Below are 70,795 nucleotides of genomic sequence, written 5' to 3'. Positions count from 1 at the left end.
TCATGGTGGTGGCACACCCCTGCTGCCTGGCCCTGATTTTCCCCCCACAATGAGCTGGCAGGGAGGGGGAAGCAGTAGGCAGGGAGGGAGGGAGGGAGATGGAGGTGGAGGTGGATGTGGAGCAGGGCCAGACCCAGAACAGCAGAGAGCAGGGTTGGGGGGTAGAGTAGGGCCAGACCGGCAGCGGCAGGGGGAGAGGAGGGTGGAGCAGGGCCAGACCCAAAGCAGCTGGGGGGGTGTAAAGGGGTGCAGGGCCAGACATGGGGCCTGGTCATTCTTGGGGGTAATTTGCCAGTAAGTTTTATAAGACTACAAGCACTCTTACACCACATCAGGGACACAGCTCTAAATGGCTCTAACTTTGCTGTTACAGTTAGAATGGTACAACTAGTATATGTGGGTGATGCCTTATTGAGGAACAGACACCTGCTTTCAAACAGAACAGCTTAGAAACACAAAATCAGCCACCTCAAATAAGAACATTCACCCATAAAGGGTGTTCCCTGTCTCCCACAATAACAGGCAATAACTTCGTATTGGGTGTCCCAACAGCTTCCAATTCAAGAAAAATGCATGCTCACAAACCCACAGTCTCCAACCACTGACATCCTTGCTAGCAGTCTCGGCAGATGTGAGGGATTCCAATGGCAGAGAGTATTAGAGGCAGTCCAGGGTTGAGACCACAGAGGGACAGTCTGCACTGCTCCTGTTTAAATATCTCTTTGGTTAGAGGGCTCCCACCTCCTGGGCGTCAGATGGGCCATTTTTTTTTTTTTTTTTTTTTAAGAGGCATTAAATACATTTGCTTTTCAGCATGTGGGGAAAAAAGGGGCTGTGGGGCTGGGGCTGCACCATCTGCAGATTTTAATCTGTCTGCATTACAAAGTCCAACACAACTGTATGCAAATACCACAAGTCAAGGAAAACAAATAGCAACAGGAGAACATGGAAAGAGTTTGCACACCTTGTTAAAGAAGCCATCAGCATTTATAAACAAATGCAAAATAAAGGTGTGTGTTAGTACCATAAAAGCTGGAAGCCTTACCCTATTTAAATGGCAGCATAAACCATTGTGCAGTATAGAATGGAAATTCTCCAAGCGGCTCCCGTGGAATGCATAGATAAGGTCCCTTTCTCCCTTGGTCTCGTCAAACTTGGCATTCATCTGATCACAATACACTACTTCAAACAGGAAGTCGGGCAAAGGAACAGCTACACTTGACGTACCTGTCAGTTCCTGGATTTTCTCGAACTGAAAGAAAGCAGAGTCCTTTTTTGTTTTTTAAGAGCTCTATGCTCACTGGAAATTTTCTTAGTGACTCGGTCTTTTCTAATTCCTTCATATGCTCTCTGTATACTGCATGCATGTACAATTCAGGTGCCAGTGCATGCTTTGTACTGGTCTCCTGTGCCACATGCAGCAAGTGCTGGCTTTGGGGCTCACTCTATGCAGCACAGGAGGTCAGTCCAGGCAGGCACATGCTGCCTACAGCATCCTGCTGGCCTGGCTCTGCGTACTGGCTCTGGCACACTTGGGCAGCCTGGGGCCCAAGCCAGGCAGGCGCGCAGCCAGGCCAGCACAAGTGCTGCATGCTGTGCGCCCCAAACCAACCTCCTGTGTTCTGTACAGCAGCAGGTACAGCCCACGTGCAGTAGGCAGAACAAGCTCTAGAGCTGGCACATGCTGCATGCAGCACGTGGGCTGGACCCAGCACCACAAGTACTGCATGCTTTGCAGGGGTTCAGTCCTGATCCAGTCTTCAGATAGGCCCAGCAACCCTCATCTAGCCTAGGGGGCCAGAGGAGTTTGATAACCTGATCTAGAATATACTATGGACCTAAGGGTTTATGCACATAATGGATGTTGGTTGCAACGTACGTTTTATAGGCAAAAAACTGGGACTGTCTGTGTTAAGTGCGTAGTCTGCTTAACTGCATATCTAGTATGCATATAGATAGGGATTGCAATGTAATCCCTATTACAGTAGGATCTCAGCACCTTGCAATCTTTATTCTTCCAATACCTAGTGCATGTTTTGGAGATGGGGAAACTGAGACATAATGTCACACAAGGAGTCTGCAATACAGTAGAGAAATGAACCCTGGTGTCCGGAGTCCCAGGCTGGATCCTGAATCATAAGACCAGCTGCTGTTCTCAGTGTGCTAGTATTTCTAGATAATAGACATGGTACAGTACTATTTTAAGGATTTCACAATCCAAAGGCAGGGCAGAGTAACAGCAGAACATGTAAACAGAGCGGCTGAGTCATGAAGCCACATATCAACAAGAGAAGGTTTGTGCTACCACAGAACTCAAAGGTTACAATCCAAAATTTGTCTTTAAAGATCTTATCACAGCTCATTTTGACCCACTCTTGCTTCTGTTCCTTAGCTATGGTGAGATGCTGTCTGGGGCAGAGTTAACTTTTTAATTTCATTGTTTTCCTCTTTGGATACTATGATAGTAATGCCAACCAACTGCAAGACCTGTAGTATCCCAGTCAGATGGTAATGGGGGAAAAAAACTTTTCTACATGCACAAAATGTGTTCACTTTAAGCATTTTTAAGGTCTTTATAACAATCAACCAATCCCAGGGGACAAAAGAATTTCTTAAACCCAAAGGTGCCTTAAAAAGGCAAATTTGCATCATACCACCTTGGTAAGAACTCACCTCTTGTTTCCTAGTACTTTGTATACTTAAGAATTTAGATGATAAAATCCAGCTAAACAGCTCCGATGTCTTTTTATCCGCGTCGGGAACAGACCTCAGAAGTTCTGTCAGGCTCGGCAAAGCGTTCGTATCTGCAAGCTAAGGCAAGAAAAGTGTTTTTAGGTTTGGCTTCTCTTCATCGTGGTTAAACAGAGACCTCTAGTGGAAATGAAATAATATTTCACTCTAATGAGGAACTTGATGTAGAAATGGAAATTGGTTTTCCACCTGAGATGCACCCCTGAAAAACCTGCACTGAGATTATGGATCAAAATTGGTCATTTATTCCAACTGTAAGGAAGCTGCACCGACTCTATATTCATCATCTCCAGGATATGCATAGGAACAATCAGCCATAAACCTTGGACATAGTCAACATATCGCAGGAGAGGCTATAATATCTGCACTTGGATAAAATTTGGCCAATTTAAAAACCCAAATCAAGGCCCAAGTAATTTTCCAGTCTGCACACAGTACAACAAATTGTACCTTGGAAACCTCCAAACCTAAGTCTGTCACTTTAGGGTTGACAATAGGTTTGGATCCTAAAGTCCTTGGTGATGTGTGAAGCACTTGGAAAATTGTACTTGCTCACTCACAAAATATCAGCCGCCTTCTCCACCCCCTTCATTAACTTGTTAACTGAACAACTGGCAGATATTTGTACATAAACCATTTAGTCAAGGCTGCTGACCTGTTTAGTCCTAGGTAAAACCACGTTCTCCACATTTCGCAAACCCACTCGATAGTTGCAAACAGTTTACCGATGAGTTGAGGAGCAGGGACCACGTTTTTAGGATGCCCTCTAAGGTGTTACCCAGGCATTTGACCCTCTAGAGCCTGTAGTGCAATAAATCTAGTAGTAGGACTGAGTCGGGGGGAGAAGGGAGCTCCTCCTCGTTACGCACACACTTGTGCGCTACACAACTACTCCGTGCCGAATTGGAAGCATCGCTAGTAACGTTTTTTTGAGCCTTTCTCCTTCACGCGGTGGGGATACGTGCTCCTGCGCACCGACGATCTCTTCGTCTGTCTGTTCTACGTCACGGCCGGTTTCCAACTTTGCAAAGTGACCCTCCGGGAGCGTTTCTGCCCCCGGCAGCGCCTTTTTTTTTTCTTTTATAAAAAAAGAAAGTTGCGTCTTGCTGAAACGGGCGGCTGCTCCTTACGGAGGAGGGCGGCCGTCCTCGAGGACGTTCCTGCTCCTCGGTCCTCGCCCGACGCCTTCGCGTCCTCTCGTTTTCTCTGCGAGAGAAAACGGCTCTTCGAGGGAAGTCGACGAGAAAAGCCGAGGACGACAAGACGCCGGGGTCCGTATCCCGCGGGCAACCCGACGCCGAGGGCCGCGCGGGGTGTGTAGCGACAACGCTGCGTGAGGAAGGGGAAGGTTAAAAGAAAGGAAAGCCAGCGTGGGGCCCGGCCTGCAGGAGGGACGGCGTTACCTCGCGGGCGCCCCACACACCCTTGGGTCTCGTTTGGACCCTGACACGCGCACTACACCCCCCCCGCCACACACACACACACACACACACACACACACTCACTACACCCCCCCCTCTCGCGCACACACACGCACACACCCCCGGGCCCTCACCAGCGCGTCGAAGTCCTTGTTGCGGGCGCGCCCGCGGGCGTAGCGGGCGGGGAAGGGCCGGAGCAGCGAGTCGCGCTTGTAGCTGCGCAGCGCCGCCGCGAACAGGCTGCAGCGCAGGTCGGCGGCCGCCACGTCCCCGCCCGCCGCCGCCGCCGCCGCCAGCCCGGGCCCCGCGGCCCGCATCCCTCCGCCACACGGCCCGGCCCGGCCCGGCCCGGCCTCTCCGGGGGCGGGCCCTCGCCGCCCGGCTCGGCGCGGCTCGGCTCGGCTCGGCCCGGCCCCCTCAGCACAGCGCCGGGCTTGCCGGAAACGCGCAACGCGGGGCCGGGCCGCGGGGCGCCGGGCGGGGCGCACCCGGGAGCGGCTTCAAGCGCTCGTTAGGCCGCGGGGCGCTCACTAGGCCGCTCAAAGTTGGGCTGCTTGGGGGCTGAGGCGCTCACTAGGCCGCTCAAAATTAGGCCTCTTGGGGGTGAAGGGGCTCACTAGGCCGCTCAAAGTTGGGCCACTTGGGGGTTGAAGCGCTCACTAGGCCTCTTGGGGGTGGAGGGGCTCACTAGGCCGCTCAAAGTTAGGCCGCTTGGGGGGGCAGAAGGGCTCATTAGACTACTCAAAGTTAAGCTGCTCGGGAGCTGAAGCGAAGGCCTCTCAAAGTTGGGCCTCTTGGGGATGGAAGCACATAGCGGCTCAAAGTTAGGCCTCTTGGGGGTGTAAGGGCTCACTAGGCCGCTCCACGCGCACCCCTCAGTGCCTGGTGCCCGGCGACGGCGTCACTGCTCCCGGCTCCGGATCAGCGGCCGGCACTTGTGCAGCTCAGCACGAGGTGCAACCGGGCCCTCGTCCCGGGCAGCTCGCGGCTACCACGCCCTAGTACACTATCAAATTGAGATGCCTCCAGTGCCCTAGTACGTGCGGCTGTGAAGCAAGTTGAGACGCGGATCTCCTTCGGAGGCAGGGAGAGCCCTTTGTGAAGCACCCGCGCCGCTCGGGAGCAGGAGAAGGAAGGATGCTTGCGGTAGCGTGAGCCGCCGGGCGTGCTTCAGGCGGTGGATTTATAAACTAGATGTATAGAGATGTCACTGTTGCGTATGAGGATGGAGGGCTGTGTTTTAAGCAGGTTTCAAAAGCCTAGACAGCAGTTACTTTAAGAACGAACCTGTTTCCACCCTTGCTTCTCGCTGCTCGTTCCCGCTTAACTTTGTCGGCAGTTGCGTGGTAGCGCGGGGGTTTCCATTCAGCAAGAGCGGGGTAGATGGCTCTCAGAACAAGGCAAGCTGCAAGTGCATGACTTCTGCAGGCAGCGAGAGCACCGGCGGGACTCGGTGATTACTTTTGTGGCCGCCCAGAGCGTGGAAGTTGTCGCCATAGATTCATACCTTGTAAGGGGCTAGAAGGGACCTCGCAAGATCATCAGGTCCAGCCCCCCTGCCCACCGTCTTGGTCAGTATAGCCACTTTGACATTTACATTGCAAGAAAGCTGAAGACTTTCATATCCTCGTGCTTCAGAAAGCATGATCTGTTATCTCTTAAACTAAAGGAAAATCTTTCTGACTGGTCCAAATAATACAGTCTATAGCCATGGACTGCAAATAGTTTGGACCAGCAGTCAACCCTCAAAACTTCTCATGGGCATCTTTCCCCCTCATCACCAGACCTTTACCCGAAAAGAGGTGAAATCCGTGGACTGATTGTGGACCACTAGCCACAGCTTTGTAGACCATGAATGTCCTATCAAACCGTTGGACTACGCAGATATACAGCTGAGCAGTTCAGACTCCATTTGGCAGCTGGCGGAGGAACAGACACAAACAATTTAATAGATTTCATAGACATTAGGGCTGGGAGGGACCTCGCGAGGTCATCGGGTCCAGCCCCCCGCCCAAAGGACAGGAAGCCAGCTGGGGTCAGATCACCCCAGCAGGATAAGCATCCATCATTTCATTACAGTATCAAATAGTAAGCAACTTCATGGTACTCAGAGTTAGGTCATGATTTATTTTACAATCGTTAGTCCTGTATAAATAATGGGAATAAGGAAGATATCCTTTGAATAAATATCCATGGCAGCCTTTACAGAGTTTCTTAACCATTCTCAAATTAGCTATATGAAGTAACTATATGTGTTTTAGATTATTGAATTTTAAAGGCAGGAACAATTGCATTGGAGTAAATAGAAAAGAGGGTCTTTAGCTCCTTTCTATGTATGATTTCACAGAAAATGCATCTTTCATTATATAAGCAGGACTGCAATAGAGCAGGGGTGGCAAGCTCATCTGGCCCTGCGGGCTGGATGAGTTGCGTGAGGCTGGCTTATGGGCTGGATGAATGGCGCATGGCTGGCTCTACACACTCCCCTTGCCCCAGATGCCAGATCCAGCAGGTGTTGTGTGCAGCACGGGTCCTGGGCTGGCTGGAGCAGGCCCTGTGTGTGGTGTGCGTCTGGGGCCTTGCATGCACACCATGGGCAGGGCCAGACACAGGCATGGGCAAACTGGGCGGCCACCCAGAGCCCAGACAGAAAGGGGGCCCAAAAATGGTAATTATTTTTCCGTTGTCCGATTATTATTATTATTATCCTCATCTCTGGCGAAGGGGGGCCCAATACTAAAAGTTCACCTGGGGCCGCGAGGAGTCTAGGTGCAGTGCTGAGTGTGGGTCAACTCTGGACTCGGGCAGCACCGCGGCTCTGCAGGCTGAATCCCTCCCTCAGGCCATATTTTTGACACTCCTGCAATAGAGCGTTATAATTTCTAACGACACGGCTTTTGGGGTCCGGAGTATTTGACAAGATCTTGAAGATCAAATGACTTTAAAGATACCTAAGGTTTAAGCTTAATCATCTAGGTATATTTTTCTTCTTCTCCAAAACAGTCCAGGCCATAAGGATCATGTTGCCTTTTTTTTCTTGTCCTTGACACAGTAGTAATTGATCATTACTGTGTGAAGTGTTTTGGATAAAACCTTGACACTGGGGTTTTATGTACTCTCCATAGATATGACAAATCCCATGGCCTGTCTTGTAACTGTAGGAGCTTGCCTGAGTGTCACTTGCCAAGAAATGTCCCATCAAATGTTTTGTTGCCTATTATGTTTCTGTCACCTTCAACTCAGGGAGTTAGCTGAATTTCATTCAATGCAATGCTTCCTGCTTGTTTTCTGTAAAGCGTTTCAGGGTGGAAGGGTAACATGAGCTGCTTCTAAGAGGAAGGTATAACTAAAGATTTCTCTCTAGGGCACTGATTCTCATTTCTCTCTAGGGCACTGATTCTCAACCAGGGTACAGCGGTACCCTGAGGGGCCCTGAAAATGCCACACAATGTTAGCAGTGTTAGGTGTGCAAACATGATTCCCAAGCTAAACCCAGACACTTCAAGTAGGAATCCATGATATTAAAAACATTTGGATCTGTTGTGGTCGGAGTTCTTTGCTACAGATAAATTGCTCTATTATTTTTCTGAAGTCAAAGAACAAGTGAAAACTAAGAACTGGCAATTTCTGAGCAGTGTCTTGTGTCTAAAGCCACTGCTCTACAGTTATGTAAATCATCCTGACCTGAGAATGAGGTTGCTGAGTTGCAGTTCCACATTTACAATGCCTTGAGAGGAAGCATTTTGCTTTATCTGATGCTGTGCCTTATTCCGCGTGTAAATATCTGATATCGCTGACAGGCTGTTAACTACATCATTCAGTGATTCAGTCTGGGACATGTTTATTATCTTGCATTATATTAAATTGTTCTGTGCGCTCCCTTTGAAAATCAGTCATTGACTGTTTAAATTGGCTGATTTCATTCACTAATATTTCATTAGATGTAATCGTTTTCTTTTCAGCACTTGCTGAACAATATAAGACCATAGAGCTGTCTCTTTCTATTTCTTCCTTTGGGTGGAATTTTACTTTGCTGTTTGGAGCTTGTGTATTATTATTACTTTTGGAGATATGTAAACCCCCCTTCTTGTTACATACGTGTGATAATAATCCTATTTTCAGCCGCTCTGTAGTCAGTAGATTTCCACTATGTACTATTTAAGAGAGAACTTCTTAGATTTAGAACAATCAGTCAGACTGTAAATGTTAACTGAGTGCTTGCTAATGGGCTACATCTGAGATCTGCAAAAACAATCAACTTGCAAAGCAATCTCCTATCACCTGCCAATTTCAGACATTGAAGAAGCTTTTTGTTCCTTTGGCTTCTAACTACATCATCTCTCTAAGGAAAAATCAGTTGCCCTTTAAAATTGCTGGATATAATGAAGGGATCGGAAATTGTATTAGTCCAATATTTGGGATCTGCTTTGTAAAATCCTGGATGTAAATGGCAAAATAGAACTGCTGAGCTGAAGGACAGGTGCCTGTTTTAAGGCCTAACATCTTATAAATCACCAGGGTTATGAGCCTGAGGATGAGCGCGTGGCAGCAGTGTTGGGCACTGATAATAGCTACTCACTGTCTGTCTACAGTAGTAATCTGGGTTGCTTTAAATAGGTGGTGGATGGAGAATTTAGGTGGGGGGAGACAGAGAAATGCCTATTTAGGAAACCACGGAGAGAGGGTCTATCCTGGTGAACTGCAAAGGTAGGGCAAGGGCAGTGGACCAAGTTTTTCTTGAAGGAGAGAATGATACGAATTCGCTTTAGTGAGGTCAGTCGTGTGTTAATCCAGGCCCATCAGCCCACCCATTGTTTCACATGATAGCAACAGGGCATCTCTTAAAGCAAAGTTTGTTGACTTTTCCTTGTCCCTAGTGATTAACCTGAGAATAGACATTAAAATATCTCTAGCAGTGTAACAGTTAATGGAATGTCTGAAAACATTGACCCCAAAGTGATGCATCATCTCTGGGATGTAAAATGGATGGTGGACCCATTACAGCAAGTTCAGCTGACTTAGACAGTGACAGATTTTGACGGGGTAATGTGTTTGCCATATAAGAACTGACTGAGAGATTTCTGGTCAAATTCATCTTAAGAATAAACTAAAACCCTATCTTACACAGCAAGAGTGCTATAGGTTTCTGATGCCACAATAAAGGGAAATGACTTTTACATGCTAATGTTTCTGTTGCCCTACATGGACTGTTAAAATCTGTGAACATGGCATCATCAGCCTTAGTAAAGGGCTGCCACTTTGCTGCAAGAGAATGGACTAGTGAACAATGTACTGTGGTAGCTACCTGTCTGCATCATTTTAGCCTGTGGTACATAGAAGCTAAACTCAGCTTAAGCTAAGTAGAAAAGAAGTTTACCTCTTTCTCGGGTGGCTACACTTCTGTGTTTTAGCTTCCGTTTTCCGCAGGGTAAGTGCACGCACATGCTTATGGAACAGCTGAGATGCAGAAAAGCCCTGTTTGACTTTATTAACCTGTACGTATGCCTGTGTCCCCTCAGTGTGAAAGTTGCAGTGTTGAACTTAGTCCCATTCTTTTGTCACTTATTTTTGGGAGCTGAATTTGTTGTGCAGGGTCTAGGAAGATGACACTTTCTTCTGCCTCTTGTTGCATCAATAAAAAACAATCGGCACCACGGCCTCTTCCACTGGGAGTACTCAGACCTGACTGTCCTGTTGCTTGGGACCTGATCTGTCTCTCTTGAAGTCTGCTGAAAGATTCCCATCAACCTGAATCAGAGCTGCAGGGCTCCCACTCCAGTGAAAATCAGGAGAAAATAACTCCCCTGAGGCCACGTAACTTATGGCCAATATTTATTTTATTTTATTTATGGTTGGTATTTATTTATTTTGCTGTTTTTATGCCTCCTTCCATCACTGGATCTGGACATCTTCCACATAAAGTCAATAGCACTAGCAAAATCCCTAATGAACTTCATGGTATTTATGCCACCTCTCACCTTCCAGAGGCAAAAACTCTGCTTGGAATAGAATTTTTGCTGTTGACTTTTGGTTAGACTGTGTACCTGTCCTCTGTATTTAAAAGCCTGCCTGTCTAGCAAAAACCTTTTAGGTGTGACCAAGGCTTTGAAGTCTGGAGGAATAGTAGAAATGCTCTTTTAGTGAATTACTTCCTGCTTTTTAATTAAGAGTTAGTCATTTTAGATGGAAAATGTCTAAGAGTTGCCCTGGGTTCCATGCTGCTGTCTCCCACCCCTCCTTCCCGCCCCGGAAAAAATTATTGCTGGGATCAATTAATTCAGCAAATAAATGCTTCTAGACATTTATTGCATGTGCAAATTTATCACTGCTACCTCTGGAAAAACACTCAGCACTTCCTGGATGTTGGCTGATGGGTTCAGGGTCAGATCCTTGGAACAGGAAGCAGCAGGCTGTGAAGCCCTGAGCAGCATGGTGGCCAAACGCTGACCCCCCACCACCCTGCTTTATCACTGCTTCCCTCATCTCCAAACATCATTTCACTTCCTATCCAGGTTGCTTCCATCTGCAGTTACTGACATCTGTGCAAAGACCCTTCTTCATCTCTCTGCCCAGTGACCCATCTCCTCCATCCCTTTCCTCTTCTGTAGGTCAATGAAGTTACAGTAAAGTTGAGTTTTGCACCTCACGTACCCAAAAGAGGCTTTGGGGTTATGTCTTCTTAAAGAAAGTTTCCCCTTCATGACTGTGTAGATCTAAATCCAGTCCTTGTTGGCTAGTTACAATTCTGTACAAAGACAGTTTTGTAGAAGGATCTTAAAAGATACCAACAAAGAAAGAGCTTGGAGAAAACATCTGCAAGACTTCTCAGGAAAATGAAGCCAGTAATTTAACGTACATGGTATCAATTGTGGAGAGTCAATGCCTTCTGGCATAGGAATGTGGCTTAAATATCTTCATTTACTTCCAGTAAATTTAAAATTGATCTCCTGTACCGGAAAGGAAATTTTTTGTCTCCTTAACTAGGGTCTGTAAAGGAAATTAATGTGAGGAAGGGAAAATAGAAATACAATACTACACTCACTAAAACAAATGCTTATGAGTAAAAGGTTTGTTCTTGGTGGCAACACCGGAAAGGCCAGCTGTATAAGGTATGTTTTATTATAGAATTAACCTTGACCTAAGGTTCAAAGTGAGAGGTGAGTTTGAAATAAATCAGGAGTATGGTGAGGTCACTTCAAAGGGTCTAAGGCTGAGCTTGAAGATTACATGCTGTTTATGCGTATCCAGTTGGAATAGAACATATGGTAAAGATAACAGGAATAAACTGTTTATCTCTTCTTCTTTAGGACTGAATGCCTTTCTGTCCTTATCCCTGTTTTCAGGGACCATTTTCCCTTGATTGATTTGCTGAAAGCAGAAAAGTGGATCCAAAATCCTCTAAAATCAAATGGATGACATGTTTGGGGTTGTTTGGTTTGATTTGGTTTTGGCTTCAGTGACTTGCTTAGATGAACCTTATAACTGTTTCGGAAATAAAGCAGCATGGAAATGATGGATCACATATTTTGTCATTCGCATCAGAGCCACCACAGATCAGTGGAGCTGCAACGACAGCAAAAACAGGCCTGGTGTAAATTAGTATAGTTGTTCTCTTCTCGGCTAAAAAGTGACCGGGGATTAATCTTTGCTAGTTAAATGGCTCATAGTGCTTAATGAATTCCTAGAATACCATGATGATGAGGTAGGCATTAATATCCCCAATTAAAAGATAGGGAGAATGAGGTATGTGGCCTTCATGATGTCACACAAGAGTCTGCAGCAGAGCTTGGAGGGGAACCAAGGATGGAAACGCAGGTTCTTTTTCCTGTTGAGTCCCCCTTTAACCACAAGACCATCCTTCATCTTCTGGGCAATAGTCTTCTTTTTTTGCCACGTTTTTGCTTGTTTTAGCTTCTTGTTCTTTGTCATCCTGCACCAACCCTTCCCACTTCCACGGTTCCTCCAAGAGGAAATCCTATCTCCTCTCACCATCTTGTGTCTCAATTTCCAAACAGTTCATTTAAGACCTGTTACTTGATTTAGGCTTCTTTGTGCAGTTGCCACATATGGAAAAGAGAGGAAGTTTCCATTTCACTCAGACACATCAGTGCCATCAGCTAAATCACTATTAGATGGCAATTATCCATGCATTTCTTACCATCATAAAGATAGCATATCCAGTAGCGGGGACATTATTTTCAACAGATTTATTCCTCTTTTCTTACTCAGGCATAATTCAGGAATTCCTCCGCTGAAGCTAATTGTGTCATATCAAGACACTGAAAAGAGTTTGAGAAGAGAATCCGTCCTAGAATAAGTAATGGGAAATACTTTTTGGCCTAGAACAGTCATGCTGGCAGATGCAGTTATGGACTTAAATTAATGACAATAAATAGCAGCAAAATAACAAAAGCTGGGGAAGCTCCAGTATTTGAAGTGAAAGAAAAACACAGAGAGCCTCTTTTTGCACTGTTCTAGCATGTGGCACCTCTGTAATGTCCACGGCTCTGCAGCCATTTCAGAGCGTTTGTGGGCAGAACTGAGCTCGGGAAACAAGGTTGGGTTTCCTTATTTTGCTAAAACTAAACACAGCTGCTGATCGTAGACTTGGTCATTGTGCAACACCTTTGCTCAGCAAACTTTTTTGCCCCATGGTATCTCATGCAGCGTGTAGATAATAGCGTGTTTTGATATGTGCCTGATTTTTGTTAATCAAGACACTGGATAATTAGCCATTTTAAAACAATTGGTGAATAATGGGAAAGGGGATAGTTGTCCTCAGCAAAAAAAAAAGTGAATAAGGTCTATCTGGAGTGTTGGCCTTTTCATCGATTTGTTCCTGCTAGCTGTCTTTGATCTGACACGTTAGAAAATAAACTCAGTGGGAGACTGGATATGGAATATAGAGTATTTCACCTCTAGGTCAGGGGTTCAAACCCAGCTCCACAGTCAGGAGTGACCCTTTAGGTCAGGTTTGATAAAGCCGAGGGAAGCCTATGCAGCTGCTGCCTGCGTTACACCTGTTCTATAAGTGAAGAGAGGATTTGTGTCTGCGGTGCTGTCAGTCTGTCATCTTTCAGCATCCGTCAATCCTCTCTGAGAAGGGAAGAACATTGTTTTCCCATCTTGATCCTTTCTTTAACAAGCAGAAGGTTGCGAGCTGTTCTAGAGAGAGAAATGATGCTACCCTTTCTGCAGGCTCCTTGTTTCCCCTCTCCTTGTCCTTTATCTAATCAGAGAGAATAGGCAGGAACTGTGCTAGGCTTGTGATGTCCCAAGGGAGAACAATTTCCACGTGGAAATTGAGCAGCTACCATTATCCCCACTGATCACATCAGTTCTGTAATAACAGTATGCAAGTCCTGACCGGGCCTCAGAGCACAATCTCTCAAACCTTCAAGGCTGATCTAGCATGAACCAGACCTGGCAAGCCCCATGAAACAAGAAATCAGTCAAGTACTTATGTGAAGTAAGTACCGATCAATAAATACCTCTGTATTCTGCAGCAGTGACCCAAGGTCTCAGCTGGTAAAAGCCAGTATTTGAATGGTAATCCTAAAATATTGCATTTCCCTCCCTATGAAGCTCATTGCCATATTATAGGATCTCTGTCAGGGTTAGGGTTGGATTTTGGGGTTATGACCCAAGGTTCTCTGGTCTGATAAAGTTGCTTTAGGGCCCAAGACAGCCTCAAAGCAAGCTTAATTGATCCATGAGGTTTGTCCTAAGTAGTGTAGAGTAGCCCTTGAAGTTGATCTACTGCCCAAACTCTGGGACGGTTGCACAGGTTAAGCCTCCCGGGAAAGGGGCATGGCTGGGACATCACCGTGTCTGACTGCCCTGGATCTTGGAACAGCCTCTTAGTGTTGCAGAGAGCCGTGTCTAACATGCAGTATTGAGGCATTTTACTTTGTAGTAGGGACTGGCCTGGAACCAGATGAGCCCCTGAATGGGTGGGTTAGGAAGATGGCTTGAAGGCTAAGTACAAAAGCAGCTTCAAGCAGTTTCCAGACTGGAGAATCTGACCTGCTCCATTTTTCCGAAGTCCACTACAGCATCTCTTTTCATTAGGTACCATGACACTATAAAATGAGAGCATTCCTGGCTCCCACCCACATCTCCAGAAATAGCATCTTACCTGTGGTTTCACAGATGCTGGCATACGTGCCCTGCTCTCAGTAACAACCCTCTGTAGAGGATCTCAGCACCAATTATGTGCAGTTCTGGTCTTCCATGATTCTAAAGTAAGACCCACTACATCAAGCTCAGTGACTGGAATTAATTCAGCAAAAATCAGCCTCAAGCCCTTTTGCTCCCGCCTTTGACTTTTTTCTTGCTCTGAAATAGTTGCTACAAAATCATGACACCACCGTCAGAGAAATAAGAACAGCATTCTCTGTTTCCACAAAAAGGTAGAAAGCATCTGATGACTGAAGTCACAAAAGTACCTTCCAATAGATAAAAAAAAATATCTTGAGAGCAAGACCTGCATGGACAAACAGAGCCTCTGATTTCAAACAAGAAACTCATTCCAGTACTCTCTGTTTTGTATATACAACCTCCGGATATGTGTTGAAGTACAGCTTTTGTCAATGACTGACACTAGCAAATTAATGTGATTAATTCATAGGTATTCAAGACTCCATGTCTCTCCTCATTAAGAGAACAAATTTCAAAGAAGGAAGTTTTGCAAGTTTTTGTTTTTTGGGTTTTTTTAGAAATTGCTGCATGCAAAAGCACAGCATTGTGGTCAGTCAGACTTTTAATTGCAGTTTGCACTAAATTCATATAAGCTCTCTCAGGAAGATAGTGACAGAAACTTTAATCCAGGCAGGGAGATTTGAGAACTAAATAAGAGAATGAAAACATTAAGGGATTCTTGCCATAAGGACTGCCACTTGTGTGGCTAGTGATTCCCAATAGAGTAGTACCCAGGCATTCAGAATCTGTGTTGAGCTCAGGATGGGTCAGTTGTGGGGTATCCAGTTATCCCCCAGACTGTTTTGAGGAAAAAGGGGAGAGAGGGATGGCATGCAAAAGTTTTGGAGACTTGGTTTGGGTAAGCTTTGGAGTGTTTGAAGGATTAGCCAAACTATGTGTAGTTTCCCTTCTTGTTCCATCCAAACCCTCCTCCTAGAGCTGAGGGAGATGATGAAGACACTTTACATGATCAAGTTTGACATTTGTTTTCTCTCATCCCTTTTAGGCCCCTGTGTTGTGTTGGAAGTGCTCATTTAATCAGGAGGGAGAAGGGGAGTGAGTCCTATTAGGGCCAAGGAAGGAGGACTTGGGAGATGGAGGGAGAAGCACGCATGCTTGAAAGGGCCAACATTTGGTTTGAGAAACGGAGCAAGGGTCCAGCTGAAGTGTTTTCTTAGTTTTCCCTTCCCTCCTAAACACACAACCACCTCCGTCTGCATATTTGTACACATTGCCTTCCAGAACAGAAGCCACTGCCAGGAAGGAGCATCCCTTTGGGGAAACCACTTAGAAGATCTTGCAAATTTGGAGGGAGAGAGAGTGTAGACCATATCTCCTCTTGCACAGCACAACACACCCACATGCAGGGACAGATCTAGATCCCTGCTTCACCCAAACTTTTCAACCAATTGCCTGGGAGGGGCAGTGGCCTTTCTATTCAGGCAGCAGTGAGGGCAGTGACTCCATGGCTTATTGTCAGCTCCCAGATTCCTGCTAGTCTCTCTACTCCACAGGTGTTAATGACCATCCCTCCTTTTTAAGGGTCTTGATGCTCCATCGTTCCTTTCTTCTGCAATTGTGCTGTCTGTTAACCATTCCTGGTAACATCTCTCTTCTCTTTCACAGCCCTGCAGACTGTTTAGCTCTAGCTAAAAACCTTAACTCAGAGATGATTAATTCAGACGTAGACATGAGTGACAGAGAAGTATTAGAGGCACTGCCAAGACACATGATCTAAAAGCAATGTACATTGTAATTGTAATGACTACAGGAGTAATGACCCAATATCCTTTGACTATTTTTGCCTAGCTTGTTGTGTTTTTTAATTGAATAGACAATCCAGCAAAGTAGCACACACTCCAGTAGTTATACTTGTTTTTGCTTTTATTTTAAACTGAATAATATCGCACTAGCCCCACAGCATATTAGTAAAGTTTCTAGTTTCTCTTTAACTGGAGAAAGTGTGTTGTATGTGAAGATGCACCACATCATCTGCACCCCCTTTCCAAAATCCTAGATCTCCCTATGCCCACACGGTTCTAGCACTGACATGTCAAATCCTAATGGCACTTATGGGCTTGGATCCTCCCTGGCTAGTTATACTGGTCTCGGTTGCAAAAGAGGGGAAGGAGTGGTGGCATTAGACAGTGCAGGACCTAGGAAATCTCTATGGGAAGACCTATGCTTTATGACATGGAAACAGACTGAGCATTTCCCAGGGCTGGGTCTTGGGTATATGTAGATGTGAATGCATTGCTTTAGTGACTAGCCTTTGGTGTCCTACTGAACTCAAAAGGCCTGATTCACATTGCATTTTAAATATATGTATAGTGTGTCCAGCTTTCTACTACATCAAAATAGCTCATTTGTTATACTTCTTCTACTGTAGTTATTCTGCACCATGAATATAGCAGAACAATGGCACCGTATGCAGATTAGGCTGCAGGGTGCTTTCAGCATATCCTCTCACTACACTTCTGTAATGGGTAATTCCTCCCATTCATGTTTGCCTTTTACCAGCTGATGGCAGCAGTGTATCTGTACACCAGAACCAGCCTTCTCCCTCATTACAGTTAATACAATTAAACATGACAATTGTGCCACTGCAGGGTAGAACTTATGCCTCACTCAGCTCAGCAGGCAGGTTTTTCTAACTAGCTGACTTGTCATTTCCTCTTGGTGTTCCGACTGGATTCCTTCAAATATTGTAATACATGATTATCGTGCAGCCTGATGCTGCTGGCATGAGCACTAACAAAATTTCAGCTGCTTTGTTTCTGCAGGTCAGATAGCTTGCCAAAAGAAGAGAAACTCTCAAAGAAAGACACTCTAGTGAGCTTTGTGCATGTGGACGGACAGAAGAGACCACCTTTTCACATCTGTCTTTTGTATACTCTCCTTTACTTGGTGCCTTGGAAAAAAAAGAGAGTCGGGGCAGAAACTACTGCAGTCTAAACCAAGCCATCCATCAGCTCTGCCCAGTCTCCCACCACACATAAGGGAAGAATAAAGTCCTCCTTGAAACAAGGAGACAACTTAACTCTCCCTCCAGATGGTCTAACTGGGTAACAAAATCTCTACATGAGTTTCTGTAACACATTAGGAGAGATCCAGTATATGGAGTGAGGATACTCTGCTTCTGCCCTCTCAAAGCACAAATATTCATGTTAAGGGATGGAGCAAAGATAATAAATCAGAATATTTTTTCCTTCTTCTCACTGAAATATTTAAGCTTCTCTATGAATAATGCATCTTCAGGCCTTGTTCTTTTTGCACTGATTGGCCTTATGAAACAACAGGATTCTTCTCAACATACATAGCAGTGGGAAGTGTCCTACACAGTGTAGGAAGCTTTGCCTTCGTAGCCATGAAGGTTGTTATAGTTTCTTTACATGTCTCCCAAGTGGGGCAACTGGCATGAAATGCAGCTTGCTAGCAATCTCTGCTAGGATTTTTACAGGTACTGCAGTTTAACTGACAGGTTCCTTCGGCAAGAGCACTGTATGTGCTACCTATGGCTGGGTTTATTTCACCATAAAACTAGGATGGCTTACAGCAAGCTACTACGCACTAGCTAAAAAACACAAAGAAAGTGGATCAATGAAGAAAAGCACTAGGAAAGCTCCCTCAGTCACCTTCATCTTCTCTATGTATTGCAAGTGAGGTCTCTCTAGGCTCTTTCTTTTTTCTCTCCAATCAAGTACTGGATATGCATCTAGTTGTAGTGTGTGGGGAGAGGAAGGGGAGGGCATAGAGTCTCTTCTGCTACTGTTTACATCAGAGCTTTCCAAACTTTTCATGTTGGTGACACACTTTAGACATGCATCATTTTGCGACACAGTAATTTCAGTTCCAGAGGGGCCAAGGGAAGCAGACGCAAGTAAGGGAGCTCCGCGGTGCCCTTCCGCAACATTTTCTGCATTTCGCGCGACACACCTACACACTGCCGCCGACACACTAATGTGTCGTGGCACACAGTTTGGAAAGCTCCGATTTACATTGCCATCATCCATGTCTGCAGGGGAGTTTGTTCCAAGTCACAATCAGCCTATGGATGGAGGCTCACTACTCCTTAGTTCACAAAAGGATAGTGGCTAGTAAGTAGTTATTGAAGCATTACAGTTATGGCACTGAAAGATTCTGATTCTTAGAAGTGGGAAACCTCTCTTTTCACCTAGTTCTTTCAGATTGAGAGTATTATAGTATTAAGGTAAGAGTACTAGAAACAGCACATAGCAGTTGATCATTTGTTGGATTAAAGAGTAAAAGCATGACATTTTTTCACTGAAGAAAGCTCAATGCAAGCAGCTTAGAAAGCTGCAAGGATACTAGCAATACTATGACTTCCATTCAGCTGGAGTTCTCCATGCTATGGAAGTTTAACATTGCTTTGGAAACCAGACAGACGTCCACATCTGCACAACAGACAGATTTTTTTCCTTCTCAATATGGGAGGTGGAGAACAACTTGAACATATAGGGTTGTAAAGCCAACTGGGGCAGGAGTGATGCAGAGAGAGGCTGTACTTCACACTAGTGAGCACATCCTGCTATTGCTATAGGTGTGTAGTGTCCCTTTTTACCATTAGTAGCCAGAAATCAGAGTACCTAGGATAACAACAGATGGGATAATGCTATGTAGTGCAGGGTCATGAAGTGGCTTTAAATCAGATGTCATGTTATTAGTAAGAAGGCAGAATTTCTTTGGGTAAAATTAATAGATTAGTAGGCAAAACTTGTTCTTTTCCTTCCCCACACCACCTTTACATCAAAATAAAAAAAAAAAAAAATAAAAATAATTATACACATACCCAATTACCAAGTCTTTGTTCTGCTGGATTCAATAGGGCTGCCTGACTCCCCAAACATCATGCTGTTGTCAGTAGGACCAGTCTAGGGTGCTACCTGTGGTTAAGGCCAGATGCTTTTTAGAGCTAGGAGAAAAAGTGAAACGATAAATCAAGAAGCACCAAGCTGCCAGTCTGGAGGAGGTCTCATGGCACACTTCATCCATTCAGTTTTGTGACTGCATCCAATCTTCATCAGTAAGCCTACTCCAAGTAAACAGGTAAAGTGCTTTGCACAGGGAAGTTACTACCAGATGCAAGAAGTTTCTAGGACCATTACATAGTTGTGCATGCAGCCAAGTTACAAGAGAGTCAAGCAGAAAGGCAGTCAAGAAGGCCAAGTTTTAGTCAGGAGCTGCTGAGGCATCTCTCCTGCTCCCAGAGAGAGTACTGTCCAGAGAATAGTCAGCATTGCACCAATATACGTTTTTTTTTAGTCCCAGACCCAACCTAGACTTCAATGAATAGGGCCACTATCCTTGTAACATATATTACAAAGATAGTGGCCCTGGCCCTATTCATTGAAGTCTAGGTTGGGTCTGGGATTAGGAGCTTCCTAGACTACAGTCCTACACATGAAAGCCAGCCCCATTCAGAGAGGTTGTTGTGATGCAGTTCCCCACCCCATCATGCTATTTGGCTCCTAGGGAGACCACTGCAAACTACATGCTCAAGCTTTAGTAGCCAGCAGAATTTTTATTCTAGAAAGTGGTTCCAACACAGGTTTGACAGAACCCCCATATTTGAAAGGGATCACTATGGATCCATCAGTTTTCCCCTGAAAAAGATAGGTCACATGGTTCATAGCAGGCAGGTTAACTTTGTAGTCCAAGGGGGACTGAAGGCTTTTAGACCAGCTACATGGGAAGTGTAAAGAAAGAAGAAGTTAAACAATGTTTAGTGGCTAAACAGCAAGAATTTCATTCCAACCAGCAGGCATTTACAGGATGATTACATGATTAATACACAAGTAGAAATGGGCTTCTCATCTGCAGATATTCTTAACTGTCCTCAAATGAGAACCTGACAAAAATTGAGATTAATGGTGGTCTTTTGTTCAGATGCATGCAGTGACCTCACCAGCTGATCCCAATCAGTAGGAGAGGAGAGGGGGGCTAAAAACAGGAAGGTACTGAGGCAGCTCTGCTACTTGGATTTACAGTAGTAGGCATTTGGGGGGGGGGGGGGGGGTTTAGGACCAAGAAGAGGGTAGCTAGAAGTTGGCTACAGCACTCCTCCCCATGGAGAAGAAGTTAAACAGGGAAATAAGGAGCTCAGCTATGCAAGAGCCATTTCCATGCTGCCCGAATCATTGCAGCATAATATACAATGCCAAAGGGTATGACATGGGACTCAGGCCACAGCCAAAGTCACCCTGAGCCTCCATAGGTTTTCCCTCCCCATCCCACTCAGCATCCTGGATGCTTACCTCTTCAGTTCCATGGAACTTCACCGAGACAAGCCAGTGCTGCTCTGTGCAAGTTGTAAACCCTCCCCAGACACCTGAAACCCAGCTCAAGACTTGGGAGCCTTTCATAGTTTGAAGAAGAACTAGTTGGAATATCTACCCCTGCCCCCCAGCTGCTATTTGATACCCAAAAAGCCACCAGACTGTAGCCCCTTCCCCTTACTTGGGGTACATAAGTTGTGATGTCTACTACCTGGGACAAGCAGGACCCTGAGCTGGGTTCTATAAAGCCAGCATCCAGATAGCTCCACTACCAGTCTCAGCAGCTGAGGACAAAGGATTGTCTTTAGAGGACTCGTGTTGTAGTCATATTCCTAGGCAGCTCATTTAGAAGCATTTACGGTGGACAATAGCAGGGCCAGCTTCATCATACTCCTCCTTGCTGATCCACATCTGCTGGAAGGTGGACAGAGAGGCCAGGATTGATCCTCCAATCCAGACTGAATATTTACGCTCTGGTGGAGCAACTATCTTGATTTTCATGGTGGCAGGTGCCAAGGTGCAGATCTCCTTCCTCATACGGTCAGCAATGCCCGGGTACATGGTGGTGCCCCCAGACAGCACTGTGTTGGCATACAGGTCTTTTCGGATGTCCACGTCACACTTCATGATGGAGTTGAAAGTGGTCTCGTGGATGCCACAGGACTCCATGCCCAGGAAGGAGGGCTGGAACATGGCCTCTGGACACCTGAACCGCTCATTCCCAATAGTGATGACTTGGCCATCAGGCAGCTCATAGCTCCTCTCCAGGGAGCAAGAGGATGCAGCTGTGGTCATCTCCACATCAAAGTCCATAGCCACATAGCACAGTTTTTCCTTGATGTCCCTCACAATCTCCCTCTCGGCTGTGGTGGTGAAGCTATAGCCTCTCTCCGTCAGGATCTTCATGAGGTAGTCAGTCAGGTCACGGCCTGCCAAGTCCAGACGCAGGATAGCATGTGGCAAGGCATAGCCCTCGTAGATGGGCACGGTGTGGGTGACGCCATCCCCAGAGTCCATGACAATGCCAGTGGTACGGCCAGAGGCATACAGGGACAACACAGCCTGGATAGCCACATACATAGCTGGGGCATTGAAGGTTTCAAACATAATCTGAGTCATCTTCTCCCTATTAGCCTTTGGGTTCAGGGGAGCCTCTGTGAGCAGGATTGGGTGCTCCTCAGGGGCCACTCGAAGCTCATTGTAGAAGGTATGATGCCAGATCTTCTCCATGTCATCCCAGTTGGTGACAATCCCATGCTCAATAGGGTACTTCAGGGTCAGAATGCCTCGCTTGCTCTGGGCTTCATCTCCCACATAGCTGTCCTTGTGGCCCATCCCCACCATGACCCCCTGGTGCCTGGGGCGCCCCACGATGGAAGGGAACACAGCCCGGGGAGCATCATCCCCTGCAAAGCCAGCTTTACACATACCAGAGCCATTGTCAACCACCAGCGCTGCAATCTCTTCTTCAGCCATAGTGGGTTACCTGGGAGAGTGAAGACAAAAAAGATGCCCTACCAGCTGGATAGCATGCCCTAGCATGCCCCACAGCCTATTTAAGGGGGTTCTAGCTCCACCCGTATCCTGTCTCTGCACCTGATTGGAGTAGCCACGGGAATCTTCTGGGATCCTATTGGTTCACTGATGTCTCACCCAGGGCAGCAGCTACTCTGTTGGCTGCAGCTGGCTTGCATTAGGGAGATGCACAGAGGCAATGCAATCTGCAACTCTGGCTTCCACCAGGGCATTTCCCCCTCTGCAGGGATCCTGTCAGAGGTATGGTGCAAATGAGTGCAACGCTGTGGCACTACCTGGCGCTGTAAGGAAAGAGCTGCAGTGGCAGTGGGCATTTCCCCTCTTCTAGGTTGCACACATTAAGCCCTTAAATGAAGGTAGATTAGACTTTCCCAACCCCATTGTTTCCTTTCATTGAAAATGGCTGTGGAGAATCTCCAGAGATCTTTCTGCTGTGACTTTCCAGAGGTCAAAACCTGCTGATTATGATGGGCTTTTTGTTCCTGGAGGGTGGGTGCTATTATCTGCTTGCTTCCCTGAAGCAAGCTGTATGAGGGAGATGGAGGTCATCTCAAGCTACTGTTATAAAAGATGAGCAAGAGCTGGAAATATGGAGCAAGGTTTTCTATGGTCCATGTTAATACCTAGTGTTTACAGAGCACTTTCCACTAAAAGAACTTTACAGGTGAGTCTTAGAGGGAGGCACTGTGCAAAAACCCTTCCTCATTAGAGCATCAGACACTGATAATTCATCCAGCACCAGGGCTCTTCTTTGCAAATGAGCAACAGTTGGAAAGACTGGGTGTATCCCTGCTGCATCTCCCAGCTGGAGTGAAAGCAAGCAGGGCATAGGACAAGCTGCTATGACTGACAGCAATAAAGATGGAAAAACTTTGGGGAGGGTTGGCAGTCTTATTTTCTACGCAGTTTGTTTTTAGTTACGTTTTTATCCTAGAAATGGCAGATCAATCCAATCACTAGACCTTGTACCTTTACTGAAACAGGTAAGTCCTCATCAAGTATTTTTCCCATCAGTTCCTATTAGTTTCCCTGTATGGCTGACTGCATAGTCAAGTGGCTGTACTAATAAGCATCCATGAGTTGCTCCACAGGACTTTATTTTTATTATGAGAGAGAATTCATATCACTCCACCCCAAATTAAATGCTTTGAGCAGGACTGTTTTGATTAATTATTTGGAAGATGGTGTTTGAGAGCCTGAAAGGTTGCAGCCATCTGGTAGCTGGCTGGGCAGAGCTGGGGGAAAAGCAGATCACCTGTTTACAATCCTCGAAGGCAAGATTTGAGGTGATGCAGAGAGCAGTGGCCAGCTGAAGGCAGCTTGTGGTAGTTTCCTTGACCTGAAGGGGAATAGCTCTTGGGTGAAGGGGGAAATGTATCCAGGCCTGTAGGAGAAGTGCCTGTGGGGTGCCTGTTGCTTGGGGGAGAACCATACACTAACCTACTCCTAACAGTGCTTGTACTAGATCACCCTTACCTTTACCACTGGGGGTAGCTCCCAAGGGATCCCTGGCAGGAGTAGAATTAGGGATGTGTTTATGGACAGCAGTGGACTGAATTGTGTTTCTGCACAAAGGCACGTATAAAAAGCTTCCCCGTTCGGCAGCTCACAATGCTGATTCTGCCTGACGTGCTCCTAGCAGTGGGGAGAGGAAGGCTTGATTCACCTCCTCCAGCTAGCAGGCAGGACTAGCCAGCTGACAAGGCAGCAGCAATGCTTAATGGTTAGTGGATTAGCCTGGAGACCTGGCTCTGCTGCGGGTCCTCTGGGTGAAACCGGGAAGTCACTTCTTCTCCATTTGCTTTCTCTAAAATGGACACTGATATTCTATTCTTCTCTACAAAGCCCTTTGAGACGCACAGGGGCAAACTGTAGGAGAACAAAATCAGTCCTGCGTTTTAGCAAAGTCTTGCCAAATCCAGGATGAGGAGCATTGCAAAGGGCTGCAGCAAGAGCTGCTGCTACTGTCCCACAATCTCTGGGGGATCTCAAAAAGGTGGAATTGCAGGAGCGGTTCTCTCATCAAAGCATAATGGACATATGGAAAATCGGGCATGAAGGTAAACCATTTTACAGTGTTGTTTGATACAATCTGCTAATGTTTCCCTCTGGAAACCTTCTGTTATTCCTAATTTGTGAACGTCCCATACCCAGCAGATGAGTGAGATCTGGGATTGCAGTTAAGTTCTCTCAGAAAGGATGCCCTGTAGTGCAAGAAAATAAAGATTTTTTTTTATTCCAATCCTGCAACTGAATCATAGAAAGTTAGAGTTGGGAGGGCCCTCAGGAGGTCGCATCTAGTCCAGCCCCCTGCTCAAAGCAGGGCCAGCCCCAACTATGTCATCCCAGCCAAAGCTTTGTCTACCTGGGTCTTGAAAACCTCCAAGGATGGAGGGTGCATCACCTCTCTGGGTAACCTGTTCCAGTGTTTTACTGCCCTCCTAGTGAGAGAATTCTTCCTAATATCTCAACTAAACTTCCCTTGCTGCAACTTGAGTCCATTGCTCCTTGTTCTGTCATCTGCCACCACTGGGAACCATCCAGCTCTGTCCTCTTTCAAACCCCACTTCAGGTACTTGAAGGCTGCTATTAAATCACCCCTCAGTTTTCTCTTCTGCAGATTAAATAAGCCCAGCTCCCTCAGCCTCTCCTTATAAGTCACATGCCCCAGCCCCTGAACCATTTTTGTTGCCCTCCGCTGGACTCTCTCCAATTTGTTCACATCCTTTCTGTAGTGGGGGGCCCAAAACTGGACACAGGACTCCAGGTGTGGCCTTCCCAGTGCTGAATAGAGGGGGAAGAATCACTTCTCTCCATCTGCTGGTAACACTCCTACTAATGCAGCCCAGGATGCCATTAGCCTTGGTACACTGCTGGCTCCTATTTAGATTATTGTCCACTGTCACCCCCAGGTCCTTTTCTGCAGAGCTGCAGCCCAGCCAGTCGGCCCCCAGCCTGCACCGGTGCATGGGATTGTAGGACTTTGCACTGGTCCTTGATGACCCTCATGAGATTTCTTTTGGCCCAATCCTCCGCTTTGTCCAGGCCACTCTGAATCTGAGCCCTACCCTCCAGCATCTCTACTATTCCCCTAGCTTGGTGTGGGGAGCCACTCAGCGCGCCACAGCCGTCACTGGGTTCTGTGCAAGTCCGTCCACAAATTAGCTGCTCTCCATCACATGGTAGAAAAACAGGTGCCAGAGATGCCTCGAGTACTGAGTTCCATTAATACAGCCCCCAAATCCATTTCCCCCTATGAATACAGTCCCACGGTTTGAATACAAATCAATGTTCATGGCGTTATGTTTTGCCTACTGCTAAAATCCCACATCTTTCCACCTCCCTGACCTCTTTCAAGTGAAAAACGAGATCATTGCAGAGCTCCTTGCATCTCTTGCATGAAAATAGCTCTGCCTATGGGTTAACTGGAGTATTAATAGTCTGTTTCTACATGCTAGACTAATCCTGGAGACATTGATGTCATGAGGACCCTCTATAACAGTGTTGCTGAACTTCTTCCATACCATTCCCCCACTTTCCACCCCAGGACCCCTGTCTCACTTTGGAGGGTGTTTGCAGCCACAGGCTCAGACCCTTGTTCTGTAAAAGATTCTCAGAGATCAGAATAATTCTGTACAGCTATTGAATGTACTAGGGAAACCAGCGGGCTTTTTAATTCACAGGCTTGGTCACCACCGGTACGCTAATGGAACTGCTTTCTCTCCCATCTGAAGACGTCCTTTATCCTGCTGCTCTTCCTTCAAGGTCACTCTGATACCCTTTTAACTAGGAAAAATGGTGAAGAGACAGTGTTCAAGCTGGTTTAGATATGATGCTGGAAAGGCCTTGCTTTCTGTATGGGACCTCTACTATCTTGTCCTCAACTTGCACGTGCTTTAGCTTGTCAACAGGCACTTTTGTTTTTGGATCAACTCAGAAGCAGGGTGTGGATCGGGGTGGGCAAAATGCAGCTCGTGGGCAGGATGTGGCCCGCCAGCCTGCAGGGCCCCTAAAAAATTTAGAAAATTAATATTCATCTGCCCCTGTCTGCCTCTCATGTGGCCCTCGATGGCTTGCCAAAACTCAGTAAGCGGCCCTCCACCCAAAATAATTGCCTACCCCTGGTGTGGATTCCAGGGTCCATATTTTGGCGCTTGGCTCTAATTGTCTTCTGTTTTCCAGGTCTTTGTCTTCTCTTCCCTTCTCTCTTCCTCTTTCCTTTTCTCTCTTTGAGACATAAAACCAAAACCCCTTCTTCGCTGAAGTAAGGTATTGGCAAGCAACGCCACCAGTGCCCAGGGCTGGTTTCACTGCAAACTTCCATTTAGCTGCTGTTTGCCTCCTAAGTCCCAGCTTCCCTCTACTGGACAATGGCATGAGAAGGCTAATAATGCTTTAGAATTTAAAATTGATCAAGAAACTGCTTTATAAATCTGCAACCTTCAGCTTGATCCTTTCCAGAAGCTGCTCTCTCAAGCCAAAGCAACCAAAGATGGCTCAGATAATTTCATTTACATAATTTATATACAAATCTAATTCTGCTTGCTAAAGGGAATGCATGTTAGGATGAAGCTTGCCCCTTTTTCCTCAGACGTTCATCATTCTCTCTCCACAAATTAATCTCATGGGAGGATCATCCTGCAATCTCCTTCAGGAGCAATTGCTTCATCACAAAATCATCTCTCTGTGGGCTTCCATCCTCAGCAGATGAACTATTCCTACAAAATCCTTGTAGGGCTGGTCTGATCTGCGCTGCAGGGAGTTGAGCTGGCAGGGATTCTCCAGCTTTGCAGGCTGGTGCGGAGATGGAGCTAGCATTCAGCACCTGTTTCCACTAGCCTCAGTTGTGCAAAGCAGTGTCAGTGCTTGTGCAAAGCAGTGTCAGTGCTTGTGCAAAGCAGTGTCAGTGCTTGTGCAAAGCAGTGTCAGTGCTAGTGCAGCACCTGTCAACATCTTTTCAGTGCTCTTGCAATGAGACTGGAAAGGACTGACTGGATTATCCACCTCGGTCATAGAAGCCTAGAAAATGAGGGTTGGAAGGGACCCCAGGAGATCACCTAGTCCAAGCCCCTGCTCAAAGCAGGACCAGCCCCAACTAGATCGTCCCGGCCAGGGCTTTGTCTAGCCAGGTCTTAAAAACCTTCAAGGGTGGAGAGTCCACCACCTCTCTGGGGAGCCTGTTCCAGTGCTTTACTACCCTCCTAGTGAGAGAGTTTTTCCTGATATTTAACCTCAACTTCCCTTGCTGCAACTTGAACCCATTGCTCCTTGTTCTGTCCCATCCTGCAGTAGACAGAGCTGCAGGCAGTGATCCCTTTCATACACTGAAAGCCCGTACAGACCTGATGGACACTGGGCATGCAGTCTGATGGCTTAGTTGGGGTGAGGGTGCATTGGCAGTGTGGCTCCGACTCCCTCCCTGACTTTGAGCAGGCCACATAAATCCTCCGGGCCAGAGAGATGCCCCTTGAGCCACTTTAGGGGCTATGCAGAGAGACAGTCTTCTACCTTCCTCCAAGGATTTTGCTATCTTCCCACTAGTGTCGCAAGCTTCTCACTGCAGTGACGCCATAGCCAGGCGGCTGCGTTGTCACCCTACGGTGGGCATCTCTGGTGCTTTTGCAGCAGTAGCTCTTGGGTTAAGCTTAATCCTTCTGCTTGTGGGTGAGAAACCTTCCCGAGATGTGCATCAATACTAACAGAATCAAGTCCTGGGGCAAGACGCCTGCCTTTCATCTGGCAAATGACTGACAAAATGCGGCAGGAGCGCCATGCAGCGCAGCGCTGTGGGGCGTAGGAGGGGAACGGCTGAGCTGAAGGCAGCACGGAGCGGGGATTGTGAACGCCAGGGCCAGGTGTCTGTCTGTGCTGCTACTGCTCTTGCATAGCTCTGTGCAGAAGGGCTGGAGCTGTTTCCTTTACTGGGCTGAGACCAGTTCTGTATCATGCGAGGCCTGCATGTGCCCCAGTCGGCCCCATTGCCCTAGACGCCCTCCATGTGGAGTTCCCCCGGAGAGCAGCTCGATGGCTCCCAGGCTGCAGGGCAATAGGGCACCCAGCATGTTGGGCTCTCTGGGGAGCTCCCCACTGCCAAGGCACCAGAGAGGGACTCTCCGTAGACACCCTCCGGCTGCTGCCAGCTGAGGGTTGTGCAAGGAGGAGGGTTGCCACCATGGCCCCTTGGGTTTTGCACCAGAGGCCTCCAGGGTCTCTTCCCTGTGAACAAGAGGCAGCCCCAGCAACCAAGGCCTGGGGCAGGCTCTCCTCCACGTGCAACACCCCCTGACCAGCAGATGAGACAAGGAGGCAGCAAGTTCATGCAGGACCCGGAGAAGGGTTGCTAACAGCACTCCTGTCAGCTGCTCTCTCTTTCTCCTCACCTCTGGCTGCTCTGTTCTCTGTCCCCTTCAATCCCTCCTCTTCCTTTCTGGGGTCAAACCCAGGGCCAGGTAGTCCTAGTCCCCTATTTACTGCAGATTTGCACCAAAACCCTGGATAGGTGTCTTCCCCGCTCTAGGCCTTGGTGTCTCCATCAGTGAAGGGGGCGCAGTGGCATCTTCTGGTTTCACAGGGGTGCTTGATATTGCAAAAGGCCTGATGATATGGTGCCTGCCAAGTATTTCATCCAGTCTCCTCAGACTTCCCCCCCTTCCCCTCCTGATCGGATGACTGACCTTGCCGGGTAAAACTTGGAGGGGCAAGGCGGCGAGTCAGGGCAGCTTGGCTGGGAGGAATAGACCCCCTGGGCCAACAGGAGGGTTCCCGGCTGTGCAAGGACCCCGCTGCACAAGTGAAATTGGAAGGCACCGTGCCAACTCTTTATGAAGACATCAAGCAACAGTTCAGTGGCTTTTCCTGACGGGTATCCCTGGCAGGTCAGTGCACTCCACCGGGCTGCAGATGCAATCATTCAGCGGCCTTTAACAGGGTTTCGGTGGGAAGCGAGCGAGCCAGTCACTGTAGTGGGGGATGTCCCCAAAAGCAGTCGGTGTCCAGGCCTTGCTGAGGGATCACGCTGTTGCCTGGGGTTGGGAATGCATGCCACTGTGGCCTCCCACCGAGGCTGGCCTCGGCAGCCCCGAGGCACAGATAAGCTCAAAAGCCCCATGTCACCCCTAGATGGTTCACAATCATTCCCAGAGAGCACCTTTTGTCCCCATCCCACCTGGGCAGAAATGGGGAAGGGAGGTGAGGGGGCTTTGTCTCCTGAAGCACTGAGGGGGTTGCAGGTGGCATGGCAGCAACATCCTGCAGTGCTGGGCTCTCCCTGGGCAAACAGCAAATCCTGTGAGCACAGAGGTAGTCAGCCGTGTTTGCCTGCAGTCAGGCAGAAGGCGCAGCGTCTGATGCTTACCAAAGCTCATGCTATACAGCCCTGACTTAATTAGCCTATAAGGTGCAGTGCTACCCTGCTTTCTGCTGAATTTGGTCCAGGCTGTGGACACGCTGTTGGAAGCGGGGTTCCCAGCACTTGTGAAAGTCAGGCCAGGCTCCCCAGAAACAGGTGCCTGCGGTTAGAAGGCCCTGTCCAAGCGCTGCTGTGGCCTTGGCTTATTTTGGATGCGACTTGCCTTCCTGCTCTCTCTGTGAGGCCAGGCAGTTTTTTCTTTCATAGCAATAGGTGGCTTTGTAGATGTTACTGCCCTTCTGTGAATAAATAAGATCAATAAGACATTTCCTCCCCCAGACAGCACTCCCCAGCCTTTGAAGGCACCCTGCTCTTCACAGCACCTGGGATTAAAGATGAGCTTTGCAGAAAGGAAGCTTAATAAAATACAGTCCATCTTACGCTCCTGGGAACCTGGCGGTGTTATTAAAATCCACTTTTCCTTGATGCTCTGCTTTGAGCAGGGTTTAACCAGGATACACAGGAGTTTATTGCTGGAATCTGCAGGGCTGTCAGTGTCAACCCGCTGAGCTTAAGCTGGTCCCCATCTGTCTAATAGCTTTGTGGCACCTCCCAAGGCAGGAGATTACTGAAGGCACGGGTTTTATCCCAGACTTTACCACTGACTTGCGAAGTGCCTTTCCCTTGCCGTGCTTTAACCTCTCTGAACCTCGGTGTCCCTATCTGTGAAATGGGAGTGATGCATGCAGGCTGGTCAGGGATGCTGGTCGTGTAGCGCCCTGGGAGCCTTGGAGAGAAGCTGCTTTGGCAAAACGCAGTGGTTTATTAAGAATATAGGGCAAACTGAAGCATAACCTGGCTACAGAACAGAGCCGCAAGTGAAAGCACGCTCTACCTCCTCCCATTCCTGAGGATTAACGTGTTCGGCTGCCAGCACCGGAGGGAAAAGTGCCAGGGAAAGAGTAAAATAGGGATGGAAGAAATGGAAAAGCAAAAGTGGCCAAACCCTGCCTGCGCTGCTCAGCATGGCTATGGCTGCTTTTCTGCACTCGTTCCAAACCTGCAGGCTCAGGCTCCGCTGGCAGCAGTCATTCTACACAGAGGAAGCACGATTCAGTGGTTAGCGTCAGCTTGGGAACCAGATGTTGTTCCCTGTTCTCCCACAAATGCCCTGGGTGCCCTTGAGAAATTGCTTTACTTGTTGGTGTCTCAGGTCCTCATCTGTAAAATGGGAATATTGGATCACCCTTACCCTCCAGGGGCAGTGTAAGGTTACAAGTCAGGGGGGCATTCGGATACGGTGGCAAGGGCAGTGGAAGAATCAATGTTACATAATTCAGCTCCCTGCAGGGGTTGCGAAGAGGATGGAGCTGGGCTGTTCTCAGTGGGGGCAGATGACAGAACAAGGAGCAATGGGATCAAGTTGCAGCAAGGGAAGTTGAGGTTGGATATTAGGAAAAACTTTCTCGTAAGGAGGGTGGGGAAGCACTGGAATGGGTTACCCAGAGTCTCCATCCTTGGAGGTTTTTAAGACCCGGCTGGACAAAGCCCTGGCTGGGATGATCTTAGTTGGGGTTGGTCCTGCTTTGAGCAGGCAGTTGGACTAGATGTGACCTCCTGAGCTCCCTTCCAGCCCCCATTGTCCTATGATCCTATGACATAGGGAAGTTCATTTGCTTGTGACTTAACAGACACTAATCAGACCATCACAGCATCCAGTTGCTGATGTTTTCCAGAGTAGGGTTATGTGCTTCTCAGTTGCGTAGACTGAACGCTATCAGCTAGACCCGGGACCTCCCAGATGCTAGTGTAATAAATATAAGCTTTATGTGGTTAAAAATCCCTGCTTATTCTTAAACAGCAGGGTCTTTGTGTCACTGGTGAAATGATGACAGTGAGAGGAAAAACGAATCTGTCAGCAGCTGAGCGCGGTCATGTGTGAGGGGACTTCAAGGGCGTCTTTTAACATTTAGTGAGATTTGATAAGGGAATATTCACTGGTGAATCTGATGAGACTTGAAAATGAAGTGCAATTAGTTTATAAGTCCCTCAATCACAAGCTGCCTCACCCAGCGAAGTCAGGCTGCCCCTTGACTTATCCGATAGTGGAGGGAGCTTATGGGGAGTTTTGTCTGTTGAAGCTTGAGTGCTCATGACATGTGAGAAAGCAGGGATCTAATGAGAATGGCCTTACAATTTACATCGTGCCCTTCATCCAGAAAGATCTCAAAGCCCTCTGCGGTCTCTTGTAAATGTAGGGGCTGTTTTATCCAATACCTTCATGCATCCATCCCTGCGGTAAAATATAGATCTTCTTCTTTCCCTGTCCCGTAGAGGTTGGCCATTGGGGTGGGAGGCTGTCCCTGCTTTTGTCCCCCAGGTCCTTGCTATAGGAGCCTGGAGAGTGAGCTGGAAGTCCTGTTCCTCTCTTGCCTGTTCCTTGCAATGGGTGCCCGCACGGAGAAGCACAAGAGCTGTTCTTTCCATTCCTGGGAGCTTCTGCAGGTCCCGGGGGCTGCGAGGCCGTTGGGAGCATCTCGCCAATGCTGCTGCAGAAGGTGGTGGGCAGTCGCGTGTACCAGGCAAGGAGAGGCAGGCCCTGCCACCTCCGTAGCGGTGCTGTTGTGACCATCCTCCACGCCTCTGAGCCTAATGGCGCATTGGACCAAGGTGGCACCAGCTTCTCTAGCTAATGGCACACTGGGGAGTGATGTATCCAGCATCACATCCATCCACCTTTGACTCCCCAGTCTGAATGACCAGGTGCGCCCACTGACAGCTGGGTCAACTGGGATCAGCCTTCTTTATGAGTTAGGAGCGAGGCTTGAACTCCCGGCATTAGAGCTGGACCAGATGCCTAAACCAGGCTGCCGTTTCAGTGAGAAGATCCTTTGGCACCTCAGCACAGAATCTGTTTGGTTGGGGTTTTTTTTAACTTAAGATAGCTATATAAATATTTAATAATCCTTACTAAAAAATTTAAATCAGCATTTTATTTAAATACACATTTCCTTTATTGTATGTAGTATGCCACTTTCAAATACCACTTGCCATTTTCAAGGGGGTTTATCGGAGGCTGCAGCCTTTAAAATGGGCAATCGGCTCAAAGAAACCACGAGCCCTCAGGGTGACGTCTCATATCTCATTCCTAAGACAGACTGCTTCTCTTCACAGAAATAATGGCGACGCAGTGATGTTTATCATTTAAAATCTTTATGGATGATATTAAGGAACTCTTCAATCAGTTGGCTCCCTACAGCTTTCCTTTTGTAGATGAGACAATACAGTAAACGACCCACGTTTCCCTCTTTGATTGCTCTTCTGAGCTGTCCGGGGAACTCTTACGTATGTTCAGGGGCTGGTGGAGCGGCAGACCCGTGTGCGTGTCCAGAGGCACCGACCGATCTGCGTCACCACAAAGGAATGGAGCCGCTGATCGACATGTAATTGCACAGGATCTTCTTCCAGCTGGAGGATTATTTTCATAGCTGCTGTTACCGTTATGCTTGCTTCTCCGTGTGTGTGCAGGGGTGTTTTCCCCCCTCGATCCCATCGCTCCAAGGACTGCTTGGCAGCATCAGAATATCAATGTCACTTTGGGGAGGTCTGTGCTGTTACCCAGGGCACCCACTCTGCACATACCCAACCCTGAAGGTATCCCCCTCCCCCCGACAATTGCTCTTCTTGAGATCTCTCTCCTTGGCATGCTTGAGAAATGGGGGTGGCGGTAGCCCACAGGAGCTGGGTTTGGCCTCTATCGGGTGAGAGTAGATGGCTAGGGCACGTTTGGGAGCAGTGTGCTAGGGAGTGGGGCACAAATAGTATGAATGTACCCTTTGGGTTGTGCCCTCTGAGGCAGGAGAGGCAGATGAAAGTAAGAAAGGCAGAGCAGGCACGGTGTTAAACGTCACCCCCAAGCCTTTCCCTTCCTTGGCTTTTCCCTTGGTCCTGCTCAGAGGTCTGCACGGCAGAAAAGGCGCTGCAGGGTTCTCCAGCCTGGCTTCTCCTGCTCTTCTGCAGAAGGGGCGTAAAGGGGGTACCTGTCAAGGGTCTCCAATTTCTAAGTGAAAAGAGAGTGAGTAAGAATATAAAAGAGCTAGTTTGCTTCAAAGAGCATGCAGGTCTGCAGCGCCAGGCCCAACAGCCTGCCTGAAAGGAATATGTTGCTGCTTTGATCGTATTGCACCCGAGGAGAAGTCACGTAACCACAAGGCCTATTATATTAGATCCAGCTCTGGGCCTGCAGCCTGGTCTCTTGTCTCCATCGCTGGTTTGTGACTGGGACACCAACAGCCCTCACCCCCCTTCCTCCGTGGGCAGGGACATACTGGGCAGAGCCGGTTACGAAAACTCTGCTGAAACTTTTCTCACTCCAAAATGCATCTTGTGGGAATGGAAACTGTTCCCGAAATGGGGTCTGGTTGGACACTGCGGGTTTACAACAGTCCTGGAGCAGCTCAGTGTAACGCTGGGAATTTGATTTTTGCTTGTAGCATTTTGTTCCCCATTTCCCTTTGTGCTGCATCCTCTTGCAGTCTCCGGAGACACTTCACCTCCACCTCTGCCTTCTTCCTTGCCCCAACTGATGCAATGAAAATTGGGTCAAAAAGGTTGAACTGTTTTGCTCTGACATCCCAGGCATGAAGCTTTTTCAGGATTCCCAACCTGGAGTTCATTCCCATCTGGGATGAAACCACATCCTAAAACCATGATACTGTGTGGAAACTCGGCTTCTGTTTCTCCATCTGCACTAGGGCTGACCCAGAGTGGAAGTTGGGAGCAGCATCTCTGAGCACCTGTCCTGGTTGTCTGGGATCAAGCCGACACATGCCCCCTCCCAATCCATACCAGTCTGACCAGAGGTTAAAATTCCTTCCTGACCCCAAATATGATAATTGGTGTGACCCCGAGTGAAGGGGCAACATCCTGTAGTCAGCAATATATCCGCACTTAAGTCCCAGCTTGGCTATTGGCACACCCCAGTCAAAATCCTCCAGTCAAAAATCCCCAGCCTTGGGTGCAAGACATCTTCTGAGGAAGGTGAACTCCCCACTGCCGACAGATATAGCAGTAGGAGGGGGAAAAAAATCCTTCCCAACCCCATGGGGCAACCAGCAGAGCCCAGAAGCTGGGGACCATAATGCAGGAAGACCGTAGTGCAGGCGGCCCGTGGTGTCAGGCTGCACGAGATGGGGTGAGGAAGGAAGGCTTCCCATGCCCAGGTTTACCCAGTGCCCTGATTCATGAGCTTTGCATGTCCAGCTGCAAATGTAATTAGTCCTAAAATTATCCATCCTTCACCCTCCTCTGTCAAGACCTCTTCAGATTTAGCCTTGTACATGAAATTATTGGAATTGCAGCCCCTTATGCAAGATCTTTACAACTGAAAATACACTATAAAAGTTTGCTGGGACTCTCTTCTCCTCCCTTTGTACATGTAGTTTTCCACTGAAGGAATAATGACATGTCTCCTTTCTGGCATCATAGCCCCAGGCCTAGCAAGCATATGTCCGATCTTTAAAAATAAATCCATCGAAGGAGCACAGAACAAATAGAGCCATGGCAGATATTAAAGGTCAAATAAGAAAGGCCACCTTAAAATATGCTCATAGGAAATGACAGGTTATGGTGCCCGGTTATCTAATTACCTGTGTCAGGCGGGGAAAGCTGAATAGCAATGATTTTCAACCTAAATCATGCCAAGAGACCTCAGCACAGCTTAGCCATGTCTCCCCATCTCTTGCAAATTCTAATCTGGGGCAGCTGGGCTGGTGAGAGAGATGCAGTCAAAGTGACAGTATTTTCCTGGCTGTCTTGGGCTTATGGGGGGTTTGCTTCACCTGGGGGCCCCTTCTTGCCAGCGTGTACACCCTCAGTACATGCTGCCAGGGCTTGTTTGCATTGCTGATTTGCATGCACACAGATAGCAGCCTGCGTTTCCTTTACATGTCATGCGGTCCCCTTTAGAAATAGGGGTAGGGGATGCAGCTGGGTCTGAAGACTCCAGTTCTTTAGCTGCACAACACGGGCAGCGCAGGCACTGGTGGTGACTGCTGCTGCCCTCTGTATTGGGGCAACACCTAGATGAAGGATGCCCTAGAGGTTGGTGTGTCAGTCTGGGCTGGGAGAGGTGTGGGGTGGACGGGGGCAGTTCTTGGCTCTGTATTACCATGGGCAAGTCACTTAGCCTTTCTGTGCCTCACTTCCCCCTCTGTAAAACGGGGTGGTGGAACTTCCTTCCCGCAAAGGGGCAGTATGAAGTGCCTTGTGATTGCGAGGTGTTCAGATATGGCAGTGATGGGAGCCATTTAAGTACCTCAGATCAATACAGTCTCCGTCAGGGTCCCTGCACTGGATATACATAATGAAAAGACATTCCTCGTGCTAGAGAGGTCCCAGGCTATATAAGGCCAGGTGCAGACATTACACTGTTACTGGTCTACGTGATCAGAAACCAGTCTATTCTCACCGCAGACAGAAGTTCGGCACACATAGGCTGGTTTAAAAATGGTGGAACCCAGGCTACAATTTGTACCCTCTTCCCGCGAAGGGCGAATGTGTCCGTTCACGACCAATCTCAACTACGCTGCAACTTAAATCGATTCCACCTTGAGCTTTTTGAATGTCTGTAACTAGCCTAGAAGACTGTGGATTTAGCAAAGTGTGATTTTTTTATTGGCATCTCTGGCGAGTCAAAGGGAAGCTTATCAAGGAGTTTGGGGTGGCTTGGAGTCTGTTTATGGGTGCTCCTCCTAGGCATTATGCCAGCAGGAGAAACATTTATGGGAAGGTTTGAGTAACGGGCATGGAAGGTGGGAAGCACTGGCTGAGTGGTGGCAGTGAACACGTCCTTCCTCTGTCCAGACTATAAACCTTCTCCCAAGATTTGGCTGCATTGTTGATTCACCAGCCTCGTGGTAGCAATTATAGGGGTGCAGATACTCTGTGGATTCATGCCTTGGACTGAAATTAGCCACTGAACTGTTGCTTGATGTCTTCATAAAGAGTTGGCAAGGTGCCTTCCAATTTCATTTGATTTAACCGGAGATTTCTGGTGGCATATGAAGTATGAAACCCTGGGCTTCTCCAACCAAAGGCAGTGATTAAAATTAAATACAGATGTTGGGCTTAAAGTCTGTCTTCTGTCTTGAAAGTTTACCAATTCCCTGTTTTCAAAGTAAGGACTACCTCATATGCCTATGGAAACTCTAAGAAGGAAGGAGTTTTATGTTTGCCCAAGCACGCGCCTTTTAAAGTCGATGGAAACCCGGTCGGTGGGTGCGCAGTGCAGGGTTAGCAGGGTAAGGCTTCTTGCTGTGGTTCCAGAGGCGTGAGCTTGCACCTTGCTATGGACTTATGCCAAGGACTGCCCCAATCACCCGCTTGCAAACAGGCAGGTGGTCACACGTTGGGATGTCTCAGGTGGCTGGACATGCTACCAGCCACATCACTCCCTTGTATGCCATTAACTACAGAAACTGGTGGGACTCAACCATCCTAGCTCAATATGCTGCTAGGCTCAGGTTTTTGCCACTCGTGGCCAAAGCATGTGACAGCTCCACTGCAGCTGTATTTAAAAGGAGATCTGATGATGACGGTGTATGTGTATTAAGATAAAATTAGAACAACATAACCCGTGTATTGTTCTGTAGCCTGGGTTCATCTCTCAGTGGTGCTTTCTCTTCACCTTAAAGTTCTTCACTTTGGAGTGAGAACAACTCAGCTTCAGTCTTTGACCCAAGACTTGAATAGTTCGTGAGGTAGATACAAAGCTAGGCAGGTCTTCTCTTCTCTTATTATCTGACCTTGTATCTATGTACACAGGCCTTAATGAGCCCTCACCCAGCCCACCTCTAAGTTGGAGCTGAACAAGAACATATCTCTTAGAAGGAAACCCAGTCTCAACTTAAACATTTCCAGTGATCAAGAGTACGCTATAGCCCTTAACAAGCTGTTTCATAATTTTTAGGAGCTGGAAGGGACCTTACAGATCATCGGGTCCAGCCCCCCCTGCACTTGGGTAAGAAAGACCACTGGGATCAGATGACCCCAGTCAGATGGGTGTCAAGACATTTTTTGAAGATCGCCAGGGTGTATCATGTTCCAATGGTTAGTTACTCCTGCCAACAGAAAATGGATTTAAGATGCAAGTTTTTATTTGTCTAGCTTCAACTTCCAGCCCAGTGACATCTATGTCTGTTTGGTGAAAGAGCCCTCTAGCCTCCGAAGTCGTCCTGTGGTCCTGGCACCCTGCCGTCTAACGGGAAGATCTTGGGACCGACATTGAAGCTTTGGAAACAACTTCAGGCCAGACTCTGACCTGAGCTCAGGTGAGCTGCCCTTCTCCACTCAAGCTCATCTCAAAGTATGCACACAGGCACTCATCCTCCTTAGGCGTAAGGGAAGGTATTGATTGTGTGTGATGAATCGGTGCGTGCATCCTCCAGGAGCAATGTGGCGTTAATGGGAGAAAGATGCAAGCGCTTGCTATCTCCTAATGCACGGCTCGTTATTTCCTCTTGCGGAGGAGTCGGTGATGAGGCGGAATCTCGGAGCGCTCTTCCTGCGTCATCTTTGTTCAAATTGAAAGCAAGAGCAAGGAAAGGTTTTAACTAAGCTGGGCGTTAATTTTCAAGAGGTGAATAATGTAGACCTCCCTCCTCCGCCTCCGAAAGCTGGTTAACAAATCATGCGGCACGGTTATGCTGCTTTATTTCTGTCACCACCGCACAAGGGGTATGTAGCGATCAGCCATTTGGATTCAGGCCCTGGCTGTTCGAGAGACTCCCAACAAGTCATTTTATTTCTGTCTCTCCTTCACCTGTAAAATGATGTCTGCAGGAGTGAAAATGCTAAAGGTGGGATGTGATATACTAGAAAGGCTCTATAAAAGGAGAGGGAGAGAAACTGTTCTCCCTTGCTGCGGAGAGTGGGAGGTGAAGCAATGGGTTTCAACTGCGGCAGAGCAGATTTAGATGAAATACCAGGAAAACCTCTCACCAGGTTCAATGGGTCATCTAGGATTGAAGGGGAGGCAAAAAGAATAATTCATATTGTAGTAATAGACCTTGGAGAGGATGGAGCCAGAAAATTAGGAGCAAGAGAGCTTGTTCCTTGGACAGAACAGAGATTTCTATGGGCCTAATTCCCATTTTACCCTATTCTCACACCCATTTGACTGTTGAGTTCAGTGATGGTGCTACTGGCTTCCCTCAGTGAAAAATGAGAGAAGAAGCAGCCCCCGCAGATAGCAAGCTAATGCCCAATTTACCCCAGTATAAATGTGGTGTTTGTCCGTAGCGTGCGTCTATACAGCTCCTAGCACAATGGGGAGTTGATCTCAGTTACGACCCCAAAGCTTTCCTATAAAATAAATAGTAAAAATGAGTTGAATCAATCCTTTCCGCTCCATTAGTGATATGTGCTAATTCATAGTCATCTTCACAGTTACTTCTAGCAACCAGAACAGTCATGTCTTGAAAGCTGACTTCTTGAGGAAGTCTGACTTGCGTTTGCTCCAGTGATATACTGACTGGGCGTGTCTACATGTGCATTTACACTGGCTTAAATTTACTGCACAATGGGACTAGGCCGGCATCTACATGTGCATTTACGCTGGCTTAAATTTACTGCACAATGGGACTAGGCCGGCATCTACATGTGCATTTACGCTGGCTTAAATTTACTGCACAATGGGACTAGGCCGGCATCTACACGTGCAGGTGACCTGGAACAGAATTTAGTCCCAGGTCAGAGCAGCCTGCTATGTGCCCCTGTGGCCACTGGGGGGAGCTCCAGCCTCTGGCCACACACCTGCCAGCCCTTGGCACTAACTTTAGTCCCAAATTGAAGCCAGGAGCCCTGGGGCTGGGCTCAGGCTGGCCCCCTGGTGGCTGGGCAGGCCCAGCAGGGAGACCCCTGGGTTACTGCACAGTAATGTGTCTACACGTGTGTTACTGCGCAGCAACTAATCGGGTATAAATTTGATACCTGCATGATGCCTGCACTCAAGTCGGTGTAAGTCACCGTATTTACTGTGCAGTACAGGTGTGCACGTGTAGACATGCACCCATACTGTGCAGTAAGTTGGGTTACTACGCAGTAAATGCGCACGTGTAGACGCACCCCCTGGTGACCTAACACATGTCCTGCTGCCACATCTTCGCAGGTTCAGAGGACAGCCTTTGTCCACTCATTGTTCCCTGGTCCGGAGTGGGACTAGAGCCTGGCCCTGTTGACTGCCTTGCAATCCGAAGGTTTAGGGGCAGAGAATGTACTCGGCGTGGATTAATAAAGAGCGGTATGAATTGATGGTGTTTAAGCAGCGATTATTAATTGTACCATGTGAAGTGAAGAAATAAGATCTCTTCTCACCGGGAAGCTATTCAGAGCACAATTTGTCTTTGAATGCAGTTTTAATTAAGATTTGCTTTCATGACAAAAAGAATAGCGCTGTCAGGATTTGGGAGGGGAGGGAGATATTCTATAAATACAAAGCAGATAAAAAAGACAGGAGCAGATGACAGGTTAACATCTCCAGCGGTAGTAACTGCTGCATATTTGTGACAGAAAGCAAAGTATAGGAAGCTGAACTACTCAGCCCTAGTTTCATGGGTCCCCTGGGAGCGTATCTGTAGTGTGATAGACTTTCTATTGTCACTTTGTATCCAGAGCATGGCAGAAGATGTGTTGCACCAATATTGTCATCCCCTAATCTCTTAATTTAGCTGTTCCCCTTGATATTTAGTATTTAACCAATTGCAGAATTCTTTGTCGGTTCGTTTCTTAATGTATTCAGCCACCGTGGTGCAGTCACTGCACCTTTGGTATAATAAAACAAGGTGCTCTGGTACCTTTCCCTTTATATCTTGAAGCAGACGGAGCGGTGGGCAGCTGGAGGACTTGGCTATCACATATATGTTTTGATGACTTGTTGGAGTTTTACTGCCATACCTTCGCTTCCTCCAGTAATAATTTTAAAGCTGTGAATAATTATTGTATCTCATTCTTTTGTCTGAGCCTCAAACCCAAAAAGCATTTCACACCGATGCGAGTTCAATATTTTTTTAAAACCCCATTTTATGGGAAAAGCATGGCAGTGCACTTACCATCAATCAGAGTCTTTTCCAGGCTTAATTCAATCAAGCTGATGAATATGAGCTGAAAAGGGTGCCTGTGTCTCCTCCCCTTTGAAGTGATTGAAACCCGATGGCAACAATGGAACATCCTCGGTTTTTTGCCCGTATTGGTAATGAATACATTGTAAGATGCCACGTGGTTTCCTTCTTAAGAGCAAGGAGGACATAAGCAAAGAAACAAGCTCATTTTCCAAAACCGGCGCTGGAGAAGCTGAGTGCTTTGTCACGCCTAAATGACAGCAGTAAAAAATAATTGGCAATAATGTCATTTAACAATTGAAATGAATTGGGGTTTTTTCCCTCGGTGAAATAGAGGCTGTGGTGGAATGGTATTGTGGGAGCTCGTATTTCATCCTGGTGGCTGGGCAACTGGGCTCTTGCTGAGATGAGAGGCCCATGGCGAGAAAAGGAAGGGGCCAATCGTTGTGCTCTGTGTCTTGAAAAGAGGCGCTGTGCTGGATTTTTAAGGCCAGAAAAGAGCACTGCAGGTCTGGGATGTCTTGTGTAACCCAGGCTGGAGAGCAAAGAGGCTTGCTTTTAGATCTGCTTCTTTTGTTAGGATTTTCTTCCCTCAAGATGCAAACAAGGGGTGAGATCCTGTTCTGGCCCTTGGGTCGGGTAGAAGGGCCAGAGTGGTGCCAAGCTGACCCCAAAGCCCCTGGCCTGGCTTGGGGAGGATCCCCAGGGCTAGGCATGGGAGATGGAGGCTCCATAGCCAGCTTTGGACATGCCGGCGCCAGAAGGCAGTAGATCTCTGCACAGCAACGCTGCTGAGCCCTCCGGCCGAGCTGGACCCCACAGGGAAGCCCTCTAGTTTCCAGCCGCCAGAGCAGCCCAGGATAAAACCAGTTAAAGACATTTTAGCCTCATCTCTCCCCAGTTGTGCATGTCTCGCATCTTTTAAAGGCAAAGCGCATCCTCTCACCCAAGAACTTTTAATAGCTTGGCTGTAGGTTCACGCTCTGCTGGGAAGATGAAGTTACATCGCGGGCAGTGGTTTGATCTGCAGCTCGCCCTCCCACGGGCGTTCGAGGCCGTGTTTCTCCCCGTTCAAACAAAAGGGCTGGCAAAGGGTGCAAAATTTTTCCTCTGCCCTGAGAAGAGCGGTGTGGCTAGGATGGGGTGACCGGGGCACCCACCCCAGCGGTCAACTGCAGGGTGGGGTGGAAAAAGCCAGCTGTCCTGGCAGTGGCACCGTCCTGCTGGTGGTACTAGGTCTTGCTTCTGCATAGACTCCTGCCCTGTGTGAGTAGTCCCTCTGAACAGAAGAGCTCGCAGAATTGGGCTGGTAGGAAACTCAACGTTTAAGAGACATGGGATCTATTCCCACCCCGTCACTGCCTCGACATGTGCCTGCAGAAAAGCCACTCACCTCTCTCACGCGGTGTGAATCGGGTATAAAACCAGGTGAGTTTCTGCTCAAGTCAGGGGAATGTTCACACTCACAACTGGACCCCAAAACACTGAAAATTAGTGCTGTTTTCAAATGCCTGAAAATATGCATGTTGCTTAGGATGCTGCCAAAACAAAATCTGGAAGGAGGAGGTGGGAATTTGCAGAAAAGGAGAGCTTGTTGGTGGTCCCTGGGAGTCCAGCTCGTGGATCATGGATACGTTCAAAGGACTCTTGGGAGCTGATAACTTAACATGGGAATCTTACAATAAAAAGACACATACTGCCTGCTTCAAAGGTATATGGGCCAAATTCAGCTTTTGGTCCCTCTGTGTAAATCCAGATTAACTCTACTGATGTGAATTTTGCGCTATGACTTTGTAGGTAGGGGATCAAATCCAATAAGACGATTATTGCTGCAATTTAAACAATATGACAGATCAGAGAGAAGTGGGGCTGGAAGGGACCCTCAGGGGTCATGTAGTCCAACCCCCTGCCAGGGGCAGGGTCACCCCTATCCAAACCATCCCATAAAAATCCATCAATTAGTAAAACTAAATGTGACTCATTTGCATGTTCCCAAATGTCACTGTAGAGGGCCTCTTCCAAAATTAAATAATGTGACTTATTCAGCTGTGGTATTTATTACATGCACAATATTAGTGTCCTTATGTCCATTGGGTGTTTTAACAAGTGGCTTTGCTTCTGACAATGCTCCTTTGTCTTTACAGCCAGCTCTTTCTCTCCCTCGAAATGGTATCGGTAGCCCTGGAGAACACTAAGGACTCTGTTCAGCACAGACATGCAGAGGAAAGTCAGCAGATCACTCACAAACCTTAGGTGAGCACCTGATTCAAGTGAGCTATTAGGTAAGATCAAGAACAGTATCCATTTGATATTGGACGCATCCTCTCTTGGGAGGTAACTATAACTGGCCCTTGAATGGGGATTGATTTGCTGGTCTAACTGTATTCCTGCCACATAGGGTATTTAATTACCCTATAAAATGATGGCAGCTGTGCTTCCCCTTTCCTTCTATTCTTCCTCAAGCCTTTCTGCTCCACCCCTTTGTCTCCTGTATTTGGGGCCGGGATTGAAGGCTTCCAGTTTCCCAGACGCTTGGGAACGTCAAGGGGTTCGCTTACATAGCAGTCATGGTGATCCCAGCGTTGGATAAATGCATCGAACACCTGCAGAAGGATGGGCAGAGAAAGGACAGCTCTTGAAGGAGGAGGAAGGTAGAAGAACAGGCTCACATAGGGACAAAACTCACCTCTTTTCTGTGCAAAACTTTCAGAAGAAACGTTTCAACCTCCTGCTTTAGAGAATATGGCTTCCCCAGAGAGCGTGGACCAAGTTAAACCAAGTTTAGATGGACCCTCTCCTTGCATGGACTTGTGTTGAAAAGTGATGTAGTATCACTACTGCTTTTACAACGCCATTGAGTAATGGGCATTAGAGCGCCCATTTCTTTAAACAGACCATGACTGTGCCATTCCCCTGATGCTGTAGTGTTGTGTTTCATTGTCTTGCCTACGCTGGGGGGTTTGGTAAAGACCTTCTCCCCTCTGCCCCAGCAAATTACTACCACTGGTGCAGCCCCACCAGTGGCAGCAGGCCTGGGAGTGCCGGTTCAGAGGGAGTTTAAGGCACCAGTGGTGATTTAACCACCGTGTTGTGGAACAGTTATGAGTCAAATTGGGCAAGGTGCTGGTGTAAAATGTCAGCCCCTCATATGTGCTGAAGGTCTGATTTGAAGCAGTCTAACCCAGTATCTCCATCCAACCCTGCTTGGTAAAGCCTAGTTATTTCTCACACCTAATGAGTTCACTATGACTTTGAAACCTCCATGCATAGGAAGGAAGGCTCCAAACCCACCCTCTGCCATACTTGTGCTGTGATCTGGCCATGATCCCTACCTCCCTTTTTATCAATCCTCCAGACATGAGAGACTTGTCCTGGGGTCAGATTCTCCATCTTACTGCCGTGGTGCAAAGAGGATGTAAGTTTTCAGATCTTCCCAACTTGGGGATCTTCTCCAGCAGGAAGAAATCTTCACTGGGCATAAAGCAAACCTAGCTGGTTCCTGGACTGGTGTATGCAGGGGTCAAGGTTGCAGGAAGAGGTTATGGCAGAGATGGATCTCTGGTTATTTCTAGCTGGCGTATGGCAGGCCTGGCTAGTAAACCACAACAGCCCCCAGTCCATGTTAGGGATACAGTTACAGCCCCAACTTCATGGAGCTATAACTGGTTCACTTGGACACCTGGATCACCTGCAGACCAGATTCTCTGGGTTGATGTGATATCTTTTATCAGACCTACTAAATAGTTGGAAAAAATTGTTCTTCACAAGTTTGGGGGCACAAATGCCCTTTTTTAGGTATAGGGAAAGTCTGTTGGTGTTTGTGTGCTTTCCTGGGTAGCAGAGAAGCTAAAATGCAAAGTGCAGGTCTATGAAAGTGCAAACGCAGGGCAGTAAGGTTCAAAGGGAATCGCGTGTACCCTGGAATATGAATTGGAGGTTGCTGCAGAACAGGGCTGTACGAGGCTGAGCTTTTCTTACAGAGCCCCAAACATATACAACCACTCCCCACACTTATGCATTCCCCCACTCACACCTCCACCCCACGAGGACCCCTAAATCACTCGGACGTCTTTGGAAGCTGAAGGCAGCTCGACTCCTCGGGACGGGAGCACTGGGTTGAATGAAGTTCTGGGTAACTGCTACCCACTGTGCTGGGTATGGATCCACGTAGACCATTCAGATGGTCCTGCTGACTTTTTTCCAGGGAGAGGATGGCCTGTGTTATCCCATGTATTGCAGCACACACCAAGGAATTGAGGTTAGAAAGAGAGTAATGCACCCTCGGGCAATCGGAGCCCGTTCTTAAACTCTTCCCCATTTGGACCAGGAAATACCTATCTGTAGTGTATAAATTTTAGTTTTGATGAGGTCACGGAGTGATTAATAGCGCTGTGATCCCAGAACCTGAACTGAAAGCCTGGATTCCCCCAAAGAGAAATCTGACCACTGAAAGACTGCAGGTATTCGGTTTCAATTAGTGCAAAATAAATGAGTTGTATTTCCCAGCAGGCCCATGGCTAGAAATGAAAAAGTGATCCTGGCAGGGTGCTAGAGATTTGCTGGGCAGAAAGCGGATCAAGGGACATTGTGGAGAGGAAAGGCCATGGGCTGGAAATGTCTGGGTTGGGATCCAGAGTGAATCTGTGTACACTGCTATTAGTTAAGGATCTGTCCACAGTTTTATGCTAACATCTGAGATAAGATTCCTGATTCTTGAGCCAGGACCTGGCTGCAGGCAGGGTATACGGACATCTCAGGTAACTGTGTGACAACACTGCAGGCATCGGAGTTTGCCACAGAGCACTGGGCAATGATGGTCCATGTGAGCAGCACAGGGCGATGATGTTCCCTAGGAAGCAACATTTTATTAAAAAATATAGACCTGGAGGGGTCTTCAGGGAATGGAGGGATGTTGCTCACCTCCTTAATAAGCTGTCTGCAGGGAAATGATGTTAAAGTCAAGTTATGAGCAAATGTTCAGACCAGCCCAAAATCACCATCAACCTCTAAGGGCATCTCCACATAGGGAGGCATTCCAGAAAACTGTTTCCTATCAACTCCCTCCACGGGCTCTCTTATTCTGGGTAAAACTGCAAAGCAGTTTACTACACCGCAAAAGTGAATTAAATGAGTTGGAGGAAATCATAGTCCAGAACAAGAGCATCCACAACAGGGAGTTCATTGAGAATTGCTATTCTGCTTCAGATCCACGCCTTGCCTTAGTCCAGCTGAACTCCCCCTAGAAAAGCTTTAAGCCTCTGAACTGGCATGAGAGCCTTGAGACTCCAAAAGGAGCTTGTGCCGGGTGGAAGCAGTTCATGCCTTCTCACACACGCTCCTGGCAATATGAAAACAGGGCTCTTTCCAGTTTTACTTCTCATTGAAAAGAAAAAAAAATAAAATGTGGCAAAAGCAAAAGTGAAAGATTCTGCTTTCCAACGGAAAAAAATAAGAAACAAAAATCAATGAAAACAGATGCAAGGACATAATCCATCTCCCACTGACTTCAAAGGAGGCTGGAAGGCACTGAAGGTCTTTCAATTGATTTTGATGGCAGCTGGATCAGATTTAGGGACTTGACCAAATGGGACCCGACGATGGTTACCTGCCACTTCTCAACAAACCAACCATGATTTCTCATTTTTCTAATATTGCTGATTGTCGTTAAACCTGCCTTAGCTTTGCTGTCGAAGTTGGGACCAAGCAAACGAGGGAATCTTGTCTCGGATGACACCGTACGAATGTGCAGCCCTCTTGGGCTGAATACATTACTTCTGTTTCTATAACTTATTCTCTGCACAGACATCTCCTGGTTTGATCTGTGTAAGATTTATGCAGCTAAATGATGTGGAATTGCAAAGAAAATTCAGCAGTTACAGGCAAGCAAGAGAATTGCTGCAATTTTGTAATCCCACTAATTCCTGACGAGAAATCTTTTCCCCATTAACTTGATCAAGCCATCAATTTCTGTGCCTCAACATTGTCTTGACAGTAAATCCCCAGCAAATGGGACATGCTTCTTGATACCTTTTCCATCAAGTCCCAGCTAATACTTCACGGCCGTTAAGAACGAATACAGTCAAGTATACTGAGGTTTCTAGGCACTAACGTGACGTATACAGTCACTGTTTGTAAAGCAAAGGCATTGTCTGATGAAGTGGACACGTTGAACATGTGCCCTGAAAAGTTCAGGGCTCAGCACATCTCTGTTCATATTTTCTTTGATTGGTTTGGAGCAGGTTTCAGGACAAACTGATCCAAGAAGCTGCTGTTGGACCTCATCCTAACTTTGTCGAGTACCGCTTGCATTGAGGACAACTCAAAGGGGTAACAGCTCACAGGATCGGTCCCTGAACGGGAGTGCAAAGGAGACTCTTCCAATGGTCCTTCAGGGTGCCGAGCTCTTTCCACTCTAACTGAAGCCAGTCGAAATTTGGGGTGCTTGAGGATCGAGCTGTTAATTAGCCACTCCTAATGTTTTGGATGAAGAAGTTGCTCGTTCTCTGGGACTGGTAGAAGCCAGGGAAGTGGTATAGGAAAGCCGTGTCTCGCCCTATTGCCACAAGAAGACCTGCGGTCAACAGATTTCTCCTCCCCACGTCCCGTGAGATGATGCGGTGCCATTTTCCCCATTTTACAGATGGGAAACTGAAGCAAGTGTGGCTAAGTGACTTGCCCATGGTCACAGGGGAAGTCTGTGGCAGAACAGGGAGCTGAAGCCATGGTCTCACAAGGCTTAGGTGGATGCCCCAATCACTAGACCAGCCTGCCTGTCTGGAGCCCCCAAACATAGGAGATGGATAGGGGAAGGAGCTGGAAGACGGGGAGAGATGGAGAAAGTTGCTCAGCGGTCCTGGAAAAGGGCTTGTTGCTGTTTAGTACCACAGGACAGCTGGTGGGCAGCACTAGAGAGGGAGGTGATTTAGGCTCAGTCATGACCAGGAAAACATGTGCAGGGGATGGGGCTCTGTGAGAAACAGCTGGTTTCCATTAGGGCAAGAATAGGTCGGGCGGAGTTACAATTGGGTAAATGGAGCAGGAAACGTGGCAATATATTACTCACCCAAGATATATGGTGCACAGCCGCGTGCATTAGCTGTATTTTGAGTGGGTTATTCTGGGATCCTCGAGTCAAGTTTTAGGGTCCAGGCTTAAAATAAAGGGACTGCTCGTGTTTCATAAAATATCCAAGCTTTAGACCCAGTTTAAATACTGCATGACTTTTGGAAGTCTGGGGCCTTAATGAGTCAAGGCTTGTAACGGGCATTTGAAGAGAGGAAGTGTCATAAATGCTTTGGAGGGATCCATATAATTTATGAATATTCATTTAAGGAGGTTACCAGCTTTCAGTGCATTTCTGCTCTTGCAGGTTATAATTCTTCTGTGATCAGGGCAATGAGGACCCTTCCTATCCAAATGGAGGAGGGATTTTCTCTCCCTTTCTCTCTCAATACTGCCAGTTTTTACACCAAATGGGTGATGTTCTGCTCTCCATTTCACTTGTGTAACTGTGGCGAGTTAAATTGGGTCATATAGCCTGAGCAGATCCCATGCCTTGGCATCAAAGCTTTTTTGTGGGGTTTTTTTTTTTAAATCTCCCGCAGAGAATTGAAGAAGAAATACTTTTCTTAATATCATTTTCAAAAATCGATATGCATAAAATGATAGAGTTTGGGGGTATACATACTGTCTGAAATGTGGTACTTTTCTGGCACTTGTGTATTTAAAAAGACTTTAGCACTCTCTTAACATTGAATTTGATCTGGATTGAAATGCATGTGTAAAACACAAAGCAAGAGGGACGGACATGCAAGGCCAGTTGGCCGTATGCAGATATTAGTTTCCAGGAAAGGACTTCTCGTTTAGAAAGCATCTTCTTTTGCCTCGCCATCGTTCTGTGCGTTTTCTTGGTAGGGACCAACTTGATTTTCGCCGAAACCACGAAATCCAGGATTGTCTGCAAAATCCTTAAAACCGATAAAGGCAACAAAACCCCCCCTCTTAATAAAGAAAATGCTGGCTCCCCAATGGGAGGTCACATCTAGTCCAAGCCCTGCTCGAGGCAGGATCTGCCTGCGTCTCCCTGAAATGTTCGTACGTCGAGCCAGCGGTGTCACCGGCGATTTTTGTGTGCCCTGCGCAACAGCGGTGGCAGCAGTGGCTATCCTTCTTGTGCCCCCTCTAAATCGGCACGCGGCGCTTGTGCCCTGCTCGCCCACCCGCCCCTCGTTATACGACTGTGTCCAGCCCTCGGGGAGAGGACAAGAAGGCCTCTGGCTGGCTGTGCTGTTTACGCGGTCCCCTTTACGGCAGCGTTTGAGCACCTCCTAATTCTTACTGCGTTTATCCCCGTAGTACCTCGCAGTGACGTGAGACTGTGGTGCTACCCATTTCACAGATGGCAAGCTGATGCACAGAGAGAGTAAGGACAGGTCCGTCGCACTTCTCTACCCATCCAACCCGGCCCCAGGGTCAGAACGAGGATGTCCCCTTCCACGGCTCATGAGCACCCTGCAGACGGAGATGTCGAGAGCTGCAGCGAGGGACGTCCTCGGAGCAGTTTCACCTCCTCCTTCCTAGGCTGGCTGCGTGTGGAGTGGGTGCAGGTGGGCAGGGAGCGTGTCTCGCGGGTGACTCCTGAGAGCACTGGAAGGAGCAAACCTAAAGGGACAGACGAAGGGTGGGATTGGAGGCTCTCGGGGGCCGGGCTTGCACTCCCCATCTTCAGAGGTGCTGGGCTTGTTCCTGTGATACAGCGCAGGGCTGCATCGCATTCATTTCTGGAGCTCTGCAGCCACTCGGGGGTAACCGAAAATACAGTAGCTTGGGTTTCCAGATAGATGGAGGGTGAAAAAGTGGCTGCACGAGAAAACAACTTAAATTTCCTCCTGGTGAAGGGGGCTTCCCCGGCTCAATTACTCTTTCAGAATGAACTTGGACCTTACTGATCCTTGAAGCCGACTCCCTGAGGCCCCGGCTCCGAAACGATGGCATTTGCAAACACCTGCCCATCTGCGGAGAGTAAATTATGAGCAAGCATTAGGAAGCAGCCCGAGCTTATTTCAGTCGTTGCCTCCTACAGAGCGTTATTGTTTCTGCTTTCCAGAGAGTGTGGAGTTACAGCCATATATCTGCACCCGTCCAAGCCCAGATCACAGATAGGTCAGGTCAGGGGTATGTCACCGCTGGGCAGCAGTTGTGTTTTTTAAAAAGCCAAGTTCTGTGCCTTTAAACTCCTTTAAACTTTTCAAAATGTTTTAGGTGAGCAGAGGCTCTGTTCCTCTTCATTAATGGACTGTGCACGGCTTATGCACAAAGCTAAGCTAAGCATCTAGGTGGGCATTATTTTAACACAATAAAGTGGTAGTCTGTTTTAACAGCATAGGGCTCCTTTATTTAAAGACAGGCATCCCTGCATCCCCAATATCCCCTAAATTATGATAGGCTGCTGAGGGATTTCTTTTGACTTCTAAATGGAGCACTTTATTCATAAATCTTCCAATGCCAAGGCACTCCTCTGCAAATCAATAGATTCATTAGCAAGCTGCTTTTTCCACAGAGCTGCCTGATAGACACATGGCATTTCCCAGGCCGTGCGCTCTCCTGATAATGAGGTCGACAAGCCCAGCACAAACCCAGAGCTGCCGTGTCGGGGTAGGGCTGAGACCTGGTCGCAGTCCCACTGCTCCGCCACTGCCCTCTGCGGGACTTGGAGCAAGTCACCGCGCCGCTCGGCCTCAGTTTTTTATCTGTGTAATAGGGATAATTGTCCCTCACAGCGGTGGTAGGAGGACAAATACAACCTCAGTCTTTCCTATTCCTTCTGCAGGTGCTATTTTGCCTTGCTTGCTCTTCCCTCATGCCATCGTGTCCAAAGTGGCTGAATCTGGGGTTTCCTTTTGACCTTGGAAAACCAGGACTAACAGCTTCTTTTCTGTTTTTCCCCTCGCTGGTAGGGAAAATGTGGAGCTTTTCTTATGGGCAGCCAGAAACTCTGGGATTTGTCCCAGGACGCCTCTCCCTGGGTGACCTCCTGTTACTTCATGCAAACTCTTTGGTTTCTCTCTTCCCCTTCCATTCTACATTTTTTCCAAATCTTTTAGGATAGGCTCTGTGAGCCCAGTTTACAGCTGGTGGAAACTGGGGTAGCTCCATTAGAGTCCTCCGCTGCTTGTCTGGTGTGTAATCCTACAGAAATACTGGAGCAAGGAGCAGGGGTGATGCCCGCCGAGCTCTGCATGCTTGCTCTGCTCCCGTTCCTCTTAGTCTCACAGGATCCCCAGGGTTAGAAGAGACCTTAAGGGCCAATTTAGGCCAGCCCTGTGTTCAGATGCAGCATGCACCGTTCTTAGACTGTTTGCAAGAGATGTCCATCCGGACTCTTCTTGGAAACCCCCCAGGGAAGGTTGCACAGCTTCCCTAGGAGGGTTGGTCTCTGGCTTTTAGAGCAAGGGAGTTTTTCCTGACACTTGATCTAAATCTCTTTGCTATAAGTTAAACCTGTGTGTCCTTACCCTGTTCATCTTGTCTACTCACTTTAATCTAGCTTGGAAATTGCTTGGACACAAAGAGGTTTTTTTTGCACAGTGCCTGAAATCAGGAAGGCACCAGGGTCTGACCAAAGTCGCAGGGAGGGCCAGTTATGTTGGAGGGCAGGGCTAGCATTCAGAGATACCATGACACATTGGAGGATTGGGCCAAAAGAAATCTCACGAGGTTCAACAAGGACACGTGCAAAATCCTGCACTTAGGATGAAACAATCCCCTGCACCGGTGCAGACTCGGGACCAACTGGCTAAGCAGCAGCTCTGCAGAAAAGGACCTGGCGGTTACAGTGGACATGAAGATGGAGGGCAGTGATTCTTCCCCTCTATTCAGCACTGGGGAGGCCACATCTGGAGTCCTGTGTCCAGTTTTGGGCCCCCTGCTACAGAAAGGATGTGGACAAATTGGAGAGAGTCCAGCTGAGGGGAATAGAAAGGGTTAGGGGGCTGGGGCACACGACTTCCGAGGAGAGGGAACTGGAGAAGACCAAGGGGGGATTTAATAGCAGCCTTCAACACCCTGCAGGAAGGTTGCAAAGAGGATGGAGCTGGACTGGTCTCACTGGGGGCAAATGACAGGACAAGGAGCAATGGGCTCAAGTCGCAGCAAGGAAAGTTGAGGTTAGATATTAGGAAGAACTTGCTCACTAGGAGGGTAGTAAAGCACTGGAACAGGTTACCCATACAGGTGGAGAAATCCCCATTCTTGGAGATTTTTAAGGCTCAGGTAGACAAAGCTTTGGCTGAGATGATGTATTTGGGGCTGGCCCTGCTTTGAGCAGGGAGTTGGATTAGATGCAACCTCCTGAGCTCCCTTTCAGCCCTCATATTTTATGACTCTGCGATTCTATGAACATCATTGGGTGCTGCCCTTATGCAAAGAATAACGTACAACACGTCTCCTTTTGTCTCTTTGACCCCACTTGTGCCACGGGCCCTTTGGGTGTTCATACATGTGCTCTGGGAGGCAGGGAGACGGGAGCACTTTAATTAAAGTGGCTCTGAGCGAGCTCTAATTAAAGCGCCCAGAGCGACACACGTATCAGCGTCCCTGCGCTGAAAAATGTCGTTGAGGAGCTTTAACCTAAGCTTGTTCAACAAGCTTTAGTTAAAACTCTCCCACTGCCATTTTTTCAATGTGGGAATAGTGATGCATGTGATGCTGGAGTCTGCTAGAGCGCGGTATGTACCACGCTCCAGCAGACTCGATTAATCATTGTAATTATGTGTCAGAGCAGCCTCAATATACATGTACAGGCGCCCCTTGAGCCTGAAAATGTCTTCAAACCTTCCCAAACTGGCCACACTGTCATGCAAATAGCCCTTTCTCTGCATGCATCTGCTTCTGACTAGTCTGTCAAGTTTTGCTAGCCACACAACAGGCTTCATTTTTCTGTGCAGTTGCCACCTTGGCACATTCACAGGATCGTGCGCTCGTTTGTGCAGCTTGCGTGTGCAAGTGTGTATCTGAATTTTCAGAAAATCTGCTAAATAAAGAGACTTTGGCTTGAGCTGGGTCTGGATCAGGCTCGTGGTGAGCAGGCGGAGGGAGCTCTGCCTCCGGCACACCTGAGCCTGAAGAGCGAGGACAGGTTAAAGCTGTTCCAACCCGACAAAGCTGTAATGGCTCGGTGGAGGCCATTGCTCAGGTGCACCGTGCTGTGGCCTCGCTCCCCCAGGAGTGCCCTCAAAGTGGCCCCTCCACAGAGGGCCAAGGATGCTTTCTCAAAGATGCTGATGCTTCACGCGACTTGACCTCAACCTTTCCTCGACTGACGGCTCTTTGCACCGAAGGACCCAAGCTGGGGTAAGAAGTCTTCCCCAGGGGTTGGATGTACAATGCCTTTCCAGTGCTGTGCATCTTGGAGCTAGGAGAAAGCCTATGGGCGAATTCAAAGACAGGATCCCTCCTCCAGGACCTGAGCTGGGCTCCAGCAAGATTTAGCATCTCACCCCAATGCTGACTCTGATGGCCCATTCCCATGGCCCTCCCGCCTGCTTCCATGCACTGATTAATGGCGTTTGTATTAGGCATGGGGACAATGCAGGATGGGAAAGGATGCCATGATGGTAGCAGCAGATGGGAATATCACCCCCCCACCCCTCCCTGTCCCAAAAATGTACTTATCAAACCCAAAACCCAAGAACAAACGGCAGACCGAGAGCACTGAAAGTCTGGAGGGCAGAGCCCTTCAGGCTCAGGTTAAAGGGAAGGAGAAAAGCAGCCTCTGTAATGATTCAAAAGGGGTTTCTCGGAGATCAAAGGGCAACAGGCCGCGTTTTAAAATAAAACACTTTGAGGGAGGTGTTCTTGGCACAACCTAGGAAAAGACTGGTGTCATCTTTACTGGGGCTAGTGATGGGGGCAGGGGGGGGGCTTTGCATTCTGGGAAATTGCTGCCCCTGGAAGTGCTGTGCCGCTGGTGGAAGCAGCCAGCGTTGTTTGCCTCTTCGTTGCATTTGGCAGCAATTTTTTTTCATCGACTCTCCTTCTCCTTACAAAAAAAACCCCACCTCTTGATTAGCTCGGAGCAAACACCGTCAATCAGGGAGAGCTGCGTGTGTCTTGATGAGCCCTGGCCCCCTCGACGCCCGGAGGAAGCGGAGCCTGCTGGATCTGATACATTTGTTAAAATAAAATAATGTGGGCAGAAGGTGCTAGTTTTCGGGAAAGGATGTTGTTGCCCTGGGGAGATGTCACCGTGTCCTGTATGCATTAATGAAGCGCTTGCATTCCGGTTAGGACTTGAAAGATGCTCATTGAAAATCAGGCTGCCATGGAAACCAAAGGTGTTAGTCTTTTGGGAGCGCTGGTGGAGGGAGGTAAAGGAGGGAAGCAGCAAAGATGGTGTAGCAGAGCGCGAGGTTTGGCTATGGCTGGTACCCGTCTGTGTGGCATGGCTTGTGCTCTCGTGCCAAGAGAGGTGTGTGCCTCTTGGCTTTGCCCTTCCTGTCCTGAGGATTGGTCTGGGCCCTCGCCCGCTTCCCACCCATCTTGGGCAGGAAGGGCCAGACTCTCAGCAGGACCAAGCAGTGCCTTTCCATGCTTGCAGTTGGCACCCAGGCTGGTCTAAGGGTAGGAACGTCACTGGGGAGGCTGCGGAGCTGCTGGATAGTAGTTGTGGTGATGGCTGGAGTAGACTCTTCGGTGGGACTTTCCTCGTGCACCAATGGACCTTCCCCTGCTTCTTCACAGCCAGCTTTGCCCCCATCTGCTCCCCACCTTCACAGTCCTACTGCCCATGCATTGCTGCGCTGGGATCCATGTAGAGCAAAGCCCTGGGCATGCAGGAGGCACAAGAGGTCTGCACAGCCCCTGCCACCCTGAAAGCCTGGCCTCCTGTGACAAAGGCGCTGCACCACTACCACTGCCAGGAGACCCGCTTTGTAAAGACATGACACTGGCTGATGCCGCGGGGCTCCTTGGAGCAGACTCAGCCCTCAGCCGCAGCTCATGGAGAGACAGACTTCACTCATAATGTAGACAGGACTCTTCTAGGACTCCACGCGAAGGGCACCCTCCTCCCACCATCCATGCTGGGCAGTATCATGTTGCTCTTCGTTCCTCTCCAGCCCTTGCAAGCCTTCCCCGTGCACGGCGCTGATGCCCGTCTGCTTGCAAGCCTTCCCTACACACAGCGTTGATGTCCAGCTGCTTCCAAAACACAAAGCCCTTCCCCACCCTGGGGAGAAGATCCCACCATCTCCATTTCACAGGTGGAGGAACCGAGAAGAGAAGGTTACATAGCAAGGGATCAAGGACCAGATCCCTCTGGACCATCCGGTCTCTCTTAAGGTTGTGCCTTAACATGCATCTATGTTATAATCATTCCCTTGACACCTGGCAGCTAAGCCACTGAAAGTGTCAGGTGCCATTTTGAAGGTGTAGACAGTTTCTTTAAAACGGTGAAGGGACGGATGGGTTGGTGTCCCAGGCTCCAATCCTGCAGACAGTGAAAGGCTTTTGCAGCCCTCTGTACAAGGCATGAGAATAAAGAGAAGGAAATACCTGGGTTCTACCCAGCCCTACCTGTGACCTGCTGGGTCATTTAAACCCTCTCTACAAACCACGATTCCCCAGTGGCAATAGCAATAATACATCAGCCTTTGTAAAGGGCTTGGAGATCAGTGGGCAAAAAACTGCCTCCTGAGAGCAAAGACGAATTGCACTGAGTCAAACCAAGTTGTTCCCTCTGCTCCGCACCGGAGCTTTGGACAAAAACTTTCCCCCGATGGTTGGCTGTAGATCATTGGAGCAGCGCCCGCGGACAGGGAGAAAGCACCGCCGGTCGTGCACGACCTGTCCTGCGCTGAGCACGGGGTCTGCAGCTGGGGGCTGAAAAGACCTGTAGGTGCAAAGGGCGTGTTGATCTGCTGTCGGCGTAGCTGCAGGTCGGCATGGCCTTCTAGCATTCACTGTTATAGGATCCAGGGAGCTATTTCCCTCCTCCCCACAAGGACAAAGGACAGAAAGCTATGCTGCACAGGAAAATAATACAATTACTGCATCTGCTTTCACAGCTCTGTCATGTACTGTTCATTTTAATTAACATACAGCATATGCTGTGTGACAGAGTTATTAATGAAGGTTTGGGGGTCACTGAGAACCAGTGTCGCCTTCCTCCACCTTGTCATATCCCTGCTTTGACTCGGTATCCGAACGCCCTCCTCCCCCTACGCTTCCTTCTCGTTAACCTTCCTTTTCGTCTCCCCTGCCTCTGCAGTCTCATCCCGCGTGGCTCGGGGCAGTCGTTCCCTCCTTGCGCTGCATCCCGTACCGGAGCTAATTCTGATTGGGCTTGGGGGCATTCAGATGCACACCAGGAGAAGCACTGGCTGCTGCCTGCACAAGTCTTTTAATTAGGCATCTAGAATAATGAATGGGCTTGAATAAAAAAATATATATATCAGCTCTCCTCCAAAGGAAATCCTAGCTCCGTGTATCCATTCGGGTGCTATGAGATGAGAATGCAAGTGTGAAGTGTGCCCATGAGGAAGACGGGGGAAGTTTTATTACGGTCCAGCACTGCTCTAGTGACTAGAAAATGTGTATGTTTGTGGGGACCATGCACCAAGCCAACTGCTTCCAAACAGATGCTGCGCATGAGTCAGCTCTGGAGGTGGCCATTGGTGAATAGATGACATTGTGGAATCAAATTTAGGTGCATTATACAAGATTAAACCACCGGTAATTAAATTGCATCACTAAAGCTGCAGCCCTTATCCATGAGGGGCTAGGGGAGAATCAGCCAGCGGATTTGGATGTTTTGCATTCATCATCGCTGACACACGGCGGCCAAAATGCTGCGACTGAAATGAACCTGCAGCTGAGTCTGCATGTCCTGCGGTTGCCTGGGCGAGTGCAAAGCGGGTGGTGGATCATGCCCGTGGCTATGTGGGCATCTTTGCCCCTGCTTGCATACACAGTTACAACCAGCAAAGGAGCTCCTGGTGTGACAGCTGTCACTGGTGCACGTGCATCCATTTTCTGCATGATTACCTCGGCTCCTGTTGCTGAAAGTAAGTCCTGCATATCAGGTCTTGCCTAGACTGCGTCTTGGGCAGGGCAGGACTGAGCCAGCCCCCCCCATCCAAGTCTGCAGAGCTGCTGTAGACTCATGCCTATGAGGCCACTCTAGACCTATTCCCAAGACCTGCTCTCAGACCTGCAAGGATCAAGGGCTTGGGTCCAGTCCAGACCCATCTCCTGGATACGCCTCCATTTCTGGAGTGTGTTAGTGGACTGAGGTGGGTCGGGTGTGCTCAGGCTCATCTCCCCCGAGACCTACTGTTGGTAGACCATAGACAAGCCCCAAGACCAAACCTTTGTCTGTGGTGAGACTATCCCGCACCTTGCAGGCCCATCTGCTGGTCTTGCAAGGAAGGGAAGGTTTCTGACATCAGAGGTGAAGGGAAATCAATCAGGAGTTGACGGGGGATAGAAAAGCGGATTGCCCTTTTTTTTTGCTCCCCAAGGGAATGCCTGCTACCAGTTCTGAGTAAAGCCAAAGGGAGCAGAGAGTCAAGCTGCACTGAGTTTTCATTCACCGTCTTCCTAAAGAGCTCAACTGCAGACAGATCTGCGTGGGGACCGCTTGGGAAGGATCAAGCAGGTTAGCCAAAATTTTGAAGTCAATATGCATACATGAAAATGTGTTAATCCCCTCCCAGGCTGTCTGATATGGAAGCTCTTATTCAGAGGTAACACGATCAGAAGATCCTGGGAAGACAACCCTGCCCCATGCTACAGAGGAAGGCAAAAACCCCATGGCCTGTGCCAGACTGACACAGGGGAAGAATTCCTCCCTGCCCCACACTTGGAGATTGCCATGCCCCTAAGTGGAGCAAGACCTAGCCAGGAACCTCTGGGTATGCCATTAAAACCATCAGCACACATGTCCAAAACCCCTAGGCTTAGCTGTGGCCAAAGTCCCAGGTTCTCGGAGGAAGATAAGAAATACTTTAGAAGCCAATAACATTCATGAGGAGAGAAAAAAAAGTCCTTCCTGGCCCCAACTGGGAAGCAGCAAAAGCTGCAAGGCATGTAGAGAGAGTTTGCAAGGATCCAGCTGTCCGCAGCCATGAAGTGGGCGATAACTTGGTTCTGTAGAGGCTGGGCTTCGTGACCTCAGATGCAGGTCAAAAGGTAGGTTTCTGGGGACCTCTTTTGTTGCTTTGATTTACTGGCTGGGTGAATTAATTTATTATCTAATTACAGTGATATCAGGCTGCTGACTGGCTGAGTTAATATGTTACCTGGATATAAGCATGTAATGCTGCTGGGAATCGTTACAAAATCTAATTAATTATGAGTGCCTAGAGCTTTCTGTAGGGGCACTCTTTATCGTTGCTTGAATTGCAGGAGTATAAATGCAGAGCAGTCAGACCTCGAAAGTAAACTGGAGCAAAATAAAGAGAAACGTGTATTTTGTGCTCTTCCAGTGTCTTTGCGATAATCATTGCAGGTGGTTCCTGCGAGGGGGAACCATTCAATTCAGCCGGTAGCGTGTAGCGTATCGACGCTTCATCCCGTGTACGCGTCCTTCTTGGAATGCTTGTTACCGAGAGCTCGCGTAATCGGGCCATATGGCGTCGGCATTCATTTGCTTCAATGCATATTTGCAGTACTTATTCTAGTTCAGAGCACAGCTTATAAAGTCAGCTTCCCCGGCACCAGTATGTTCCCAGTACTAGGGATCCTGATCTTCCAGCAACATTGCCCTGGTTTTTGGATAATCTACCATGGTGGGAACAGTCCGTAGCCAGAAGCTGCTCTTCAAGGACATCATGCCACAAGCACCTTAATGTTGCCAGCCCAGCAAACCACAGAGCACTTTCATCCAGATCTGGCAACTACACAGCGATTGCAACACACACACACACACACACTGGTTTTTGGCTGCTTGCAGTCATAGGGTAATTAATCAGCGCAGCCAGAAGCATCTTCTCCTGCCAGAGAGGGAGGGGAAATGCCATCTCCAGACCCGCCAGTGGCCCTTGGGACATAAACCCTAGCGGCAGTGAGATGCATTAAACATCTGCCTGGATTCAAGCCACAGCTGTGCATGGCAGTGTTCACGGGAGGATGTTACAAAGGCTCCTCTTCATGACCTGGGCTTTCATCTCTGGTAGCTAAAGTGCTTAATGCTTGCAGTAGCCAAGAACTGTGCAGCATTAAGAAAGACCTGCCTATATTGTGTGTGTGTGTGTGTTGTATATGTGTGTGTATATGTCATACACATTTACACACACACATACACTCTGTCTCTCTCTTTCTCTCTCGCATGTATTCTAAACCCTTTCACAGACATGCCTTATCCCCAAGCAGGAAATTCGTGGATCCTGAAATCCCCCAGCAAAGGACGGAAGAAAATCCCACGCTGCTGTAGAATTTATGATTGTTTTTGCGGGCGCGTAGATAAAAAGGACTGTAAATATAGCATCGTTCCAACTTCAGGTTTTTTATGTCTGTTCCAGGTCACCAGCGTGGAATCCCATCTTGATGGCACGTGCATGGGGAAGCATTCGCTCGGATGCGCTGTCAGGCTTCAAAGCAAACCAGGATGCCTATAAAAGAGACTGGGCAGTGTGCATAACTAACAAGTCCTTGCAACCCAGGCAGGCTGTTTGCAAGTAAGAATGGATCCTTGTAGTGCACGAGTGAGAAATATTGAGAGTGTGATGGGGTTGTGGGCACAGCGGTGGAAAGATGCAATCATGTTATAGTGACATTGCTGCAAAGTAATTACCATTCGACGTGCTATTAGCGCTTCATGCAATGGTTTAGTAAAGCATCCAAATGAGAATGTACTACTGTAAAGAACTGATTCAGGACTGCTGAATACCCGCTCCTCTGCACAGATGCCCAGAGAGAAAATGTGAGAAAATTTTGCTGACAAGGGGGAGGAGGAGTTGCTGGAAGCCTAGAGGCAAAATGTCTTGGGTAAAGATGTTTCCAAGCAGGGAGGCACTGGCTAAAGTGGAGGCTTGTGGTTGCGAGACGCATGGATTTTAATATTACCAGCTCTTTCCTTCACTTGCCTGGGAACATTGTACGTCGCATCTATGGGGCTCACTATGCCCATCAGGGTACTGGGGGTACTAAGGCAAGCTCCTGTTGGCCAGGCTTCAAGGGAGTCAGAAGGTTTTGATTGATTGATTTTTTTTATTTTTTTTTTAACTCTCAGGAAAATTGAATTTTTTCCCCTCAAATCTTTCTCCTTTTCAGCAATCCATACCACCCTCCATTTTCCAACCAGTTCTGCTCCCTGAAGTCCCTCTTTTTAAAAAAAACTTCTAAACATTTTCAATTTTCCACAAGGGAAACATTTGAGGGAGGGATGGGGGAGCAGGGGGGAGGTTGAAGAGGGGACTTGTTATTTGCCCCAGCCAACACCACTGGATCTTACTGCAATCGTCTGACAAAGAGAAGACCCTATGTGCTACTTAGTACCAGCACCGTGGAGTCCTGGCCCCCTCCCAGCGGGCTCACAGACTCGACTTGATCTCCATGATGTGCCGGGAATGCACGCGTGGTGCAATGCAGAGCTCTGGAGAGGTAGCCAGGCTGGCCGGTGTACCAGAAGCAGCAAAGCTGCAGTAGCTTAGAATAGCTCAAGGTATCTGCCTAACGTGGGCACACGTTGCTGTTTTGCTCTGTTCCACTGGCCCAGGAGATGCTTTGTTGGACACTGGCATTTGAACCCCTCACCGCTGGATCTGAGGCAGCAGCTGCTAGCATAGGGCAGCTTTAAAAAGTGCATGGAGTGCACTCCGTGAAGCCAGAGTTGGAGATGCAGGGCACTGGGTATGACCTGAGTTGGGGAAATGTGTGAGTTGTCCTAGGCCAGTGCAGCTCCATGAGTGGTGCCAGTGTCAGGCTAAAGAGGCTGCTGTAACAACGGTCTCTCCTGCAGCTGGAAATCTAGAAGTGATTTACGGAGGGGAGCAAATCTCACTGCCCTCCTTCGACAGAGGACTTGACCAAGATCGTTAGCAGAGGCAGGATTAAAACCCAGGCATTTTGGCAAGTGGCTTATCCAGCTAGCTGCATTGTCATCCTGGGAGCTTGCTGGCTGTACTTGTTGCTGTAGCAGATCCTGTCTAACTCTTTCAACAGAAGAAGTGCTGACCTTAGAGGTGTATATGGATCTGCATTTAGCTGGGAAAAGCCTTTTAGTGGAGCCTTCTGCAGCACCACCTCTCCAGGGCTCCTGCCTTCGTGGCTCACTCATTTAACCGCCAGCATCTTCCCTGCGACTGCTAATTGCAGCGGTGCTGTTTGTAGGGGGGCACCAGTGTGTGACACTGTTGTCAAAGCATCCTACTCCTGTGTTCATCAGCCATGCATCTCAGCATCTTTCACTGCAGGTGGGTATGGCAGGGTTGGGCCCATCAGCCAGATTGCTTTCTATGATTGCTGTCAGAAATCACAGCCTGACATGCCAATGCAGGTTGCTGGGTCTAAAAATGCAAGATCAAAATAGGGGCCAGGTAGGAAAAACATAGGATCATGGGAAAGTCGGGCTGGAAGGGACCTCACAAGGGCATCTGCTCAAGGCAGGATCATCCCTGACTAAACCATCCCAGCCAAGTATCTGTCTAACCTGCTCTTGAAAACGTCCAGGGATGGAGCTGCTGCAACTCCTCTAGGCAGCCTGTTCCAATGTTTGACCATGCTCAGAATCAGAAAGTTTCTAATCTCCATGCTAAATACCGCCGGCTGCCGTTTGAGGCCGTAGCAGATCTGAAAGACGCTTCAGCACCACCAGCTGCTGTGCTCCCTGTCGGTACAGGCGCTGAGCTCCCTGTCGGTGCAGGTGCTGTGCTCCCTGTCGGTACAGGCGCTGAGCTCCCTGTCGGTGCAGGCGCTGAGCTCCCTGTCGGTGCAGGCGCTGAGCTCCCTGTCGGTGCAGGTGCTGTGCTCCCTGTCGGTGCAGGCGCTGAGCTCCCTGTCGGTGCCGGTGCTGTGCTCCCTGTCGGTGCAGGCGCTGAGCTCCCTGTCGGTGCAGGCGCTGTGCTCCCTGTCGGTGCAGGCGCTGTGCTCCCTGTCGGTGCAGGCGCTGAGCTCCCTATCGGTGCAGGTGCTGTGCTCCCTGTCGGTGCAGGTGCTGAGCTCCCTGTCGGTGCAGGCGCTGAGCTCCCTGTCGGTGCAGGCTCTGAGCTCCCTGTCGGTGCAGGCGCTGAGCTCCCTGTCGGTGCCGGTGCTGAGCTCCCTGTCGGTGCAGGCGCTGAGCTCCCTGTCGGTGCAGGCGCTGTGCCCCCTGTCGGTGCAGGTGCACGCCTAGCTTTCACAGTCTGGGAAATAAAAGAAGCAAATTTGCCGTCTGATATATATGTTCAGGTTTGCAATTCAGTACAGACCAAGATCCCCCAGTGTTTGTGTTCAGGGTGGTCAGGACACTCGGCCTCTGGTCCCTGAGGATCACTGGACTGCGTCTTGTACCCCCTCACACCCCAGCTACTGCACTCCCTGCATTTTACCGAAGGGGTGCACACAGTAACTGAGCTCTAATCACATGAACTGCACTTCTTGATTATCAGCGCTCCAGCCCTTTAGCAGCTACATCCCAAATAGTCACCACTGCAACCATCCCTTGCCGGGTGGCAATGTTTGGTTAATGAAAGCACCTCTGGCATGATGGAGGCATGCTGCTGTCCTGCCGTAGGTATGTGAGCTGTGGACACGTCCCCATTTGCGGGAACTGCTGCTTTTCTTTCAAACCACGGGATTGCCAGCCAGGCAGGTTGGCAGCCGCGTTCTTTGCAGCAAGTGTTTGTATGAGAGGCTGTCGCGTTTGGAGATACCAATTGCACACTCTGGGCTGCGCGGTATATCCGGGCCCGCTTCAACCATTGGTAGCAGCCAGTGTGGACTTGGACTGATGCTAACCCACTTCCCACATCCCCCCCGGCTGTGCGAGCTTTGCGGATCACCTCCTTCCCCAAAGGGAAGAAGCACAGGTTCTTCAGGACAAAGACGATGGGGCAGGGATGATGCTTTCCTATATTTGTACAGCACCTACCACGGTGGACCCAATCCGGGCTGGAATTTCAGGGAGTTATAAAATGCGGCTATTCCCCTGCACACCCACACACACACCCGCATCAAGAAAGACTTAATGAGGTGACAAACACAAGCAGGTTTTGCAGGAGACGCCTGCCTCATTCAGCACACGCCGTGGACGGCGCTGGTATGCCAAGTAGCTGCTCTGTGCGCCATTGTTCACATCTTAATTGTTACCTTTGGATGCCCAAAGGGAGGTACCTGGGGTCTGATTTCCCAGAGTACTTAACATGCCTCTTAGTTCAACACTGTGTTCCCATCGACTTCAGCCGAGGCCGAGAGGGTTCAGCTCATCTGCAGATCAGATCCCAATGGACCGTGCCAGGCACCCAGAAAACGAGAAATGCGTAGGTAGGGAGGGGACCGCCCTCCCTGCTGTTCAGAGCTGTCTCTCTTCCCTTTCATTTTGAAACGAGAAGTCCACAAGCTCCATTTAAAAAGAAACACAGACATGGACTATTCTGGCATGGCTGACATGTCAACATTTTGAGATCTTTTTGCCCTATTTTCTTGGCTGAAGTCTGCGCTAAATTCAAACCCATATTTTCATAAATAGCTTCAGTTGTGGCCTCTCTGTAACTCTCCTTTTTTTGGTCTAATTTATTATTTTTCAAAAAACATTTGCTCCCCTCTAGCCACATCCCAGCCTTTCAGGAACGAGGGATGACAAGCGGCTTGGAGCCCCTTGCCGGTAAGGACACCCATGTCTCAAGCAGTAGAGAAGGGCCAAGTCTTTGCTCTACTTAGGCAGGTATTTCCTCATATGAAGTCCAGTGCATCCCCCCACTGGAGCCTACAGAAGAACTACCATGCTTCTTAGCTTAATATCCTTTCCCCCAGTATTATTTCCAGGGCAAAACCCTGTTGAGATAATAAACAGGAGAGGGCATGTGTATCGCAGGGCAGAGGAGGACCTTGGCTGACAGTCAGAAAGTTCTGGTTCTAGCAGAAATGTAACTCCCCCCCGCCTTTCCATTCGCCCCTCCCCGGACCTTTCTAATTATTATATATTTATTTAACCAGGAAATTTTCCACTCAGATCTCAGCATCTGGTTGTCAGCCCGGGCCGGGGCTTCACCTGATTCTTTCCAGCTGGACTGGCTGGGGCAGGAGGAGGTCAAATAACTTGCCTGAGGTCAAACAGCGAGTGAACCGCTCAGCCAAGATTAAAGCTTGGGAGATTTGGGGGTCACGGCCAGGAGAGGAAGAGAGGAGAGACACAGGATTTCATTGTCCTGACTCCGCTTAATGAACCCAGGGCATCTTCTTTATTTTCTTGTTTCCTTTGACTTATTCTCTGACACAAGATGAGGGGGGATTTTGCACAGAAGCCCCCTGGGACTGGTGAGAGGAAGTAAGACCTGGGGGCTGTGCGAGCAGAAGAGCTAAATGTTCTCAAAAAAGTCCCCAGCCCCACATTTGAGATCTCCTGGAGTAAATATATGGGTGTTGAATTGTTTGCTGTTCAATAGATCCACTTCAGGTCAAGTCAGACCCCCTTGAAGACAAGGCTATAACCCCCATAGAGGAATCTGTCTTGCCTTCCCTTCCCCTTGGCTGAAAGGGTTAAGACTTATTGCATGTTTTCCTCTGGGACTCAGGAAAACTTTTTACACTTATGTCTCCGTTCAGGAATGATGCGAGTGCAAGCCAAGAGTCCTGAACTACTCTGATGGCTCTCCACCTCCCTGTTTTAAACTAGGTGGTGGCAAGAGCACGGTGGTCACAGCCGTAGCATGTGACTTCGGGCCAAGAGACAGCTGAGCGCAAGGGAAAAGGACGGCTGTCAGCTCCTGTCGTAGAAATGGCCCCGGCTTTGTGTGCGCTTTGATCGGTGAGCCTGGGTCTGGATAAACTGCACTCCACACAAGGCTAAGGAGGGAAGTCATTCCCTTTTTAACAGCGATCCCACTGAAAGTTCAGGCCAACGAGTTCGGTGAGAGATCTGTTCTCTTAATCATTCCAGCGCGTACGGAGCCGAGCCGGGCCATAAATAAAGGCGGCTGCTGTCGATTCCAGTCGGAAGCACGAGGGAGCCAGTGGGGTCCGGGGATTAGTGGATGTAATAGCACTAGGTTGATATAAAATCAATTGTTGTCCACTAATGAACGTGTGAGAAATTGGGCAGCGTTGTGCTTGAGTTGGAGAAATCTGATTTCCTCCCCCCCCAACACACACACACACACACACACACACACACACACACTTCATATTTTTAAAAATTCATCTTTCACTCATGGGCTGTATTGCGAATGTCTTCCTCTAGGACTCTCTTAATTTAGCAGTACTTTCTACCATTAAATATCAGGCTCACCCTTTGTGAAACAACTTGATCTGAGTGATGATAACTCTGTTTTGTGACAGTGTCTTTGGTTGTGAGGTTGGTTTTGTTGTTTGCTCGTTTTACACGGGAACAGAACTAAAACCTTTCAAACGTTGCCATGAAGTGGTGTGAGGTTGAAGCACTGCCTTTTTTGAGCAAAAGGGAGAGGTTTTCCACTGCCTAGTCAAGGAGCCCTGAAACTCAGAAACCTTTCCATCGAAGGAGGTATGTAGCTGTAAAACATCGTGTACTGATGGAAAGGGTATTTCAGTGAAAATATTCCCACCAGATCCTCTTTCTTATTACGATAGAGCATCGTAGCCAGAATCAGTGGGCTTGTGGTTAAGCAACAAGACTGGAACTCAAGAGATCTGGGGTGAATTCCTAGTTCTGCTGCAGACTCCCTCTATGGCCTTGTGGGCAATGCGTGTCATCAAACCGTGCCTCAGTTTCTCAGCCTGTGATACATGGGTAATGATCAGTCTGTTGCTTACAGACCTAGGGCATTTGTACAGGCCACGTTTTTTGCCCTTTCTTGCGCTGCAGCGGCATGACTGTTTGCACGAGCAGGTTTTCCAGATGCTTTAAAAGTCTTTCTGGTGCATTAAACTAAAACTCCTTGGACATAGTTTAGTTTGACTCGCCACGAATTAAAGTGTCGCATCCATGGATTTGTTGCGTGCAAACACAAAGGCACTCAAAGACGTGTCCACTTCTGTGTCCACCAGATGGCCCTGCAACTTTTTTGTAGTTCACCCCTTCCAATTGCTGCTGCTTTCAAATTGCTTCCACTTTTTTTTTCTCTTGCGCCATGTGCTGGCTCCCTGCTCCCACAGCTGCATGTCAGGGTGGGGGCCCCAGGCCGGGGGGCAGCACGGGACCATCCTGCTCTCCTGTGGCACCAGCCGGGGACTGGACTTAATTCATTCAAAACCTAATGTGAGCAAACACTGATGTGACACTCCAAAGCTTAATTCATTCAAAAGCCTAGTGCAGGCAAACATTGATGCGAACCTCCAAGATAAACAAGTTTAAATTTTATAAACCTATTTAATTTAATGAGGATTAAACCCCGTGACATGTACAAGCACCCCTATATTCCAACTTGTCCTGGGAACAAGTCCAGTGCAGCCTTTTGCAAGAAACAAAAGTTAATAACAGTCAGTAGAAGTTGGAGGCTAGCAGACTAATCCAGCCTACATGTCTGAGTTTAAAGACGGAGATAGGCAGTCTCCAGGCTTCCTGATCATGTCATGGATTGATGTGGCCATGAAGTCAAAACACTCTAGAAATGCAAGAGTCCCTTTACGGGTGTGTTTTTCTCTTCTTTTAAAGGTGACAGGATTGGATTTTGATCAGATGGGCAGGTGTTTAAAGTCAAAATCACCAAAATACATGTTGATTAATTAATGTAAATAGGATTAAATTCACCCCTTCCCGGGTGCTGTTTGTCTGGGGACTCTCTGTGGAACTGGATGGGCTGGATGGATGAGAAGGAACAGCTTTTGTGTCTCCTGGGATCCCAGGATCCACCAAAGCCCTTGCTGCCCTGGTATTGAAAGGTATCCTGAGTCCATTGAAGGAACCACCCGCTTTGCCAGCCTCTTGGACAACCCCAGCACTGTCACATCGGGGTTCCTGTTGCCTCCCACTCTTTTGTATGTGCTTCTTCTTCCCCACGTAATTCCACCAGTTTCTCTTTGGTCTTATCTAATAACCTCTAGCTTAGCCAGCCAAGACTGCTCCATCTTTTGCAACCCTGATGAAAGACTGCAGCCAGGAATACAGATAAAAGAGACGTCCTAATGGGATGCAAGTTTGCCAGGCACAGAGTGGCTGATACGACCGTGCGCTGGGTCTGAGTTTCTCCATCGTCCCTGCACCGAGTGAGCGCAGCACCATGGGCAAACTCTGTCTTCTTTATCTTTGCCATTTTATTCCTGTCTTTGTGTATGACTTGTTTGGTCTCGGAGAGGCGATAGATTGAACTGTTATAACAACGTGAAGTTCAGGCTATTCTGAACCAACTTCCTCTGAGGGATAGTTAAAAACTGTCCAAAAGGGTCTTCCTCTAAAAAAAAAATCCCTGCAATGAAAGGGAAAGGAAATAAGAGTTATGGCTATTAGGAAATTCTTCCTCAATGCTTTACAGTTCATCCACACTAACTGTATTACCTTCTTTTCCTCCATCTTTGGTAAAATATTTTTCATGGTGTTTTGCCCCCCAAATATTGACACAAACCTGGACCTGGTTACCACTGACCTGCTTAGGGCTGTAATACTGCACCAGGATTTCATTAACATCTCACCCGTCGCTGTGTTTTGAGACGCAGCTCTTTCCTTGCACCAAGTCTGAACTACTGCGACCGCACGTTCTCTTGAGCAGGGACTCTCTCTCTCCTACGGTCTGCACGTACCGTGGTGAGAACAGCAAGAAATACAGGATGCTTTCCGGATACCTTTTAAATGACGCGTCCCTCTCTGCAGCGAGGAACACATCATGCAAATTGAAAAGCATTCCAGGATCTTTAAGAAATTTAATTCAGTAACTTCCTTAAAGAAAATCCTGGTTTGTGAGCTCCACCGACCAAATGGCAAACAAATCACTTTACCACGTACGGTCGTTTCTAGCAGAATTTAAAAGGTGCAGATAGGTACAGCCTCGCTGTCAAAATTGTTCTTTCCCCACTTTATGCGTAATGACACCTTCAGCTTTTACCGAGATTTTTTATAAGCACCTGGCCCCATCCCCTTTCCCATCAGCCTTTGCTTCAGTTGCAGGACAAGTCTGCATCACTTGAGGAGGTGCTGTATAAATCCAGACATTTTGAGGCATGTTGTTTTGGAGCAGAACAGTGGTCGCCATCTCAGCCGGTAAGCCTCTTAGAGGTAGGTCTTCTTTCTGTCTTTTTTAAACTAATGCTCAGGTTTTTGTGCTTAGTTGGCTAGTTCTGAGCTCAAGTACTTAGTGCAAGCAGCAGCCTTTCTCCTTCCCCAAGTGCATGGGTGTGAAGAAGGAGAGGTCCTTTGGGGTCCTTTGACCCCAGCTGACTTCCTGCCCCTGGGGCAGGGGGCTGGACTTGATGGTCTTCAAGGTCCCTTCCAGCCCTAACTTCTATGAATTTATGAATCTATCAAAAAAAAGTTTGGATGTGAAAAGACCGTGTGATTGCAGTCTCCTTCGGTGTAACTGCCTGAAGAGGCAGTGCAGTCCAATGGTAAGGCATTGTGCTGGAGGTCGGAAGGCAGGGGATGCCGATCCTGTCTCCACCACTACCCTTTTGTATGACCTTGGGGCAAGCCCTTCCATTTTTCGGTGCCTCTGTTTCATCCTCCAGGCTTACCATATGAATTTTAAACTCTTAAGTGACTGAGATACCAGTGACTTCTTAGCATGTATGTACCATGCCTAAAGGCCATCAAAATCCTACAAATAATGAAGGGAAACCCACCCCCCACAAATCATTGAGAAGTCATGCCATTGAGACATGGGTGCCCTTACCACCTTGGACTAAGAATTAGTCATCTCACACGGTGTCTTCTTCCACGGTGGCTTCTACAGGAACTTGCTATCATGAGTCCTCCTTAATGTATTCTTGCCACTGTTGACCCCTGTTGTACTCAGAAGAGAGAAAGGACTGTCGATTCTTGCTCCTAAGGAAACTCTTCCTCAGTATCCTAGAGGATGTCCACCTTTGGGACCCTCTTTAAAATCAGAACCTGCCTTTCGTCTAACTCCCACTCAGAAGTTCCTGGTCGTGGAAGATCCTTATACCTAATGCTAGGGGAAAACCAGCATTGCCCTAGAATTGGTCACTAAACAAATACAAACCAAAAAACCCCACATCTGTTTTTAAAATCTCAACCTTGCAGGGCCTAAAATGAACCCATGTCTTTTTTTTCCTTTTTTTTTTTTTTAATTTTGTAAGACATATAATTGAAAGTTATATTTATCGAAATGGTTTTGATAATCTTTGCCATCATGGTTTGAATAGACTTGTCTCTTGGATCCAAATGTCTCTTGGATGTTGAACCTGCTGCCCCTGGGGCGGGGGGCTGGACTCGATGATCTTCTGAGGTCCCTTCCAGCCCGAGTGTCTATGAAATCTATGAAACATTTGGGGGCAAATACAGTATTTTAGGTAAAAGGATTTTTGAGTGAATTGTTTCATTTTTTTTTAAGAAGGGGCCTTTTATTTTTTTTCCAACCAAATAGACTTTTCATTTGAAAAGCTCCAATCCTCTGTATTTCTTTTCGTGGGGGACCTCCATCCAGTCAGTATGGTTACATTTTCCTGGTCTACTTCCTCTTTTAAACGGATCAAAGTTCATTCACAAATAGGCCTCTTTAAATCAGCTTTGTATTTGCTCGGCTGGTGGATGGAGGGTCGTATGGACCACGTGGAAGATTGGCTGTGTAATATTTGAATGTACCCATCAGAAAATGTGTCACCTGCCACTCATTCCCGCTACCAACCAGACTACGATTTAAATAGGAAGAAAGACTTTCAGAAAAGAAATAGCCTCGTCTGAGACAGTATTTTTGTGAAAACTAATACGTCAAGCTTACTTGGAGATGAATTGGGAGATAATAAATACGAAGAGCTCTATGTGTCATTATATCAAGCCATTTGGAGAAGTGGCAATAAAAGGGAAAGTAAGCCAATAACCTTGGAGAAGGAAATTCCTGACTTCAATATAATATTACAGCTCTTTGTACTGTTTGTGGTGAGACAGGGGAATAAAATCTGATGCTTTTCTTGAAAGGAAATGTGTCATTCATCAAAGAATTTTTTTTTCTTTAAACGGAGGCAAGTCGTGGAAGCCTTACAAAAACCATCTGCCCTGCAAAGAAAGGTAGCTGTAACCAGTGTCATGGAAAGAGGAAGAAGGGATGGAAAAATGCCCCCCGCCCCAACTATCTCAACAGTATAGGCGTTTGGTGTGTAACACAAACAGTGTTCAACCTCCATTAGCTTCTGGGAAGACAAGCGTAGTCTGTGCTTTACTTTCCCCTATTGCGAGGAAAGTTGTTCAGCCGGAGAGCACTTCCATGCCGTTTGCTGCAAAGCGGCTAACCTCTGTGTGAGTTAAAGCCTTTGGGCTTCTTCAGCCTCCATTCATAGCTGTTAGGGGCTGGAAGGGACCTTACAGATCGTCGGGTCCAGCCCTCCTGCACTTGGGCAGGAAAGACCGCTGGGATCAGATGACCCCAGCAAGATGGGCATCAAGACTGTTTTTGAAGATTGCCAGGGTGGATGACGGTACCTCCTCTGCGGGGAGCCTGTTTCAAACCCTTGGCACTTGGCTTGTAAAGAAGCTTTTCCTTATGTTGAGCCTGAAGCAATCTTCAGTCAGTTTGTGCCCGTTATTTCTTGTCCTCCCCTGGGGAGCCTTGGTGAATAGATGCTCCCCCAAGCCCTGATGTACGCCCCTGATGTACTTATAGGCTGCCACCAAGTCCTCCCCGAGTCCTCTCTTCTCCAGGCTGAACAATCCCAAGTCCCTCAACCTCTCCTCATATGTCTTGGTCTCCAGGCCTCTAATCATGCATGCGGCCCTCCTTTGGACTCTCTCGAGCTTCTCCACATCCTTCTTAAAGTGCAACGCCCAGAACCGGACACAGTGCTCCAGCTGCGGTCTCACCAAGGCCAAATAGAGTGGAAGGATGACATCCTTTACCTTGCTTGAGA

General features: G+C 48.1%; 2 protein-coding genes and 1 long non-coding RNA gene across 4 annotated transcripts in view; 1 reads left to right on the top strand and 2 right to left on the bottom strand.

Annotated features, from left to right (window-relative positions):
- PARP16 (poly(ADP-ribose) polymerase family member 16) overlaps positions 1–4,518 on the bottom strand; it is a 7,365-nt gene extending 2,847 nt beyond the window's left edge. The window contains exons 1-3 of the mRNA XM_014605918.3: positions 4,307–4,518; positions 2,674–2,811; positions 1,046–1,252 (exon numbers count right to left, since the gene is read on the bottom strand). Coding sequence (XP_014461404.2) covers positions 1,046–1,252; positions 2,674–2,811; positions 4,307–4,489 — 528 coding nt within the window. The 5' untranslated portion in view covers positions 4,490–4,518. The remainder of the gene's footprint in view (positions 1–1,045; positions 1,253–2,673; positions 2,812–4,306) is intronic.
- Positions 4,519–19,769: 15,251 nt separating this feature from the next.
- LOC102561800 (actin, cytoplasmic type 5) lies at positions 19,770–22,499 on the bottom strand. The gene has a single exon (XM_006275114.4). The coding sequence runs from the start codon at positions 22,142–22,144 to the stop codon at positions 21,014–21,016; it is 1,131 nt and encodes a 376-aa protein (XP_006275176.2). The 5' UTR covers positions 22,145–22,499; the 3' UTR covers positions 19,770–21,013.
- Positions 22,500–22,952: 453 nt separating this feature from the next.
- LOC132243965 (uncharacterized) lies at positions 22,953–61,532 on the top strand. Of its 2 annotated transcripts, none has more exons than XR_009455529.1 (5): positions 22,953–23,187; positions 37,522–37,572; positions 37,719–37,882; positions 42,814–42,922; positions 59,191–61,532. It is a non-coding gene; the product is annotated as an uncharacterized LOC132243965 (long non-coding RNA). The 2 variants fall into 2 exon arrangements; XR_009455530.1 differs by having other exon boundaries at positions 42,814–42,951.
- The last annotated feature ends 9,263 nt before the right edge of the window (positions 61,533–70,795 follow it).

The sequence above is a fragment of the Alligator mississippiensis genome, chromosome 11, assembly GCF_030867095.1.
Source record: "Alligator mississippiensis isolate rAllMis1 chromosome 11, rAllMis1, whole genome shotgun sequence".
Taxonomy (NCBI): Eukaryota; Metazoa; Chordata; order Crocodylia; family Alligatoridae; genus Alligator; species Alligator mississippiensis.
Note: the sequence above shows the minus strand (reverse complement) of the source record. Positions and strands in the feature narration are given on the sequence as shown.

Excerpts from the sequence above, each read along its gene's own strand:
- LOC102561800 (XM_006275114.4), bottom strand. The coding sequence starts at position 22,144 with ATGGCTGAAGAAGAGATTGCAGCGCTGGTGGTTGACAATGGCTCTGGT.